The following is a 71,315-nucleotide window of genomic DNA, read 5'->3' on the forward strand; positions in this document are numbered from 1 at the left end:
TGAATAGGACATGACAATTATGAGAAAAATCCTCAGTTTCTTACAACCTTTGGATTTCTATTTTTTGGGGGCGTTTTGGGGGTAAGGGATTTTTTCCTGACAATTTTCATCATGTTTTTATATAGAAGGTGTTATGACAGTAACATTTCTTCTAATTTCAAATGTGTAGAAATAAACTTCTGTGAGGGCTGATGAGGTCCTACCTCCACAAGCCACTGCAAACACAGCATCCACCCTTTTGCACCTCCTCGTAGCAGTCAGGAGCTATAATGATTATGCTTTATTGTCCCTTTTGACCCTAATAGTGACCATCATTTCCAAAGTAAACCCCATGTTAGATTCAACAACACTACAAATTAGTGACTGAGACCGTAAACTCCCTAAGAAAGTGTTTACTGAGGCGCCAAAGCAAAGAAGCTGAAGGCCTGCTCCTCCACAGACTTCTGTACAATCACTTCTTTCTGCAACTGCCCCTAGTGGTCAGCAGAAAAAATACAGCTTTAAAGCTCTAATGTATTTAATGACAGATTGGGTCTCGATCAGTGGTATCCTGCACTGTCATTGGCCATCGCTTAAAACGCTCACCTTACTGTTGAGAAAAGTTTATCTCGGGTTCCACAGAGAGCATCGCCTGTGTTCAGTTAGCCCATCAACTACATACACTACTAGCTTTCCACTTCTCACTTGGTACATTGTCTCCTTACTTTCCAGACGCTTTCTTCTTTTTGTTTAATTTTTTCCTCATGTATGACCTTTCCCTGTTTTTGGATTTTTGCCCTTTGCCAGCCTCTTGTAGGAAGTGTTTCCTTGTGAGCGCTTTGGATTTAGGGGTTTACTGCATTTGTGTCTTCTGCTCCTCCTGTAAACACTTACAGTGATTTGTTAAGAGATTTCAGTGACCTACAGATGGACACCCTCCCTACAACAATGTGACAAATTCATCACTAAACGAATATTAAAGTAATACAAACGCACATCTATGTTAGAAAGACACACCTTCAAACAAATACGAGTAAAGCAAAGCTGAAGCTACTCAGTGCGTGCTTCAGTCTTGACAAGTTAATCATCGAGTTTGTGGACAAACCTCTTTTAAAAAAAAACAAAAAAACAAAACTGGAGCTGAGACAAGAGAGGTGGGAGTCTTTGTGAGAAACTCTATCCCGCTGGTGAAATGTTTGGGAAAATGAGCCTGGATGCAGGAACACACATTCACAGACTCGCTCTAAATAGTAGAATCAGTTTTGTGTGCTGGTGTTGCCAGGTGAGTAATTGCCTCTCTTTAAAGCAATCAGAGCAACAGAACCACAAACAGACCAGGGTCTTATTCTAAAATCGCTTCACTGATCCCCTCCATTTAAAGCAAGAATCACAACACTGCATACTAATACACCCTGCTTCAAGTCTAGTCCTTTTATTCTTGGAAAACAATTATAATGACACTGTGGACACGTAGATTTGATGTTTTAAGGTTTCTTGTTGCTGGTGTTAAGTTGAGCTTGAAGGAAAGTCAAGGTTAGGCCAGCATCTGTCATCATTAAAGAGTCTGCTGAGTGAAGGACATATTTTGCTTGCATAATATACACATTTTTTTCTGGAATTCAGTATATTAAATATTAAAATGATGGATGGTCAAAATTTTAATGGTCAAAATTTTAAATACTTTGATACAAATGCATAAATGTGAGTCTTTTTGAGTCTATAGCTGATGTTTTATCTGCACATCCAGAAAGTAGTTTAACAATTTACAAGTGCTGGATGCTGCCCCTCGGCAAGCTTCCAGATGCTGGTCAATGAGATGAAAGTGAGCTTTTAGTGCAGGGATTTAAAAAAAAAGGGAACTAAATTGGAGTGTTTCAGACAGCAGTTGTATGAAGAGCCAAACTAAATCATGTGAAGCTACTCAAGTAAAGCCACAGACTAAAAATGTAGCAGAGGATGAGCTGTTTGTATAGCTAAACATTTCTTAAACTCAAAGATTAGGAAAAAATCCATGTCTGTTTTTTATGCTTCAAATAATTATGTGAAGCATAAAAATCGGTAACTTTAAGTAAATATAAAAATACATAACCATAAATAAAGATAAAAATACATGACCTTATTTATGACTTTCTATCCACAAAGGAGGCAGGCTTAGTCTCGCTTCCACAACAGGTGCAGATTTTGGAAAGCATCTAAAAATCATTCAGTTAATTTAATAAACTGAATATTTTTATTGAGTCTCTCAGATATTAAACCTAAGTTCAATAACAATTTTCAATTTTAAGAGGTTTGCATACATAATTATACTTCGAGTTACAAGATACAAACACTTGCAAACTGCTTGCCAAAGCGTAGTAATGTTGAAGAGCATGATGTAAATTGTGCTACTTCAAAGTTAACTTTGAAACTTTTAATATGTGCTAGTCGTAGCAGTATTGTGTTGCACTTTTTCAAGTTTGACTACAGCTCAGAGAGTAAAGGGGCAGGGTTTGTACAGTGGTCAAGCTGGTATCTTCCATAAAACTACAGCTGGCTGCAGAAATTTACTAGAAATCAAGTCACTCTTTGTAACTGATTTCACCTGATGATAGCCAGCCACCGAAAATACTTTTCAGTCTGTGAGGATAAAAAAAAAAAACAACAACAAAAAAAAACAAAGACTTTGGCAAAGGAAAGAAAAACCAAAGCACCTGGCAAAATCGGACCGGGAATTTGTGAAACTAAAATGAAAAGATTTGATGAATCTGAGTAAAATCTGAAATGATTACAGAGTCAAACTGTCAAAATCAAGCCAGAAATTCATGAACAAAATCTTTTATATTTGTACACTCATCGATTTTATTTCATAGGTTTATTAACACATACAGAGTAAAATAATTTTGCCTTGTGTCTACATACATGTTGGTCCTTTTTCTTCACGTCTAATAAAAAGCAAAATTTATATTTTCACTTTCAGTTTTACTTTAGCCCTGTGGGTAAAATCCTGAGAAAAAGCTGACTGATAATCAAACTGCTGAAACAAAGCCAGTTGACAACAAACTGTGGTGGTGTTGGTGGAAAAATCCCCAAACTTTCATTTGCCTGGTGAAAACCCCAACCTCTTTCTGCTTCAATAAAAAACAAGCAGACAAAGTCAACTCAATTCAGTCAGTTCAAGGCAATTCAAAGACTGTGGCTTATCTTTTCTAGACATATTAGATTTGGCAAGTTGGGTGTAACCACCATCTGACTTAATGAAAGAAAAAAATATATATACACACATCAAATACAAACCCACAAAAACAAATTCAAGGTCATCTTATTAGATTTTCTCCTTAGCTTTCAACTTTGTCTTGCAGATTTCCTACAACTGATGACTGCACAATCCCAGAAACCTCTCTTTAAGCTAATATTAAGGTGTTCTACCAAATGCAACTGAAAGCTCAAGAAAAATAATCTAGTAAATGGACCTTGAGATAAGATTACTTTTCAAACTACTCTTTTTTTTTAATTGTCGAAAAATAAATTAGCAGTCAATCAATATATTCACCACACACAAACAAGAAGTAATGAGCTTGGATCAAAAGTGTGGATTCAAGCTCAAAATATAATTTAAAACAATCAGAATGTTGCACGGTTTCCTCTAACAATCTAAAGTCAAACCAAACCATTTCTTAAAGATGTCGAGCCTGAAAGTGATTTTGGTCACCAAACACATCACAGGAGTATCAGTTTACACCCAGTGGAAATTCCCTTTAAAGTCACAGATACATCAGGAAAGGGGAACTCAAGTCACTGGCAGTTTACACATTTACATGCAAGAAGGTCGTTGGGACATTATTGCACTGCATCTTACAGTCATTGCATATTTGGTCTTGTTGAGGTATACAGACACAAACATAAGAGTATTCATACATGCCAACATAACATAAGGGAGTCGTTCAATGAAGATTACTACAATCTTATGAGTAATGCATATGGCAGACTATGGTTTGGATAGAGTGCAAAGTGTGCAAGAAAATATGGTAGATGGACAAAATAACAGGAACAGGCACGAGCAAATCAAAGCCCCCAATATTATTTCAACACAATTTTACCATTTCATCTGCTTTTTTGTCCATCAATGGAAGAGTCCCCAAATTTTTGGTTTCATTTGGGAAAATACAAAAACAACAAGGTAGCAAATGTGTTCATCATCCTCAAATAATGCATATCTACGAATATAAAAGTAGTGCATTGGCTCCCGAGTTGCCCCCGAAAAGGCTAACTTCAGCTGACCTTTCCTCACCAAAAAAAATTTCTTGAGCTCAGAAAGTAAACAGCCTAAAACTGGAACTTAACTGGTTTCATTAGTCTTTATTTGGTTGTGTAGCTTACAGATGAAAATAATAAAACAGAAGTGTGCAGGAACCTGTACATTAATAGGAGTGTTAGTTCAACTCTAATATTTGGCTGATGGTTAAATATTGCTGGAAAGTTGTTTTTAGCCAACATTTCTATACTTATAAGGCACCATGGTTGACATATAGTAAAACTTTTTTTACAGCTTTACCCATTAAACACTTTGCTCAAATGTTCCCTAAAAGTCTGTCTTTCTCTAAAAAACAAACAATGTATTATGACCAACACGCAGCAAGATGAATCCTACTGGAAAAAAAAAAAAAAAACAGTGCCTGTGTGGTTATTTATTTAAAACTCTACAACTTTTATTAATGTGCAACTCTTAATGTGAACGTCCAAAATAAAAAGGAAAACCTTTTTACTGGTGAAGCCTGAAAGATTGGTATTAAACAACAAGCAGTGCTAACATACTAGATAAACGCCAACATTTTTGGCTATTAGCAAACCACTGGACCAACATGTTTTTGCACCGTGAACAAGCGAAGAACATGACCAACAGCCAATCAGACCAGGGGTTTAAACCAAAATCTCTGGCATACTGACAACCAACGCTCACTATCGACATCACGATCACTGTTTTGTTGTGACTGACCTTTAGAGGTGACAGAGTTGCTTGTGATGTAAACCAAGTGGCAACCAGCCAAGAACAGTGATACTGTGATAGCTACATTTGGAGGTGGCCATTCTTCAGCAGTCAAAATAAATAAAACACAAAATCTGAATCACACATAACCAGTTGCTGGATTTGAGTTTGGCATTTTGGTTTTTATCGATATACAAATACGCACATCAAATCCAAAGGTTACTGACTTGTTTTAGGTTTAGGTTTCAGCATCAACAGAAGTTGAAAATGACAAAAACCCCCAAAACAATTAGCTGATATTTTCACACCAGTTAGATTCTGCTGATATCTGCAGATATTTGACACTCAGATTTAATTTGCTTAATGTTGCTGGTAGAGACAAGAGAACTGTAGCAGCCTTTTTTGACTATGAAACTGTTTTCCAGCAGTGGTGTTGAGGCACTTTCGGGAGCTGTGAGCTTGTGACTGCAGTGGCTGAGGATTTTGGAAGTTCAAAGAAAGGCTTACTGACTCCTGGAGGATTAGATGGATTTACTCCCCAACACACTGAAACAGAGGTAAGAAACCCAGGAGAGTGCGAATGTTTGTATGTCTATGAATAAATGCATTTTACTGAATGAATGAGATGATATTTCTCTTAAATCAGAATTATTTTTAAGACTTATTACAGACTCACATTTTGAGACCTTTTCAAGGCCTTTCCAGACCTCCATGAGTTACACCAGAACCCATGAAACCCTTTCTACATCCCAAATAAATTATTTTTGCTAACTCCCAATTTTCTGTAGCGAACACTCAACTTTGTTTCCAGAGCTCTTTGTGAGGCTGGAAATTCATCCCAAATCTAACAAATTAAATTCCACTCTGGTATAAATGAATTAATCACATTAAACATTTCTAGCTGAGTACTCCCAAACTTTTCTCACAGAGAATCCATGAATGCCAAATGTTCCTCTGACTCCCTCCGATTCTGCCTTACAGCTCTATTGGTTGTTGCTTTGCTGTGTCAACTTTCTTCCAGGAAGGAGGGGACATCGGTGCTGACGTTGTTGAGATGTTCTCCGGCCTCTTGGATGTTTTTCTCCAGGAAATTCTGACAGGACAAGCTGTGAGCTGCAAAGGCGCCGTGGAGCATCCACAGCTGATTACGGAGGACTTTGACCTGCATAGGAAAGAAAAAATAACACTTTTTTATTAACTGTGTTAGATGACACTACAATAATTTTACTCAATTCACATGTGGTTATTTAAGTTATTGTTATTCCAACTTAGAAACACTGCAGATTAGAAAGTTAGCTAAAACCCTAAACTATAACAGTGACACTGGATTGGGAATTTGTTGTACCAGGTATAAAAACGGTGCACATCGCTTTGTTTTAGCATCGTATTGTCATTTAAATAAGAGTATTTTACTGGGGAAAAACTGATCAACTGTTTTTATTATATAAACATTATTATTATCGTCATCTCCTAATAAAAAGTAGTCATATCAACAAAATATGGCTTAATGTGACAGAATATTTTATAGTCGAATAATTTGGGGAAAAAATGCATGGAAACGATGAGAAACCTTAAAAGATGCTAAAAACTATTTCACTTGTCACATGGTTTCAGTCATACGTCGTCACCTCCATCTTTATTCCCTAACTTCAGATGCACAAGGTAAAGATCAATCCAATACTTGTCACCTTGTTCCCCTCCAGCAGCTTGACTTTGACTGACAGGTCGTCTCGGAGCTTCTCGTACTTCTCCCTCTGAGTCTGGAAGTCTTTCTGGGCCTGCTCCAGTTTGGGCACGGTGACAGCATCACGGGGGCCCATGTTCAGCTCCTCCAGATCGACTCGGAACGCATCATACTCGATCCTGGAAGACAGGAAATTGACACGGATGTGTGCACTGAAGCTCCCTGTTGTATTGTAGTGGTTAGGCATCTCTCATTTGATCTCAATTTCCTGCTGCGTGGGTGCAGAGACTAACCTCCCTGCTTCTTTCTGGTTGGATGTTAGTTTGATTGCAGAGTCACTGTCACAGCACATGAATTTATTGAGAAAGGGAAAAAGGAAGTGTGCTTTTTAACCCACCTGACAGTCTCATACTGCTTAGCATTGATCATTGTGTCTTCAATGGTTTTGTTGACCAGTGTGTTCATGTCAGATGTGAAGGCGTTGATGGCTTCCGTCAGCGTTTCGCCGCTCTTGGAGAGAAACCTCTGAGCGTCTGCATTTATGCCAAACTCCAGCTGGTATTTATATTACAAAGAAAATGTAAGGTAAGCATGACGCATAGAGACATAAAAGCCACATCAATGGGAACTATAGCTGGTTAAATGAACCTGAATCATCTGTTAGGTTAGTTTACAACCAGAAAAATGGCAAATCAGTTGAACCCGAGATCTTTAATGGCGATATCGTCCTCTGGATTCCAGTTTATGACTGGACAAGATATCAAAACATTTCTTAAAGATTTCTTAAGGTTTACATGGACTCTGTGTAGCTTTTTCCATATATTAAAGCCTTTTTATCACCAATTTCTTAAAATGCTGTAAGCTTGTCTGACTGTAACAGCTTGAGAGATTTCACTGTGAAGGACTCTGAAAATCTAATTTATGTGACGTTTGTGCTTCTTCCAAGTGCCCACAGTGAATAACGCTAGCTCACGCTAGTTATGTAGCCAGTGAATATTTGGAAGTCACAGCTCTCTCATTACATTTGGTTTCAAGATACCAAGATATTTAATGACGAAAGCTCTCCGATCTGGGCGTCACAGGATTTCACTATTTAATTATTATTATCATTAATATTATTTAATTAGTGAGGTCTTTCATACTGTCTGTGGTGGGGAACCAAACAATCTGTCTGCACTAGCAGGTAAACTCTGACGTCTTTACTTGTGAGTTCGACTTTTACTCCTTTATTGGCACTAATGTGGAAGTTATACCCGAGTGTTGACATCTATCATTCGGGAAAATATTTCAGCAAGTCACAATCAATATGACGACCAAAAACAGTAAACAATCAGGAGATTGTGTTTTTACAGCATAACTTGGGCATTTTTATATATAATCTTTGGACAAAGAAACTTAGAGTTCAGCATGTCACCAGCGCTGGATCTAGTAATTCTAAATACATCAAAGGTTACTGTATGTAATCCTGTTAGCATTAGCAGGTAGACTTAAAGTAGCAGCTTGTATCCCCAATACTTACGTGCAGAGTTGGGGTTTTGACGCTGAGTTCTGTGAAGGCATCCCCGAGGTTCTTCTGGGTAACTGTGAGCTGAGAGAGCTGACTGGCAAGCGTCTGAGCCAGACTGGTCATATTTTCATAGCGCTGTCGGTCGTCTTTGAGCAGCTCGAGGCGGGGCTCCAGGTCCAGATCCACGGTACGAGACCCACGGCCAAGCTTCTCCGAAAGAGCCTGCCTGGTATACTGTGGGGAGACCAGATCGATAGTAAATGATTATATCTGGCACCAAAGTACAGTAACAGGAAGTCTAGTCAAAATCCTCCAACCTTATATTTGGTGATGCTCCAGTTGCGAACTCTTCTGAACTTCTCGCTGGCAGGGTTGCTGTTGTTACCTTGAATCACCACACCTTGGGGTATCTCAGGTGTGAGTGAGAAACCTGGAGTTGGGGTCAAAAATTTATATAATCATCAAGTCATATTCACTTGCAATGAAAATACAATGGAGTTCATCTGATGTTTTTAATGTTAATTATATTTAATGAACCTACCATTTACACAACGCATGACAAAGAAAAAGAAGTAATCATAATATTTCAATAATCTCTTTCAACTATTAAAATGTATGGATCAGACTGGATCTACAAAAGCTGTTAAAGTTATTAAAATGTTAACTTTTTGGACAGACACATAAATAATATTGCACTTCTCTATGAAAACACTTCAAATGTGCGTACAGTTACACTTCAGTATAGTGATGCTTGTGTCAGCAGCAATAACAGTGCATTTGATTGGATGCAACAGGAGTCTAATGACTTTGCTGCAGTTTTCACACTCTGGAGCGCCCTCTAGTGGACAAAGCTGAGCATCAAAATATCCTTAAAATACCTCAAGTAAAAATATTCTGTACATGGAATCATATACATTACATTACTGGATGATTATTATTATTGACTAGGCAACATGTATATCACTTGAATATTGCAGCTAGAGAGGATGTGAATTACCTGCACTGTGCTGGGTACATTTATGTCTAATAATATTTCTTCCCAATTTATTGGGAGAGTTGTATTTAAAAAACGCTAAATAAGAGTAACTAAAGATTTAAAATACGTGAGATGAGGTACAAAGCACAATAAAAGTACATTAAAACTTTATGCAAGGTACTTGAATAAACGGGCCAAATTATAGTCTACCAATGGACTGGAATATCCTACACCACTGGCATTAGAGGTGGGTGGTGTTCAGCTGTAAGTCCTACACTTCTTTACCTTTGCTCTGCTTCTGTTCCTCTGGAACATCTGGAGTGGTCTCAGCTGTGGGGGCAGTAACATCGTTGCTGGCGTGGCTGCCATTACCGTTTGCTTCCTGTAAAAAACATCACTGTTTAATTAACGGCTTCTATCATTATACGGTCTACTGAGGACATGACGTGCCCAAGCAGCTTGTTGTATCTAAAAGTTACTTGCAGATCTCTTTGACCTTCTCAAAATTCAAATTTTGACTGGTCTGTGGGGTTAGACTGGTCTCAGTTATACTCGCAAATTAATGCAAATCAAGCAGTTTCAAACAATTGTTTTTGCTAGCAATCGATCACCTCCTTGATGCGAGGTTTTGGCATGTCTATGAATAACATGCACCTTACCCCATAGACTAGCTTAAGCCAAAGGCCCAGTGTTGTCACTTCTAACAATCTCCATTAACCAGTAGCACCCAACAGCAACGAAAGGAAATGACACGGCTCATAATTAGCTACCAAAAATCAATTAATTGAAACTTTTCAGTAGGTTTGCTATAAACTGCACGATTAAATAATTATCCAGTGAGCTACAGACATGCCACCCCTGGAAAGTAAAGCATTTCTTTTGACTAATTTCACACTGGTCACCCTTATCTGCCAAAACAGAGGCAACTGACTAACATACAAGGGGCAGTCGTTTAGTGTGGTCTCCTAACTTTGACAAAGTGCCAGGGTGTAGATTCTAAGTTACTGTACCAGTAAGCATATCTTACATATGTTTTCTAATGGAATAATGACTCACTTTCCCAAAACTAACTCACACGCACACACACACACACACACACACACCTGGAAGGCTCACCGTGCTGCAGGAAATTAGCTCAAAGGTTTCGTGCCACATTGAAGTGACAGCGAGGCACACAGTGACGCAAATCAAGCCTCTCAGTGCCCACCTTGGATTTTTCCAAAGGTTAGAGGAGCTTATATGTGACTGTAAGGGTCCGGATTTCTGTGGCAAGTTATTAAAGGTCCAATAACAGAGGTTTATCGAGAAATTGTTTCTCCACTTATCAGTCCTCTATAGATATCCTCTCTATCTATTAACTATAGGCCAGACATGCTGTTATTTTTTGTGATTTAAGCTGTGAAGAGATCTGGGTTCAGTGGTTCATACCTTTTCTGAAATACTTTCCTTCTTTTACTAATGGAGTCTGTAGTAGTTTCTACCAATGTTTGGTAAATAAAGTTAACACATGACATGACACTGAATTGGATAAGTGAAGATGGATGGATGGATGGATGGAGGCATTTCATTTATTCTTTTCACCATGTTTAATGTTTATTCCTGAAGAACTCTGGTGCTACCAATGGTCTCCATTTATGTGTATAACATTTGAATCGAACAGCAGATTTTCAAATCTGAGGTTTCACAGGTGGCTTGAGCCATCAAAGTTTCCATGACTGGTGACCCACCAGATTCTATGTTGTTTTTAGACAACAACTCAAACAATCAATCTAGTTAATATATTTTACAGTGTTGTTATCAAATTAATCGAACTAATTTATACATGGAAAGAAAAATGAGAGATTAAAGAGACAGTTTAATGTGGAATGAATATGATTAACCAGCACAACAACCACTGGGACTGAAGCACAAAATGTTCACTTGAGGTTGGCTCCAAAGTGCTCCCCAACTTTATATCCAAAATAAACATGTTTGCAAATAAAAAGCTGTTTTGGCCTCTATGGATGGTTCCCTCCATCATAACTGCACAAAGACTCATGTTTTTATAAGTCATCCATTTGGAAACCTCTAAGGCATAAAGTTAGGAGTGCAGTCAGATACAGAGCTGTGGTAATCCATCATCTCTTAGTCACTGAACTGGACCTCCTGACCATGTTAATGGTGGGTTTTTTGTGGAGAATGGATTTATGTGATGCATGGATTGTTGTATGGTACAGACCATCCAACAAGTTTGTATTCCAGGTTTGAGTGAAATGGAGGATCCACCATTTTTGGGACTTCTGTGTTCTTTTCATTTATTGAGCTGTGGCGGTGGCAATAGAAGAAACGTTTGTGTTTGGCCCTCATAACATCTCAAATGAGGTAACATCACATCAGCCCCCCTGAGAACAGAGTTTTATAGATGAACCTTTCTCCCATTATTCTTGTGTTTGTGTGTATGCAGGAGAGAATGTAAGACCGTATGTTTGAACACTTATGTGTAATGTAAGCTTTTATTCAGACGCTTTGCAAAATTGTATTTTTTAATTGTGCTCTACAGCCTACATTTTCTCCACACACGCATAAACCCTGAGGTCTGTCTAGCAAAGGTTCATTTTTAGTGGAATGTAAAGAGTATGAAAAGAAAAGGTTTCACAAGTTTACTCGTATTAAAGTGTAACGTGTGTGGCGTCAACCTTCTCATGTGACCACTGAAAGCATGAAAAAAAGGAACCATTGTTTTATTTCAGTCAGTCACCGGTCGTGAAAACAAAAAAGCAAAACAACAAGCTGCTGGATATTCACGAGCAGCAGCTGAAACGTTTCAGTTTACAAAAAGCAACTACATGTAGATGCAAGGAGCACCACTCCTGCCTCCCGCTGTCACACACTTAATATTAACCACAACAACGGTCTTCGAATCACTGATTCATCTGCTCACTGTGAATGTTCATCGCACCAGTTTGCCTTTGTTGTCATGGCAGCAGCTAATAAGATTACAGAATCTGCCCGCTTTTGTTTTTACCTGCCAGGTTGCACAGCCACATGCATTAGATGTAAAAACAAGTGCACTAACCACAGGTCTGTTTTAAATCTACACATCGCTCTGATGCTTTGCTGCTGAGCGGCGGCAGGAGCAACGGCATGTCGTTTGTTGTCCTTCACATGAAACTTTTACTGGTCGTTTAAGATTTTCCAGTATTTTAATTGAGGGCTTTAAAGTAGAACGTGCTAGTTTGTACACTGGACATTTTTAGTTCCAATGAAAAGCGTCCACAGTGCTGTTTGTGGATTATACAAATGAGCTGATGTTTACTCTACTGGAAACCAGCAGCATTGGGGTGTGGTCTTTCAACCACAGCCTGCCCTGTTAAAGACGAGTACAATCAGTTATTCAGGATGGCTACAGCTTACATGAGTTGATAAACTGAACACTTTTTTCCAATGATTATGAAACACTTATAATTTTCTACTTCTTTCCTTTCATTTTCAGCACAAAGCTCTTGTTTGTTATGGGTTTTAAATCAAGCACAGACCTTCTGTTAACAGCAGCGTATTTTCTGTACTTTCTAAAAGCCCTGACTCACTCGCTGTTTAGTTCAGCTCAATACAAAAAGGACAAATTGGTCAACAAGATCCAGCTAGTACAAGTACCAGTCTGAAAATGCCTCTTTGGGGGAACCTGAAGAAGGCTTGTTAACATCCATCTCCCTAACACTTTTTTTGATAGTGATGTGATATGTTAGTGCCACTTCAAATTGCCATCGCTCTCCCAACAAGACCTCACAATACAGCCTTTACACTCACTGTTTGTCCTCCATCATCTTAACCAATTTTGTCTCTAAACTTGTCTTTTTTTTCTATTTTAATTATATTTAAATTCAGTGAAATCCTCTGTTAAAAGGCATCTACTAAAATTTTCAGATCCAGCATTATGTGCCATTATCTGCATGTATATATACACGTCCATGTTTCTGCCTCCTACCACCATCTGCACAACAATATTTCCCCCCTTCTTCACAAAAAGCAGGTCCTACTAAACTCTTATTGCTCGTGCCATCGAACAGGCTCACCTTTGGAGGAATTTCTTCCTCTGTGACAGCGGACGCCACGGTGACACTTCCTCTCTGCTCCACCACGGCCATCCTCCTCTTCCTCCCTCGCTCCTCTTTTACTAGACAAACAGAAAACAATCATCTGTGCTGTTAAAAAACTTGTTCACGTGATTGTTATGAAAAGTTTTTCAGAGTGGTGTTTCTACCCAATCATTTCACCAGAATGAGCTCTTTAATAGAAGCTAAGCTACACCTGACTATTACTTGATTATTGATTAATTATTATTATCAGTAAAAATGCTGTTATTCATCGTGTTCCATAAAATAAACAAAAAAAAGTAAGTGAACTCGTTTAAAGTCAAACTATCTTTGGATGTTTAACCAGGACAACACTGACGTGATGCAACTGTACACCTTTTGTTTAAGCCAGTGTGAATATGACTGGTTTTTATGCCTGGGTGGCCTCTTAAACAAAATGTGTGTATGTATTGCTTATATATTCAATATTGCTTTAAAATAACGGTCAAAATAAATGCCATGCAGTGTGAGACTTGCTTCTAAGATTACTTTAGTTAAAGGAAAACATGGTAGAATAAAAGCACAAACAGGATCAGCATCTCTTTCAGTCTAGAATCTAACGCCACCTATTGGTCACAGAAGTGCACAGCTCTAAAAAAATGAAAGTCCGCAAATGAAGGCTTATCTGACTTCCAAATGCTTTAAACACACCCTGCATCCTGCAAAACAAACCTCGTGCCATCTTAAAACAGACTGACAACATTACAGAGGGAGTTTAAACACATGCTGACTGAACAACTTTATCCAAAAGCTGCATGAATCACTCACGAGCTGGGACGTGTTTGCCATTTACGGGGCCTGTGAGTCAGTCACTCTTATGACATGGACAAGTAATAGCCACTGTAACACAGTAATAAAGTTAAATCTTCTAAAACTTTACTTAACTTTACTTAAAGTACAAACCTCTCATTATAAGTGTGCGATAAGACAGATCAGCAGGTAAACGGTGACCTTTGACCTCACGTGTAATATCACAAAGCAGAAATGATCCAGACAAAGTTATTATGCAAACGTGATATAAAAGGCCGCATTTAAAAAATAAACAATGCAACAGGAAAAATTAAGCTAATCTAAACGTCTGCTTATTAAAAGGGAAATATGCTTTACTTCCACCAACAAGTCGGTGAACACAAAATTATCGTTTTTGTTGCTCAGAGTAGAGCCAAATAAAAGCCAGAAATGTAAAACCTTTTTGTTTAAACTACTGTTACGCATATACATTAATTTTAAATTCATTTTAAGTTTTACAAAACCTTGAAAAAGAAATTCATGAAACAATTAGAGTTAATTAAAAATTAGAATGAATAAAATGTAGTCAGATTTACCCATTTACCGCACAACTTCATATGCTTTATTTAAAAATGTTTACATTTTTAATAATGAAATCTTCAATAAAAAAAAATAACAATGACACTAATATAATAAAATAAAGAAATCAATTAAAACTGTATTAAAACACACACACACACACACACACACACACACACACACACACACACACACACACACACCAAATGCCTAGGTGCTTTGTTTACATCTTTTTTAGTTCTTCGTAATTTTTATTATTTAATTCTAAAGATTTTCTGCAGCTGGATTAGTGAGAAGTTTGCAGGTTAAAAATAGAGAGGAAACCTAAGCTAACAACGATTAGGTAAAAAGCAAACAAACAAAAAACAGAAAAAGAGAATGAATTTCTGCATCATTTTACGACATTAATCTTAGTAATAGCCTGTATGTGTAGTAATAGTTTCCTGCTGTATTCTTATTCACTCAGTTTCCAGTTTATTGCTACATCGAGCTGGAAGTTGAAAGCCTCATACAAGTAGAGTTTTTTAAAGGTTTTGCAAGAAACTTCTGAAGTATTTTCACACATGACAAAGTAACTAAATCCAGTTTTTACATCAGTTTATGCGCGTTAAAGGCGGATTAAAGAGTGTTTAAGTCGCTCTTGACATCAAATAAGTTAAACAGAAACAGACAGCGCCCATTCGAGACACTGCAGACAGTTTTTACCTTCACAGCTTTGAAAGAAACTCTGCTTTTTCTTCTTCCGGGCTTCTGCTTTTTTCCCTGCCGTCAGCTCCGCATATTTAAACGTTACAAGCTGAAAACTGGACTAATTAAAAAGTTGTGAAGCAAAATCAAGAACGAGGAAAAAAAGTCACACACACCCGGAAGTTTTTTCGTTTTTCTGTAGGGGATGCTTGCGTTAACCTCCTGTCCTCACCTGGAGGGGCGGTGATAGCAATATGAGGTATTAGAGAATTTCTAAATAGTCCTCAACATCCTAGAGCACATCGTCTACAGCCATATTAGCACAGCCAGTGTTAACGCTCTAACGTTCAGAAGCACAAGCTTTCACATTTTAACAGTAAATCGATGGGATATAATTCAACTGACTAATGATGTTTTTCTCGCGACATATTTCAGTTCCACGTTAGTAGCGCATCTGGGAAGACAGACAACTCTCGCGATACTTGATTCGATCAAACGTTATTTCGCTGTGGCGTTGGCTAAGTCTATCCAAACACACCGCGGCTGGTAAAGTTGGTCATTACCCCTCCAAAACCCACTTTCTGTGCCGGTAAGAGACACGGAAAAAGCGGAAAACACTTGTGAATCACTTTATCTCACGTGCGGATATTTAGTCGAGTTTTCGGTTGTTTTTATAAACATTTTCCCGTCATGTCAACAACTAATGTCAAGCATTAACTTGGTGTGGCACCGTGCAGGTGCACTTGTTCCGCTTTATGTTCATGTATTTGTTTTCACAAAGCCTTAGCTTAAGGATGTAAGTATGTAAACCGTGTGCGGTACTATTACTACGTAAATAATATAGCCACAGTACTCAGAATATTCCAGTTGTTTTTGTAGTGCAAACTTTAAACATGTTAATGAGAGTGTGGGGAGTGAGCTGGAGGGTGGGGTGGGCTGCTTTTAACCATGTAAAGCACTTTGTGCTACATTTTTTTGTATGAAAAGTGCTTTATAAATAAAGACTGATTGATTTGTTCTGTGTGTTTCTGTTTAGAAAGCAGTGACGCTCACGGAACCCTGATGATGCTGAGGATAGTGATGAAGAAGAAGATCATAATGGCGGGGTCAGCAGGCAGATGATGAGGAGGAGGAGGATGAAGCTGAGAGTGAACCGCAGCCAGCTGCTGTCTCTGTCCAAAGAAGAAACATCTGGGAGCTTCCAGAAAGAAGGGACGCTGCAGGTCGGACGGCAGGAGGCAGGTAAGAGATTCTGATCAGTTCTATTCTCCTTTATCATAACCTCTATTAGGCTGATGGAAATATCTTTATTTTTTTCATTTGTTCTCTTTTTTATTTATTTAACTTCACTTTCACTGCAGTGTTTTGCTCTCCTTTGTCGTTGTCTTCTTTGCTATTTTCTTCTCCCTTATTTGTCCTAATATTTATGCTTCTTGTTATCTTCTGTTCTATTTTGTTCTCTTTTATCTTTTGCCTCTCATCTTCATTTTCTTATTTTTTCTCTTTAATTATCGTCTTTATTTTTTTACTAGTTCTCTTTTTTGATCTTTAGTTCTGTTTTTTGTATCCTGATCTCTCATGTTTCTGTCGTTTTCTTCTCCTTTGTTTTGTATCTCTTTTCTCTTCTGCTCTGCAGTCATCTTCGTCTGTTTCCATCTCCTGCCTGAGTCACTCTAACTTTACTTCCTGGAACCTCTGAGTCTCCACCGGCAGAGCAGTTTCCTGACTCACAATCTAAAGGTCATGAAAGAAAACGCTGTTATTTAACACGCTCTGCAGAGCTCCCTTTAGACAGATTTTTCCATCTTAGTGTTCAGAAATCTGTGAGCCGTTCTGTGCTTTCACAGGTCTCACAGAGCGGTTCTGCCGTCTGAGAGGAAACCTGCTGTTCATCCTGAAGAAGCAGGTGAGAGTCAACATAGAGACACCAAGAAAACCAGGAAACGTGTCTTTTTGTTCTTTATTAAAGAGAAAACGTGAAACTTTAACACAGGCTGGTGAGCTGGAGGAGGTGTTGCTGCTGGAGAGATGTAACGTCATGAAGCTTCCACACAATAGCAGACGGCTGGCTGTCAGTACGTAACACGCACACAAACACGCATTAACGAACCTTTTCGTATACTATGTGAGCACAGTAAAATGCGTTAGTGTGTGTGTGTTGAGGCTTTGAGAGCGGCGACCCTCCCGTGTTCCTGCAGTCGAGCAGCTCTGCAGAGTGCACGTCATGGCTCATCAGCCTGAGAGACGCCAACATCGAGGAGCTGAGGAGACGCATCACACACCTGCGCACGCTCATTAACACACACACGCAGGAACACACACAAACCACCACGGATAGCCCTGACAATGATGGAGGTGCAGGTGAGCATGTCGGTCAAAGACGTTTTTGTTGTTTTAATTCAGTGTCAAAGAGACGTTATACTTTTTATTTTATTTATTTTATTTATTGCTGCCCACATGACCTGAACCCAAATAAGCAGTGGACAAATCCATCCATCCATTCTCGTCCACTAATCCTTATCAGGGTTGTGGTTGGGCTGGAGCCTATCCCAGCTGCCACAGGGTTTATAAAAATAGCACATGGATGTGTGTTAAACTAACAGGTTTGAATAGTTCACAGCTGATGTAATGCTGTTCTGTGGCCACCAGGTGGAGCAGAAACTGCTGCTACAGTATCTCCGCTGCACCTGACAGTGGGTATGTCCACACACACACACACACACACACTCACACACTCACACACACACACACACACACACACACTCACACACACACACACACACACACACACACACACCGTTAAAGCTTTCATTTATAACACTGCTGATTTTCTGTGTCATACCGTGTGTTTTTGTTCCTGACGTCTTTCCCACGGCCCTTCTTCTCTCAGAGTGTCACGGCTTGGATATCATCAGAGACAAAATCCAGATTCACATCTCTGTCATCGACACACACACTCACACAGTCAGGAAGCACTGCAGCGCAGAGATAGCAGAGGTACACACAGACACACACACAGACTGCCAAGTCCTGTTCTTCGCTTTTATTGCTATTTTTGTGAGAACCTCTTTCACACACCATTTATGGCACATGAGCTGCGTTATATTAAGGCTAAGCTCAAGTTAGGCTTATTATTTTCCTCTGAATTGATCAAACTGCATTTTGTGTGTGTGTGTGTGTGTGTGTGTGTGTGTGTGTGTGTGTGTGTGTTTGTTTCAGGGATCAGATGATGGTGTGTTTCTGACATCAGTGTGCTTTTGTGATGACTTCCCGCTATACCGACACTGCAGGATCAAAGTCACCATTTACCATGGCGACGACTCCACAACAGTGAGTGTGTGTATATATGTGAGTGTGTGTTTCCAGGTGTGTGTTTTTCCTGTGTGTCTGAAAAATTGTGTGTTTAAGAGGATTAGTGGTGCGGTTATGTGCATGTGTGATACCAGCAGTGGTAGCTTTTCAGCACACTCATTTTCTCTTTTGGGTCACTTAATCTGTCTCTCTCTCACTCACACACACACACACACACACACACACACACACACACACACACAGCTGGTTGAAAGAGTAACACGAGAGAGAAAGTGAGATTACAGAAAAGCAAATATTTCCGTTTTCAGCTCTTTTCCCTCCGTCCTCTTTGCCAAACTCCAAGCTGCCAGCCAGTTCAATTGTTTCCCATGATGCTCAGGGGCGTGTGTTTTTAATCCAGTCGGCCATGACGAAATAGGAGGCGGAGGGAGCGGGAGGATACTCGGCCGGTGTGTGTTGGTCTTTTCAGCTGGAGACGGATCAGAAGGGACAACCAAAGCCGACACTGAGTTTATTTTTTGTGTTCGATGTTTTCTGAGACGCTTAATTCCTGGACCAATGGATGAACCCGCTCTCCTTCTGCTTCACGTTTCTCTTGTTTTATCCACAGTTTTGTTGAACGCCTGCTTGGAAATGCATCACGAGCAGGAGAAATCTGCTCGTACAGCTGCTGCCAAAGTCAGCGTTAAAATATCAAATAGTCTTTAACATCGAGGATGCGTTCAGGTGTAGATGAGTGTTGCAGGTGCTGTAGCTGGGCTGTATTTCTGATTGTCCAGCAGTGTGTCTGTGCAGCAGCTTCAGTTTAGATTTGTAAAACTTTACCTGCTTTTGTTTTGGGTTCAAATTCATTTCAAATATATTTGTTAATAATGAGCGTACAGTTTTGAGATTGCAACCAAATCGCAGCATTGTACTGGCAGTAGGACCTGGGTATATCTAAATGCATGAAACTGCAGTAAAAGCTGCCTGCATGGAGTGAGCACCTGGCAATATGGAATCATTACATTAGAAAAGTGACATTAAACTATTAATAAATGTCCTTAAAGACTGATGAGCAGACACAGGTGAGGTGGCAGCAGCTGACAGAAGCTTATTTAAAAAGTCAGTTTGATATTAAGAATAAAGAAAAGTTTGATTGTTTTAAAAGTTCACATGCTTAATGTATTGGGATGTGTACCTGTGACTCACTTCCTTTGTGTGTCATTGTATAGATTCAGCTGGTTAATCAAATCTTCAGCTGATGTTAGAAAGCAGGAAATCCTAGAAAGAAATATAGACTGAAATAGTGAGAGTCAGAGCAGAAACAGGAAGTCACTTTTTAAAAAACCAACTTTCTGAGGATGCAGAGGGCCATGAAGGCATGCACCGACTGTCTCCGACCGCCAGGAGACGGCCACAGCATCTCTGCTGGACAGGTAGGGAAAGTCCACATGCATCAAACCCCGTAGATTCCCATGTTTAAAACTCCTTACTAGCAGCAGAAATAAGCCCGCTTACAGCCCTACAAAAATCTGCTTCAGTCTCTGTGGATAGTTTCAACTGTAAGGGATTAAATATAACTTTATTTATTTTGGTATTTGTTAAGGTTTAAGTTTAGAGATGTGTCTGCTTTGATAGCTAGCCGTCCATCCCTAAGCTACAGTCAGCTACTTTAGCCACAGACCTGACCGGCCAGGCATCAAATGCTGGACGATTACAAAATAGAAGCAAAAATTTATCGCAGGTTTCCGACGATGGTCTTTGAGGCAGAGATCAAAGCCTTCTACGAGCCTTCAGCTGAGTTTAGAGACCGGAAATTTTCAAAAGTAGCCCTCAGCACACTTACACAGCGACTAAGGCCACGCTAAGTGAATGGAAACATGCTCTGTATGTGTAGAGGAAGGTTGACAGTCTTGAGTGGCTTTTTAACTTTAAGGGATATTCCAGAGGAAATTGGTTTTAGACAGGGGACTTTTTTTGATAAAACACTGATACATGTTTGGTCTCGCAGCTGATGCTTATTCAGGTTTATATGTGAACCTTAACTTCCTCGTCTTTCACACTCTGCAATACAGGGTTTTGCTTCGGCCCTGTTTGTGATCGCTGCATAACCCTGATGCTGTTTCCTGATAAGCTGGTGGTGCAGATGATGCATCAGTTCAATGTCATTGTTGTGGAAATAACACAATAGAGATGTTTTATTGTCGTGTGTGTCAAGGTTTGATGGTGATTTGCATTTAATCTTAAAAGCCTCTTGCTTTTCCCAAGAACTGAGTGAGACAGATTAGCTCGGTGTGTGTTTGCATGTTTGCGTGTTGTAACCCTAACCTTGAGCTGCAAACGAGGAAATGAGGCAACTGTTTGCATGACTGAAGTTAACCCATCAATATCCGGTTTCCTTCTGTCTGTCTTCAAGTGGTTTTCTCTTTTCAGCGTCCTACAAGGGTCTCTGACAAAGATGAATTTCTACTTATGAAGAACGTTTTAAGGCTTTCGGAGAAGTTTGTTTGCAGGCTGGCTCTGCTCTTGGGAAGCAATGAGGACACGTCATAGCGTGTCTGCTGTAACATGTCCTGCATTGTGATAATTTAAATATAGTAATCACACAAATAAGTGTTGTTGTTTTTTCTAAACAATTAACATTCAGAACTTTTAAAAAATGACTGCCTTATTCTGACCGACCAGTTTTCACTGCACAAACTCACAGACGAATTCATTTGATCCAGAACTAACCAGCAAATAAAAGGAAGGTAAGAACTGAGTAAGAAACTTAAAAAGCAAATCAGCATGTTTAAAAAATGAAAAGGTTAAACCTCCTCCTATGTCTCTCGGCTAGGCGGCCAAAATTGATGCAAGTTGATGCATCAGTACGCCTGCACTGCTGCTCGCAGTGGACCAGATGCATCTGAAGCTATCGGCCTTACATTACACACAGAAATGAAAACCTGTCACAAAATGTTTGGCCAGATATCCAAATTCATTAGATGTTTGTACAAACATCACTCAGATGAATGAATCCTCACGTGGGAGCTACTTTCTGTGTGGGTTGGTGTCTTTTTATATCTGCTGTGTATTTTTAGTTTTTTGATGGTTGCCTCTGTTGAATATCAGCTTAAAGTCTCAGACTCAGTGAAATGAATGCATGTTTGATGTGATAAAAGATATCAGACAACTGAAGTAAATGCAGCTTCATTCACTTTGTCTTCACTGTGGTGTGTGTTTGTGTGTGTTTTGGGTGATTTGAGTGCTTTTCACTCGTCAAGGTAATCCTCTGAGTTTCCGATTATCGTCATGGCAGCCGAATGATTTCAGTGTCGTTGCCGTGGGGATTTTTGATAACAGGGCCGTGACCTTGTGGAGATGATGAGTTTGGATGTGTATTTGGTCCTTTATTAATTGGTGTGACAGCTCTGTACATACCTTGGAGTGGAATACGTCTTCCCTGTGAGGGCTGTTACGTCGGGTTCAGACTGCATGATATCAGCCTGATTATAGCCTGGCTCTGACATCGTAGGGCACGTGTTGTACAGCTTTAATCTGGCCTGAACATCGCTTTAAGTTCTTAATAAACTTTGGCATGTGCAGTTGCAGCTGTGGTTCGTGTAGTGACGGGCACAAGCTGCCTAACACAGAATTCAATTAAAAGGAAAGATGCTGTACGCACATAGTCTCAGCTGAGAAGACTGAGTACCTCACATCTTTATCGAGTGTAGAGTTTATCTTGATTTTGGTGTTTGAATCCACCCAGCAGTAAGAGTATGTAGTCACAGAGGAAAGAGAGGCTTTCAATAAGTAGCCTACTTTGGAAAGTTCAAGAGCTAAAATAGGCCAAACATGATGGTGCTGTACAGGTCTGTTTCATTTTTAGGTGCAGAAGAAATGCACAGTGAAACCATAGCACTGGTGCTACTCTCTGGCTCTGTCAGTGTCTGGCTCCATAGTGTAGTGGTTTACAATCCAGATCCCTTTGGGGCCATTCTGTGTAAAAATCTGCCCAGTCAAACACAAGGAGATGCATGCTGCAGTAGGTGACCCCTCGTGAAAGACGGGGCAGCTGGAAGAAGCTTTTAGTCAGTGACTATATTTTGCTCACAAAACCAGTTTGTGAAATTCCCCGTGTGCTCTGGCTTCTTCCCACGGTTACGTGCTGATTCCAAACTGACCTGTGAAAGCTTTCTAGGGTGTAAGAGTTCTGAAACTGAGATCGTGACCGCACTACAAAGGTCCTCTTTGTGGTATTACTGTAGCTTGTAATGCCTGGTAAAGGCCTGCTGGTCTGTTGGAAGCTGTGGAGTCAGCATGTCAAACCAAAACTGTGCCTAAAAGTCGAGTTTTGAACCAAACTGTGAGTATTTTTACTCTGGTTCACGCTGGCTCTCACCCAGTGTTTGCCACGATAAGCTTCAATCTCCAGTGACTTGAGATATACAAGTAGTGCTGCTTCTTATTTGTTATTAAGGAAAACCATCAGGCCTCTAAAAGAAGAAGGTTTTGTCCTTGAGTCTCTCAGACTGCAGCCACACTGTCAGATGAGGCTATTAGAGTTCACGTTATGGTTAAGTGTTGATGTTATACATGGTTTGAAATGTGAAACTGTGTAGTCGATGTTTTTGACCTGATTCTAAAAAACACAAGTTGAAACGCGTCTTATCATCATAATCTACTTTAAAGCTGATGTTTTCACATAGAGCTTGTTGTCAGTGGAAATTGGATATATTTATATGGCTATGATGTGAGCCACAAAGAAAATTTAAACAATGAAAAAGCAGTTTGATGTGAGATGAAACAACTGTCTTGCTCTGTTTCTGTCTCAGAGGAGCTTCCTGGGTTTTACCTCGTTCTCTATCAGAGATGTGCTCAGGGTCAAGGAGCCTCACGTCTCTCTTAGCCTCAGGTAAACACACTTAAATCTTCCCCTTTTAACCATATTCATCACATCTTCTCTTAAAATAAAGTTTATAATTACTCTGTGTCCCCCTTATCCAGTTTTACTAACCTTTCGTCACTATTCTGCATGGTTTAACTCATCAACAACTTTCCCCGCCCACCACCCTGCAGGCATCCGAAGTTCATTTTAAGTTTACCTGCTCTGCACACACTCTTTTCCTCACCATGCATGCTCTCTCCCAGCTTTACCCCATTTCCTATCATAGAAATGTTTTGAAGTCAACGAATTGCACGTCATAAAAAGCTTCCAGGATTGTCCGTTGCTTAGATACTGTAGACCACAAGAGGAAGTGAGGAGAGAGCGTGGGGCTCCACCTCTGTAGAAAGTAGAAAAAGGCAGCTCCTTCCTGTTTTGTCACCACAGCATCTTTAGAGAGACAGACGAGCAGCCGTAAAGACTAGATTAGATGAAAAAGCAAATTCCGAGAGATCGAAGGAGGACAGGAAGAATGAAGACGAGGAGAGAGAGGCATAGATCCAGAGCGCGGTCCAGGCATGAGCAGGCGGAGTGCAGTAGGTGTGTCTGTGCTGGCATGTTGTATCCAGGTGTGCCTCACTACTAACGCATACCTCATGCAGGCTGGCAGAACTGCAAATTTTTGTGACTTCATAAAGAAGCATTTCAAATAAACTTACAAAAGCAAGGCATCTTTATCCAGAAATATTTGTTACCACCTTAATGGAATTTCTTAGCTAGTCTTTCAGACGTGTGTTTGTTGGTTCTTCTATCATTTAGAGGTGCTATTTTGTCTTTAGTTAACTTTTCCTGGTGCTTATTGTGTAATTGGTAGCCATTACTTCATATTTATGTTGGTTCCTGATTACCTTAATGGTGATTTGTTTCTTAGTACCTTTTTTTTGTCTTTCTGTTGTTAATATTTAGCTTTATTTTTAGGGTTATCAGGGGGTCAGGAGGTCCCTGACTGGTCCCTAGTCCTGTGTAGTCCTGTGTAGCTGAAGCTTAAGGAAGGATGTATATTGGCAAGCGGTTGCTGGTGAATACGGCTTATCTAGAAAAGAATAGTCCGTTATTGTCTTTGCACATGTACCATGAAATTGTCTAATTGAAACTGGTCACAAAGAGCTTGCAATGACCTACTTGTCGTTGCTTTGGTTGTTCTAGTTTGCATTGAAGATGGCAACTTGTTTGCAAACACTCTCAAAAACTCAGCTTGAAAAACTGTGATGCAACCCTGCAAAAAGCTGATCCTGGTGCAGCACCGTGCGCCTTACTGCGACAAGTGTCATGTGAATGACCTCAACCAGTAAGGGAATACACATTTTCCCCCCTCATGTTGCTTGTTGCCAGATGTTATCCAGTCAGTCTCTGGGTTGATTCAATGTTTAAAACTCTTTAAATAAGAATTTTCTGAAGCATCAGTGGGGAAAAACAACAGGAAAATTAACGCCTGGAGGCCATAAAAGTGTGCAGCATCTATTTCTACTCCAGTTCTCTTGCTCTTTAGCATTGCCTCGTTGTTCTGTTTAGCCGTGTATTGCTTGTAATTGTTTCTAGTGAGCTTCAGTTCTCTAGTTAATAATTAGTCTTTACCTCCATCTGTATTTTCATTTATTGTTTCTGTTTTTACCATCTAGTCAGTTATTTTGTTTAACTAACTTTTCATTTCCAGCTAATTGTTACTATCGTCTTAAACATGTTCCCTCCTGAACTTTTCTTATGTTTCTAGTATGTTTGTTTTTTTCACTAGCTTCTTTTTGTTAGTTAGTTTGTTTATGGTTAGTGTTGGATTGTTGGTTCTCTGGTTTCTGACCACCTTAAGTTGTCTAGTAATCTTGTTTTGAGTAACTTTTGTCTTCTCTGTAGTTGCTTCGTCTTTCTCGTTAGCTGATTGTGGCTCAGGTTAGCCTTGTATACCTAACTTTCTATTTCTTTCTTCCCGTTTGTTTCGTTGGTGAATCAGGTAGCAGGTGATTGAAGCTTTGTCTTGCTAGTCGTTGTATTTTTAGTTAGCTTTTCATTCAGTCTCTCTAACTTTTCCCACTAGTCGCTCTGCTGTCTTGTTTCTCAGAAAGCTTGGTTTGAAATATTTTAATATGTCCCCCTGTGTTCACTGGTCCGTTCCAAATTATGAATTTAAACTATGAAGAGGAACTGAAAAGTGAATCAGGTTTTCTTGGCTCACAGTGGGCCTCTCAGGAGTGACTGTCCATGTGAGCAAATCCACATACGAGCAGAGTCTGTGTTCCCATATTTCTGATATGTTCATGAATTCTGTTGAATTAATTAGCATCAAATGCCCTACTCATGGTACCCTTACCGCTCAGTCTTTACATTTTTGTGATTTTTTTCTTTGAATATGAAGTGTCCACTCTTTCTTCATCAGGACGATGGATGGCGTGAACGAGGTGGGGGAGGTGCGGGTGTCCCGCGTGCAGATGGAGGGAGACGGCGAGAGTCAAACTCCTTCTGAACACAAGGTAGCACAAAGTTGTCTTTCTCTTTCAGTGGTGCTTGTTTGATGCACCGTGGACTCGTCTCAAGTCGACAATTGGCTCTGTGGTTTTCTTTCTGGCACATTTGAGGTCTAGGTTGGTAGATGAGTCACAGTGAAGCTGCTTTAGCACTGTCCAGTCTAGCTTTCATTTTAAAGTGCAAGAAAAGAGATAAATAATAACAAATTATGTTTGACCTACTTTCTCTCTTTCCGTTTTCCTGCCCCAGTGTTCCACGCTGTGCGACAGTATTCACGGCTCTGTCCACGACAAAGACAACAGTCCAATGATGAGAGCATGTGAGGCACACAGTTTACAGGATATGGTTTTCTGCTTTTATATCAGTTTTCCTTCCTTAACCTGTGTGTGTGTGTGTGTGTGTGTGTGTGTGTGTGTGTGTGTGTGTGTGTGTGTGCGCGTGCGTGCGTGCAGTGCTGTGTGCTCAGGTCTCTAAGGTGAACAGGTTTAAGACAGAAGATCAGAGGTGGCTGCTGGTCAGGGAACAGATGTCAGAGACGCCGCTTTCTTTCTCTTTACCCAAACAGTTGCTGAGCTTGCTCACACAGGAACATACAAACAGGTATGCAGGGCTTGTTCTTTGCTCAGACTGGGCCTTCAGGGGGTGATTACTAACATTTGAGTCTTGTTTTATTTGACAGTATATGCATTTCTGATGATTACATAAGCAGACATGTTTACTATACTTGTGTAAATAAAATGTACATTTAAACAACTTGAAAAAGTTTTTAGTTCAGGATCACCTAAACGATGTTGTTAACTTCCTCCAAGCTATGTTAGCTCTCTGCTAGCTACATGCTGAAGTAAACACAAGACAACAGAACTGAAACAGACGTGTCCATAAGTCGGCATGCTGACACAGATCCAGCACGTTGAGTCAGGACTGGATGGATATGCGATTCTAACGTTAGATTAGTGCATCCCTGCAGAGATGAGATAATGTGGTCGTGCATGTTTTCACACTGTGCTTCCTGGAAGTTGTTCATGATGTTATTTTTGGCTGGGTTTACATATATATGTAAATAGAAATAAAAAAAAAACACAACCTATGCAAAAATAAAAGTCTGTAAGAAAACGACCCTTCAGAACTAATCTATTATCTCAATAACCTGAACTCAGGTACCAGATCAAAATCACCTTGAAACTGCAGTTTATTCTTTAGTAGTTCAAACTCTTCCTTGTTTATCTTATTCTGGGCGTTGGTGCAGCACCCCAGGTCATCCTCTGTAAGGAACAAGATGTTTTAGCTCCTCCCTTTGTGGACCTCCCTCATTTTATCCAGAGGGCGCAGAGCAACTGCACATACGAGATGAACAAGCAGGGAAAACGTGTGGAGGGACATACGTGTGGGTGTAATGTTATTACACGCAACAAAAGTTAGACAACCACTGTTTTCAGCTGCCCCTGACAACAGCAGCTGGGCGGGGCTTCTGTGAGATCGTCAAGGATATCACCTGCCTATGACATCATAAAGATCCAAGAGTAGAAAAAACAGACTGAAAGTTTTTTTTCTTTCAGCCTGAAGTTTTTTTTTTCCTGTTAGAATTCAGGAAGTGAAGGAACTCGGTGACCTTTCACCCCACTGGGATGGCCTTCGCCATGATGTCGTCAGCCACTGTAACCACGTGACCGGCTGCTATCAGGAACTGCTCGCTGAGCTCGAAAAAGTCTCAGGTGAGGTCACGTGATCTTCACGCGGATTTTAGCTTTTTCCACAGATACTATCTGGAAGTACACAGAACTGATATATCCTGATATATCCGCAGCTTCATCCTGTTTTAAGTCGAGCACCAGTAAGTCAGACAGACACCTTCAGTTTGTTCCGACCAACCTACACACGCAGAGGATGGAGGTCACCAGTCCCGACAGCACAGGTACACCCGGGAGCCTCCTGCTTCTTAGAGATGAGCATTTCAAAGCTAACGTGTGATTTGGTGTCTGAAACCACCGCTGGCCTCACAGAGCCTGTTTAATGCAGGGAAGTCGAACTCATTTTAAATCATGGGCTCATACAGCTCGCTGAAACTACATGAGAAATATTTAAAGTTACAGAAAATGTTCTGATAGCGGCTCATCCAGATTGTCCTTTAATTAAAGAATTTAAATTAATTCACAGAAAAGGTTGTTTTCCCCCTGTTGACTCAATATTAAGAATAAAAAAAGACATTTCTGTGGTAAATAATAAAAAAACAGGAACTTTACTGTCATTTCCTTGTTTATCGATTACTTAATTACTCTGCTGTAGTGTGTGGTATGAATTCATACTACCCCAGGGGTGCGGTCCCTTATCAATAGAAAAAGCTGTAAAACCAATGAAAATGCAGTTAAAAGTAAAAAAGCTAGCTTATTTTCAAAGTCATCCAGTGGGCCAGCTTTAAGTCTTTTCAAGGCCTATTCTGGCTCCCGGGCCTCGTGTTTGACACCCCTGGTGTAAAGGTTGGAGCTACATATTTGGATTGTGATTTAAATTCTCTGCAGATGAGGTCACAGGTTACAAAAACATGTGGACATCTGCACAGACTCGGACCAAAGTGCACCCCATGAATGTATCTAATCATAGCTTAAGCTATACACGTTACCTGTAAAACTGAACATCTAGAGGTTTCAATAAGGTTTAAAAGCTGTAGCATCAGTCTCTAATTGTAGTTGTGGCTTACGAGTCAAGTCGTAACAGTATTCGGTGGTAACCGCTCCACACTGACTGTGGTTAACTGTGGCAGAACTGTATCATTCTAGCGTTACGTAGCAGATTTGCCCTGCAGAGTACCGTACAGGACTTTCTGACAGCGGTAGCCATCTTTGATGCTGTGTCCTGTTTGCACGGTATGAAGCGTCTCACAGCGCAGCACGCTTTCCTGCTCCCGTTTGCAGCAGTTACAAGTGTCTCCCTCTAATTTCAATGTGTTTTGTGAACAGCTTGCAGGTAAATTACTGCAGGTTTTAGTTGCATCCCAGTCGATGCTGATAAATAAGAATAAAAAGATGTATTTGCTATGTTGACATAAATTAAAAATGCTCAAATATTTAAATATTATTTAAGTGTTTCTAAATCATAACCGAACTTTCTTTAACTGCTTCTTATTTCTGTTGTGTATTTTTTATCGACTTTTGACGACACTTTACAATAACCATCAGACATACATGTAAGCAAACAATTGTGATTTAAACTTTATCAAGTAGTTATTTTACTGTTAATAATAAATGATGTTTGCCATCATTAGTAGTGGTGTAATTCCCCTTTATGTTGGTTGTGTGAATAAAAGCAGAAAATAACATTTTATGTCGACGCGGCTGTTGTCTCAGTCTGCGGCTTCCTTCTTCTTCAGGCCTGTGGTGCGTGTGTGGTATGAACAGCGAGACAGCGCTCAGTCGAGGCTGTTTTATAGTAACTCACACCACAGGTTTTCCTAAAGTAAAGGTGAAAGCAAAAGTAAAAATGAAACGGGGTACAAAGGTTCACAGACTGGTACTTCTGCCACTCCACCGGCTTACTTAAACATTCCTAAACATCATCTATTAACCTTATGTGGCTGGTTAAACTGGTTTAATTGGAATTGTTTACCAGTTTGTAGGCATTATCATGTAGCAGCTGTAAACACCACATTATGATTCACTGATGATGTTATTATAAAGTGTTTTGTTTCCCATCTTCACCTTTCTCTCTCTCTCTCTGTGCTTTAGACGCTACAAAGCTCTCTCACTCACTCATCTCTGTCCTCAGGTGTTTGGTATGACGTTATAACCTTTGGTGCTCCGGCCGATCATCACCAGGCCTTTAAACACGGAGGGCTGAAGAAACTCCTCAGGAAACATACAAACCTCAGGGAAAGGTAACGTCTCCACCCTTTATTTTCTCTTTCTCCTCCTTCCTCCAACAGCGTCACACTCAAACATAATATTGTTGGCTGCTGTCGGTTAATCTCTATAATCTCGACTCTGTCAGGATTAGCGTTGCTGCATTGTGGAGTCGGCGCACTGATGCTTTAATTTTTATGGAATTATCTCAGTCTGCACACAGCAGAGGGATGAAGAGTTAAAGAGATTGTAAGCGCTCGCTGTAAATTAAATTGAGCTGAACACAAGTTAATATCTATAAACATGAACTCATGAATAAAAAGTTTTCTCATTGCCACAAATTGGTGACAATTTATCGCAAATAATTGGTGACGATCGTTCCTGCATTAAGTAAATCACACTGTGTGACACTAAAAACTTCTACGAGTGATTTTCCAGCACAATGTAAGATTGTAACGAGGCAGAAGGTCCAACCAAGGGACACACAGATCATCGGATTAACATTTTGGATTCATCCCCAGATCTTAATGTGATTTAGTGTGTCAAACACCAAATTCGTGCCACTAACAAAACTTTTGTCCATTGCTGTAGAGAGATCAAATATAAGAACGTGTTAGTCAGTGTTATTCAGCGGCCCCTCGTTTATCACGAGTTGCGTTCCAAAAATAACCAGCGGTAGGTGAAATCTGCGAAGTAGCTGTAAAACCCCTCACTACACCCGTTATACACTTTTCTCAGACAGGCTCGAACATTTTCACACTCTTCTCTCTTGTTTAAACACCCTCAAAGTTCAAACCTTTGTAGAAAAATACGTCCAGTATTATGAACTTAAGGAACCTGCAGGTGTCTTTGACGCTGCAAAATGTTTTGTGGACATTGTTGTGTTTGTTGGGGAGAAAACTTACAAACATACAGTACAGCACTTCAGAGTCACACTGCTAGCGATCAAAGATTTCGATAAATTTGACAAAGTGAACACATTCACACTCTGTACTGTGCAGGAGACACGACATGAGATTGATTGACAGTGGTCTAGAGCCAATCAGGACGCAGAACATAATGTGCTAACAAAAAACCCCCAAAAAAAGCAAAATTGCACACAAACACAAAAAAATCACCGAAAGGTGATCTGCGTTACTGTGAGGCATCACTGTATTGCATAAAGAGGCATCTCAGAGATAAAAACAGATTTGTGTGTCCACATGTGAAAACTGGAGACTGTGCAAACCAATCAAATCAAATTTGCTGTTTTTTCTGCATTGAGGTTTAATATCAGTCACTGTTGTGTCCAACAAGCTTGTCATGAAGGATAAATACTTAAAGGTGAACTTTAACTCTAAATGCTCAGCTTGAGGTTTAAGGACAGAAATGTCCTGACCGTAGGGGGACATCACGGTGCTCGTCGGCTGAGCACGTTTTCAGGCAGAAATAATCCTACTTCTCACTTTGACCCCAGTAAACTCTGTGATGAGTTTATAGCATCAATCATCTTTCTGATTACAACATGTTTCGTTTGGAAATAATGGCCCCACCTAGAGTTAAATCGACCGCCCAGGCTAAAGCTGCTAGATTACGAGCGCGCAGTAGTCTTGGATGTAACCCATGTCCTTCACATCTGGTTTTAAAAAGCCAAAATGTTGCAGTCAAGGATTCAATACAAATTCATGTTGTTATCTGTTGTATAACAGATACAACAGTGTGTAATCTACACAGGTGGACTTGTTGGACTCTTCAGTCTCTTTCAGTTTAGCTTGTTGGTAAAGTTTTCCTCGTCCTCCTTTCTTTCCTCTCCAGATGTGTCTCTTACTCCCAGGAGGAGAGCTCTAGAGCCAAGGAGCTGCTGACAAGGATGGCCCAGCTGCAGCCGTTGGTCTTCGGGCTCGCAGAGGAGCTGCTCTCCGTCGCGCAGGAGCTGAACGCCGCCCGGCTGCGGCAGGTCCTGGGCAGCCTGACGGAACAGGTGAGGAAGGAATAAGAAGAATACAGCTAACCGGCAGTCGTTTGGACACCAAGAAATCTGACGTTTCCTCATACTTTGTCGTCCACCAGACCGAGCAGTTTGTGCACGCGCTCAAAGAGGAGTTGGTAAAATGCGCCCTGCTGGAGATCCATAACCAGTGCATCGCAAACGCCAACAGCAGCCACGTGCACAGCAACGGGCTGCTGTGTGAGAACTGTCCCGCCGATCAGGAGCAGGATGGTGGCCGACACGACACGGAGTACGACGACGAGGAGTGGGCAAGTTGGAGTGTGTGTGATGTCTGCGTGTTTCCGACAGCGTTGTATGATTCCAGTTTTTATATGTGCTTGTTTTTGTGTAGGACAGGGTGTGGGTGAATGTCGGAAAGAGCATCAACTGCATTGTTGCCATGGTCGACCGACTGCAGCAGCAAGAGGAGCAGACGGTGATGTCACCAGAGCCGCAGGAAGGGGACACAAACTCTCAGAACACAGGTGACGGTAAATCACGTCTCAGAGTTCTTATTCAGACAAGTGCATGTTTCTGCTCCTGTTTGTGTATAAAATCATTTTTATATGTTTTAATATATTTAGCATTAAATTAGCGATAAAAAAACAAATTTGTCAATTGATTATTTTGCAAAAGGTTTTAGTAGATTCAGCTGTTCAGTCCATAGTTACCTTGGCTGTCAGTATGCTGTGTGTCCATGTGTATTTACTCTGGAGGAGGAAGTCTTGAAGTATTACCTGACATTGTGCACGTGTTAATATCATGGATTATGCTAGCTGATAATCTGGCAGGCAGCGTTCTCACTGAGATTATGCTTGCAATAACGTTAATAAGCTCGATACAGTTTTTCAGCGATGTGCATCTTGGCTGTGCATGAATCTTGTGATGGTTAATTTAACCTCGGGATTATTTCATCTCGAGTCCTTTAAATCAAAATCAGTCCATGTGCTGAGACAGTCGGAGAATACCTCCGTTTTTAAATTCCGATCAGACTTTGACAGTGAACAGGGTTTAATACATGCACAGAGCACGTTTGAATAACAATTTTTAATGCTTCACTGTTTTCTTTCTGTTTGAAAGATCACTTCATCTCACTCATCAGTGCTGCATTTCCTGTTAACTTAGATTTGCTAGTTCTTCTTCTTCTTAGATATCTCATTTTCAGATATCTGTTTTTTGTTTTCTTAAAGTAAATTTCTGATTAAAACACCAAACTTTCTCACGCTCTCCCTCCAGCCTCTCGTTCCTCCTGCTCCTCCTTCTCTGGGTGCACCTGGCAAGAGCACCTTCTCCCTCTGGTGGTCACTCTTAGGGACTGCGTGCGTGAGGCAGTGGGGAAGGCCCAGGTAGCAATGACCTTTGTGGTCCTGCAGGAGGCAGTGGATGTGACGGTCGCTCAGGGCCCCGCACACATAGCCCAGAGACGTCACGCCGTCTTCAGCCAGGCGGTGAGGATGACAGAGATTTAAAAGGGAACATGTTCTGTTTTTTTTTTTATTGGGGGGGGAATTTTAGTGGGAGTTTGTAGTTTTCTGTATTAAAGAAACTGTGTTTGTCTTCCAGCTCTCAGCAGTAGTTTGTGGTGTCATGCTGAAGCTTTACAGAGGCCTGGAGGATCCTGACTTTCTACGGCAACTTCACACTGTAGGAGTATTGGCTCAATTTGAAAGCCTGTTGAGCACCCACGGTAAATACACACTAGTCACACAGAGTCACACTATGGAAAACAGTCATTGGTGAGACCAAATTGTTGTTACCATGTTTGAAGAACCTGTGATCTTATTGCCTTTGACATGGTTGCCTTAAAGACGGGGACCAGGTCTCATGATTGAGTGATTGATGTGTTAAAATGGCAATTGTGGAGTTATTCGGCTATCAGTCTGCAATTAATGTATTTTTCGGTCCATAAGGTGAATTAAGCAAAACAAAACAGTCAGATGAGTCAAACTTTATTCAACTCATTCTTCTTGCTTCCTCCACTTCTGTACCATTGATTCATTAATGTTGAATTCTCTGGCAGCTGCTCTATTCCCGTGTTGTTGCAGTATATTAATGACTAACCTTGTATTGTGGATGGATTATCTCAGTTGTTCTCCTGACTGAAGTTTGATCCATTTACAGCATCCTGCCATGCAATTGCATTTGTCCCTGACCATCAGGAACCCTCGCGTTAAGGGTTAAGGGGAAAAAGTTGGCGTTCATCCTCCAGCTTCACTGTGCTAATGTTATGCTAACATAGCTGTGTCGCTAGCGATCATGTAGCACATCATTATATTCCAGCTAGCCAAACTTCAGTAACCCGACAAACCTCACTGCTGTTTAGTTTTCTGTCTTCATGTCTTCTGAATGTTAAACTTAATTGTTACACCTGTTAAAGCAGCAACGCTGATCATTTTATTAAAGATGAAAGAATTTAGATAATTTTTAACTCTCAGTGATGCTGCAGTGTTCGTTTGACTTTGGGACCTGAAGCAGACGGAGTTTTGGACCCAGATTTCTCCGCGAGGCTCCTGACTATGGTAGCCATAATGCTCCGATAAAGCCACGTACCACATAAAATCGGTTCGAGCTCAGTAAGCACAACCAAAATTCATACATAAGGCGCACTGTCGATCTTTGAGAAAATTAAAGGATTTTAAGTGTGCCTTATAGTCTGAAAAATATGGTACGTACAATCTGTTTGTGATGATACAGTGATTAACTGTGATTAATCTGGGAAAATTCCACAGATTTATTTGGGAAAGTACCCAAAAAACAAAGAGTTGTCAACCAGTTCATTCGAGTTTCTTGTTGCAAAATGTGTTGCAAATAAGTTATTGGTGCAGACTGACTGAGACTGATGGCAGTGTGTTGGCCGTCTGTCTGTGATTTGGAAATCTTCGCCGCTCTGTCTGAGAGTGATTGCAGTAAGGTGTGTGTCAGGCCTTCACTGAAAGTGAAAGTTTTAGTGCAATCACGGGGCAGCCACTCTCAAGGAAGCTGCTGTCCTTTATTTTAGTGTGACACATGCAGTGCTTACACATTTAAGGTGTGTTTGTGTGTCAGGTGATGAGATTGGGATGCTGGAAGACATGGAAGTGGGCGTGGCTGACCTAAAGAGAGTAGCGTTCACCATCACCGAGGCCAAAACGGAACAACCAGACGACCTGCTGCCGACACTCAGTGGAACATGGTGGGAATACACACACACACACATCTATACACGCAGTGAGTGTGCAGCTTCCTCACTTTGTGCGTTCATCTCCAACTAGGGGCAGTTTTATTGTTGAAGTGCCGTTGCCCCCGGAGACCTTCAGCTCACTTCCACAGGAACTGAAAGATGGACTGTTGATTCGAGTCGATCCTGTTCTGTTTAACATTGGAATCAACCAGCATCAGAGTTACGCTGAGAGGTAAACAAACTGCTTTTCACTCTTTAATGAGCAAAATTCAAACTCTTGTGAACATCAATATATTTTTCTACCTCTGAATAAAATTGCTGGAAGTAGAGGTCTTATAGGAAAAAAATATTAATGTGTCTGCTGTTGGTGCACATCTTCATCGACAGCTTAATCTTCATTAGAGATTATTAATCAGATGACTTTAAGCTGCATCTCAAGCTGCACATTCGTCTTTTAGGATTCGACTAGCTTTAGTTACTTTGTCCTTCTCTGTAGGCGCTTAGCTCATCCTCCATTTGAAACAAGCAGCCCTTTTAAGGCACACCTTTTTAAAAGTCCACTCTTTTCTGATTGGCCGGCGTCTGGAATGCTTCAAATTAAAAGCCCAAATAAGAACCCAGAGGAGTTTCAAGATGTAGTGGTTGAATTTTGTGAGAAAATCTGCAAGTAGAGATCAGGTTTAGGTAGAGAAAAGGCTTTGAAAACAACATTTACTGTTCATACCTGGCTTTTGACATTTCCCTCATTATTTGAAACTTTAGCCAACTATTATTATGAACATTAAACATTATAATATCACAACAACAAAAAATAGAAGGTTGCTTCCTGTAAGCTGCGAAATTTCTCTCCATTTTTGGTAAAAATACTCAGAAGCTGATGTTTGTTTTCAGGTTTGGTGACTGTTCGTTGCAGGAGAGAATAAACCAGCAGAGCTGTGAGCGTCTCAAAGCTTATTGTAACACACTGAGGGACAGACTGCCGGACATAGGTAAGGCTTTTTTATCACTACTGCGGTTTCTTCCTGTTAAAGGGTGCTTTCCTTCCCACTCTTGCTAATTGCTTGCTCACAGAGGGTTGTCTGATCGCTAACAGTGAAACAATGACTGAACTGAACTTCCTTCTTCTTCTGTCAGCTGGTATCCAGTCGCTGGCAGACTTGTTGTCTTCTCTGGAACGCAGCATTGAGGCCAAGAAGAGGAAGAACGTGGAGGTTCTGTGGATCGCTGCTAAGGTAAGCACCTGAAACAGACTTACTGATGTAAGATTTTTAAGACCTGACTCTGTGGGGATCACCTGGTGGGAACCACCGGGAAATATCCCAGTGCTCCCGATGGGGACTCCTTTACTCCATGTAACCAGTTTTCTCTGCTTTGGGCCTTTGAACAAAGTGTTTTTGTCACGTGCAGGTGTGTCGTAAGGTGAACGGTGTGCGGCTGACGAGCTGTAAGAGTGCGAAGGACCGCACTGCGATGTCGGTGACGCTGGAGCAGTGCGCCTTACTGCGGGAGCGACACACACTCAGCCAGCAGCACTTCAGCATCGCACTGGACTGGATGAGAAGGTGTGTTTTTGTTTCTCCTGAAAAACACAACAATCCTCTTCCTCTTGCCTTCCTTTATTTCTGTTTGTTCGCCTCGTTTGTTTTTCCTGTTTCCCCGTTTTGTTCTCCACTTATTGTAAATGTTGCAAAACTTTTTCAGTTTAATCTTTTTCTCTCTTTGTTCTTTTACTTCATGCCATCAATTCCCTCTCTTTCTCTTCACATCTCTTCCTTCTCTGCCCCCCCTGGCTTTCATTCACACTTGCACACAAACACCCCTGCTCATCCTCCAGATCTCGTCTGTCCTGGGGGCAGATGCTTGGCTGTTACACCCAGTCAGGGTTCCCTGTCTCTGGGTTAGATCCAGGGGAGACTCCCTCAGAACTCCCACAGTGTTTGGCCCCCAAAGCCCCCAGACGGCACCTTTACCCAGTGGCCTTTCTCCTGGTGACCTCTCACCTCCTGGTTCTTTGGCTCATCCTCAGCCTCGTTATACTGCTGGCAAAATACCAGTAGAGCAGCACAGACTGGGAACACTGGGAAGTGGACTGCATCACTATCACTCTTACTATTTTCTGTCAGGTTTGTTCAGACGAAGCGTGTTCATGAGATTTAATTCAGCTTAAGGAGACGAGAGGCGGCTTTCTTTATTTTTCTCTTTCATTTGTTGGAAAGTTTTATTCACAAGAATGATACCAAAGACTAAAACAATATGTCAGTCAGTAAGTATCCTCTAATGTAAATCTGGACGTGTTTTAGAGTTTGGGGGGGTATTTACATTTTTAGGGAAATGTTCTTGCTTATTTATAGCTGTATATGTGTATATATACAGTCATAGGAACCATATGTCTACAAAAAAAAGAGTAAATTAGATTCACTTTAATAAAATATAAAGTTACAAATCTTGATAAAGTAAAATTTTTAGATGGTGCTCCAGTGTTCACTCAATAATGTGCACCCCTCCTCAAAGTCCACCCCACTCTTCTTCCCTGTCGCACATCATTTCTCTGCTATGCTGCTCATTCTGTTTAGAGACCAACAGAGGAACAAGTTTGAATGAAAAGCAGACGCTTATTTGTTATGGCTTTGAAATCTGAAATTTGATTTTATTATTACCAGACCACAGTTTGTGACTGACACAAGGTTGATAATGCTTTTTTTTTTAACCCTTCAATTTATAGCGAGGATTAGGATACAATTAATTTGTAGCACAAACGTTTACTCTAGTACTTTACTGAAGTGCAAAGACATGAACAGTCTGTAATTTTAATGGAGAGAGGCAGCATAACAACCACAACATAAAAGTTATAAATTAATTTTCATGTCACTGAGTGAAACAAGTGTTTGAGAACATGCAAAACAGGACTTCCTACTTGGTGGCGAAACCCTTGTTGGCAAGTTCAGCAGTAAGATGTTTGTACTCCTCTTTACAGAAATGCTCTAAATACTTCAGGTTTCTTGGCTGCCACTTGGCAACTCAGAGATTTAACATGCTAACTGAGGCCTGTAGAGTCAGAGATGTAGCTCTCTGTTTTTTGGATGGTCTGACATTGCTGTGAATTTACTGAAACATTCACTGCTGGGAAGATTGTGGCATTGTGCTTTCATTCAGCACAAACACGAATGTTTGTGAGCAGCACACTGCCGAAGCTTCTGCTTTTATAGAGGTGATCATACTTGCTGATGATCAGTTACTGTAATCTAATGAGTACTTTATATTTTGATCCTAAAACCTTAGTATACATACTTGAGTAAGATTTATTCAGCACAACTAATCATAGTTAAGATCTATGTGTGAACTTATTTTGCAAAACAATAATTTAATAGAAATTTCTGTTGTGCAACAATGTAACACATTGTAATACGTCTGTCTTTACTAATCAAATATTGTGATGCCCTGCGGGTCCTCCTCACTCTATTTAAAAAGTCCTGTAAACCCCCTGCGGGTGGTAAGTGTTAGTAAAAAACGAATGCATAAAAATACACAGAATGCAATGAATAAAGTGCCTGACACATATCATCTCCATATTTTAGGCTCATACACCTCATTTTAAACCCTTTTATTTGTGTGTGTTTTCAGTCATAATAAATTCATTAAAATTATTCATATTAAAAATGATTATTATTTCTTGGCCTTTCATTGTTTTATGTAACTGCACAGCACAGGTGGAGGATGAAGTTCATGACTCATTAAATCACAACAGACACATGATGGGAAATACAGCAGGCTAAAATAAAGCAGAATCATCCTTTAACATGAAGTCGTCTGTATCCTATAGTTCACTCTGACATCATGTGATGTTTACATGGAATAAACTTTTAGATTCACGTCATTCAATTTGGTTTAAAGTCAAAACAGTTTTTATTTATATAACACCAAATCAGAACAGTCACTTCAAGACTTCAACATTCACACAATCAGTGTGTATGACTCAGGATATGAGCTGTGAATAATCAAGTAATGACGAGAGACGATCACAGTGAACAACAAAATCTAAAAATAAATGTGAATGTAATTCTAAATGTTTTTTTTGTTTGTTTTACAAAATGAGAACAAATTCTGTGCAATGAATTAATGAATCTGCTGGTTTTTCTATTACGGTCCATGAATAAATTGAATTGAATTTAAAAAATATACATTAGCCAAAATATTCCTGAAACATTTCGAGAAGAGAGAAGTTCACATATGTATGTGGTTTCATTCAGTGTAGCTGAAAAAAACTCACCATGAGCTTGGGGAGTCTTAATGGTTAGAGACACCGGAAGTAGAGCCATCCAGACAAAGTCAATCATTATCTAAATGAAACATGATAAGACATCAAAGTAGCGCACATGAAGTGTGACTGACAGATGATCTCTGTGCAGAGAAGTAGCACGACACAGTTCACAGCAACAACAATGGAGACCGAAGAAACTGGAAACTAAATCACACATTTTAACCAATTGTCCCTCAATGACTTTTGTTTATTGCAGTTTAATAAAGTCTGCAGTGACTTTGTAGTCTAAAAGGCAAAGTCCAGCATAGAGCGGCTGAGTGAATGTGGTCTGGACTCTGTGGAGGAGAGTCATGGTTTCAGAGACGCTGTAGAAAGACAGAATACCTGCTCTGTGATCCAGGTACACTCCTACTCTGGAGGACCGAGGACCTGAGACAGGAGTTGAGAGATTCTTGAAGTGAAAATCATAGCTATGTGTGTCACAACGTAATGCCCAAGATTTGTCATTTCCTCCATAAACACATTCATCTGAGTACCATGCTCTCCCGATATCCTTGTATGCCACTGCTACACAAACTCCTCTCCCTGTCCACTCCACCTCCCAGTAACAACGCCCAGTCAAACTCTCTTTACTCATTACCTGATAATAGAAAGTGAATCTGTCTGGGTGATTAGAATAGGACTGCTTTTGTCTTTTTACTGTTGCTTTTCTGTTCCCCTCAGATAATAACAGACGTCTGTGAGTTGTGTTTGGATCCAGTGTGATTTCACGTGAATATTTTAAGAATCCAGCTCTGGTCTTTGGCTCTGCTGGTGACAGTAAAACATCCTCTTCAGTGACTGTCAGTGAGATGTTTGTCCATTCCTCTCTCAGGATGTCCTGTAGTTTATCTCTGGTCTCTGACACAGCTGCTGTCACATCCTCAAAGTAGCTCAGAGGACGAATATTGATGCTGGATGAGTGTGTAGACTCACTGAGTGCTGACAGTGAGGGGTAGTTGTGTAGAAACTGGTTGTGATCCTCTGTGTGTGAGAGCTGCTCCAGCTCGCCGTCTTTCCTCTTCAGCTCAGCGATCTCCTGCTCCAGCTTCTCCTGAAGCTCTTTGACTCGACTCACTTCAGTTTCCTGCTGGGATCTGACCTGCTGCTTCACATCAGAGCTTCTTTTCTGGAGGAGACGGATCAGCTCAGTGAACATCTTCTCACTGTCCTCCACTGCTTTATCAGCAGAGCCATTGATGGCCTCCACCTCCTGTTGAAGCAGGTTCACATCTTTCTCTCGCTCCTGGATTCTCTGCTGGATGTTTAGTCGTCTCACCTCGAGCTCCTTCTGCTTCTCAGTCCTTTCTGCTGCAGCTGGGACTGTTTCATGGCCTTTATGTTCATCCATCAAGCAGAGATAACAGATACTCTGCTGATCAGTACGACAGAAAATCTTCATCACCTCATCATGACGAGAGCAGATGTTCTCCTGGGTCTTTCTGTAAGGGTCAACAAGTTTGTGTTTCTTTAACGGAGCTGCATCATAGTGAGGTTGGAGGTGTTTCTCACAGTAGGAGATCAGACAGACTAAACAGGACTTGATGGCTTTCAGCTTCCTCCCAGTGCAGACATCACAGGCCACATCTTCAGGTCCAGCATAGCAGTGATCAGCTGGAGCGGCTGGAGCAGCTTGGAGTCCACTCTTCTTCAGCTGCTCCACTAAAGCTGCTAACATGGTACTCTTGACCAGTACAGGCCTCGTTGTGAATTGCCCCATGCACTGAGGGCAGCTGTGGATTCCCTTCCTGTCCTGTTCATCAAAGTGTGTTTTAATACAGTTCCTGCAGTAGCTGTGTCCACAGGGAATAGTCACTGGATCCTTCAGTAGATCCAAACAGATGGAACAAGAGAATTTCTCTGAATCCAGCTCAACTCCTTTCTGCTCCATTTCTCCTCTCAGCAACACTCGATATTTTAATAAGAAAGAAGCTGTCAGACAGGTTGTTTCATTTAGACTACAGAACAGGGTGCAGTTTGAACTTTAGCAGCATTTATGACTTTACATTTTTATTATCATCAGTTTGAACTTTGCTGGAATGTTTTACCACTCCTTCAAATTGTAAAAGACTGATGCTTGGTCATATGATCTGCTCCTATGGACCTATTTGTGATTGCCAACCAGTCAAATTGCAGTTCATAGCCCTGACTATTATAAGATATTCTGTATTGCTAAAAGTATTCTTTTCATCCTTCCAAATCAATGAATTTGGGTGTTCCAATCACTTCCAGGCGTTTAAAATTGAGCACTTAGCCAGGCAAACTGCTTCTGGAAACATTCATGAGAAATGAGTGCCCCTCTGGAGCTCAGTTAATTCCAGCTGAGTACATGTGTTTGGCCAGCTCATCCCATGCTGTCACATATCCTGTACTACTGAAAAATTCTTGAACTATACATTTTTTTTTCCTTTTTTTTTTTTTTTTTTTGGATTGGTGTGAACACCACGGACCCACAGCATTCAGTCACTGTTCAGTCATTTATTCACAGCCCTACACCACACACACCCACTGCCAGACTGAGGTCAGGGCCATATCCGGTTGCACCTACGGCAGTCACACATGCTCCACCCAGGTGTTACTGTGAATGATAACATCATCCAGGAAGGTGGCAGCCTGTGCACTGTGTGCCCCCCTACCTGGTCCATGTGACGCTGACGAAAGTGTCAGGGGCTCCAAACAAGCTGAAAGGAGGGCCATCTTTTCCCTGGACTGATGACTGGGAATGGTAGGCATCAAACCGTGACACTTTGTTCACCTTGCGGTAGTCGACACAGAACCGTATATACCCATCCTTTTCACTACCAGAACTATGGGGCTACACCAGGGGTAGGCAACCTTTCTGATGATGGGTGCCATCTAAAATTTCCTCAGCAGTCAATGTGCCATATGATTGCATTAGCAATACATTTAATAACGCTCTATATTAACAGTTACACACTACATAGAACCACTTTATAGAATTATATTTGTTCACAGATGTTGGCAGCTATCAGCAAATAGTTATCAGCTATTTTGAAACAAAAAATACACTTTTTATCCATAACAAGAACAGCAAATGAACTGTGCAACAGAAAATGCAAATGCTAGTTATGGTCTCCTCACAACAATTATAAGAAAAATAAACTGGGCCAATATGGCATGTTTGTTAATACAGAGACACACATGTTAATGTGATCTCTGGTCTTCCACTCAGAGACACAGGTCTCCGAGTGTCCAGCATTCAGGCGGCTACCTGAGGACACTCTTCATGTCAGAGAAAATCTGCTCACACATAGGGATGGGTATCATTTAGCTTTTATCAGATACCAGTACCAAACCAGTACGTTTGAAATGGTGCCGGTGCTTAAAGAATGGAGAACACACACTTTGTCCAAAAACCTCTCATGTTTAGCTGTTTTTTTGTAAAAAGATAACAATGTTAGCCTTTTCTGCAGCTATAGGGCATATATGGTATCACTTTTGGCTGGAAGCAGTGCTTAAACAATGGAAAAAACACAAACTTTGTCCAAAAACCTCTCATGTTTAGCCTTTTCCCACTTTTTCTTTGGTCATTTTAGCTTTTTTGGCCAGGGTGAAGGGAGTATCTGCCATCAAACAAGAAGACCGCTGCATGTAACTACGACGGTGTTTGCTAGTTCACCTTACATGCGTTAATTTAATAACGTGGTTAGCCTACTCAACGTAAATGACACACGAACAACATTAAGCTACTCACGCAGAGAAGAACGGCTGCACTGGCAGGGCTAGGGGCCAGGACTCTCCTCTTCGGGGAAGTTGCTAACTCCGGGTCCGGTAACAGGCACCACACCCGCAGTAGATGTGCTCGATGTGAGGTCTCGCAGCAAGCTATCAAATACGGTGCATTTCTCGGCTTTTAACAAAACGCTATGCGTCACCAGGTGTTTCATCAGATTCGAGGTGTTACCTCCTTTGCACAGTATTACAGTATCAGCTTGAATCACTTGTTGCAGGCAGCTGAGTTTGCATCTTTTGAAGTACAGCCAGACTTTTGACCGCTTCACCTTGGGAATTTTTAATCTGTAGCTCTGCTCTAAAAGAACGTACGTACCTGGACCTGCCTACTACGCTTGCAAAGGTAAAACGATTGGCTAGAATTCAAAGTGTAGGACATCTTAGGGAATAAAAGCACAGAAATAAAGCACCGAAATGTGCGCTGCTTTTTGGTCTGGTTACTACCGTTTATGTCATACCATAATACCGGTACCCATCCCTACTCACACAGATATGTAGAGCCAAATACTGTCAATAAGGCCTCTGCAATGTTCTGAAGACAGTTAAACTTGTCAGGTAGTGATGTCCAGCAGGTGAAAATGCAGCTCCATGAACACACACAGCTATAGATTCCAGCTGTGTTCATAGTTCTGCAAATTTTGACCCCCACAGCGTTGAGGTTTTCACTTCAATCAGCTGCATTTCGATTTCGCATTAACTGGCATTAACTCAGCCAGTTAATGTGAGACAAATCCAGCTGCTCATTAAAGCTTTCTGGTTTGATCAGAAAAGAAAACATTGGTCCATACGCCTGAAAGTCCTGAAAACGCATTGTGAATTCTGTAAGTTATTTTTAGCCAATTACAAGTTGAATCTGCTAGTTGGGGTTGTTAGCTAAGATACCGTCATTAAGAAGCAGCACAACTAATGTGTGTACGCGAGCTAATTTGCGATGTGCACCGCTGGCCCGGCCATTTATTTTTTTAATACACCTTCTCAGATTAATTCACTGCGTGCCCAGGGCTGGACTAGGACAAAAAACATTGGCTAGAGACCGGCCCACCAGGTATTATAGGGAAAGCCATAAAGCCTTTGAATGAAAACAAACGCTGTTGTGACAGTGATGTGCACTGTCTTGTTGGTATATGTAGGATTTCTTTGCATTTTACATCAGATAAAAACGTTCATTATAAGATTCAGATAATTATTTATTAAAAGCGAGACATCTTAAATGAGAATAAAAAAGACAAGCATTTCTTTGTGCCCCCCTCTCCCTGTTAATGACCTACCTGGCCCCCTGGCAACACTTTGCTAGACCCGCCCTTACACAGTTACCAGCTGTCAGCCACATAGAAAAGGATCCTGGTGTTATTTGTCTCTCAGAAACAGTTCATAACTTCCCTTCAACTCATTCATGTCACCTAAAAGGTAAACCTGTTTCTCCATCACCTGTTCAGCTCTGATGATTCAGTAAGGACATCTCCTGGTTTCATCTTCATGTTTCCATCTCACCACATATCCAAACTGACATCATGACCAGCAGCTTTACAGCTGTGGCTCCAGTAAACATCAGCTGATACTAGAAATTAATATTAAATAAATTCTAACAACAGCTGATCAAGCTTAAACGTGCTGCTGTTGTTTAGCACGACCTCCGCTGGTTTCCTCTTTCTGGCGCAAAGTGGACGATAAACAAACAAGAGAGACAGGACTTGCGTCAGAAAACCCGATCAGCTGATCATTGATCAGTTTCATGATTGAAGTAGCAACAGGAGAGGGAGGGGGGGAGAATGAGAGAAGAAGAAACAGCTGCAGCTCAAAGACAGAATAACTCCAGCTTTGTCTTTTTCCATTCTAGCTGAAGTCCGGGACAAACTGTTCCTTTTCAGCTCAATACCAAACGCGTAATCTTTTCTCTTAATACAGGACGATTTCTTTTTTTACGGGATGGTTGGCAACTCTACTAACTAACCTTATGAATAAAATAAAGTTCACTATCAGTAACATCAAAGCACCCACCCAGCTGTAGAAACTCCGTCATGCTAGCTAGCACGCAGTACGAGTTATTGTAACTGACTGTAAAAAGTCAACACAACAAAAATAAACTCCACCTAAACTTGGTTCATATCTGACCCAGATAGACTGCAGGTCATAACTTCTTACCTGAAGTTCAGTTCACCTGACACTCTCGGACCAGCGGCCGCCTCGGGTCTCTCCTCCTCCTGCCTCCCTCATCCACCTGCTAGCCTTTGTGGAAGCTCTGCCATAGCCACCACCAAACAACTGACTTAATTTTACACATCGGCCATCATCTGGCCAATCCACCACCTTTCATTGTTTATACCGTTAAGGGAAGAAAAAAAAATCATCGTCCCATAAAAACCAAAAATCACCACCAGCACCACCTATGGTGGTGCTATCAGTTAACCCTTTGCGTGCCACAGCTGGCACGCGTGCCCAGGGTTGCTGACCCCTGGGCTGCACCAATCACTGTGCAACTCTTCTATTACCCCCATTTTCAGCATCTTGGCCAATTCCTTCTGAAAAATTTAACGTTTATACTCAGGTAATCTGTAGGGCGATGAACGCACCATCATGCCAGGCTGCATCTTAAAATGAGTGACGAATGGTCGGGTGGGGAGAACCTATCTGCAAAACGCTGTTTCAATGCAACAACACCCTCTGGGCCTGTGTGAAATGGTTATCACACTGAAGGGTGGAATTTGGCACCTCCAGCCTCAACTCATCTCTCTCCTTCACCAGGCTCATTGGAGAATGGGTTTTTAGCCTCTCTCCGTGCATTATGGAGGTTGAGGTCATATACCTGTGTGGCTCCTCCCCTATCCGACCATACAACCTCATAGTTGCCAAAACCCCCCCCCCCCAAAAAAAACCTCATAGTCGGCATCGCCCATCTGTCATGTGACCACGGAAGGCCAGCTAACAGCTAATGGCGGCCCAGCTAATGAGCTGCCGGGAAATCATTTTCCAAGCGGCTCTTAGGCACCAAAAACTGGGTGTTCGTCCTCTGTGTCACAACTCACGAGCCCCAGCAATGCGGAACACCTGTGCCACCTTAGTCAGCGGACACTCCTGCCTCAGGTGTCCTGGCAGTCCACACTTCAGGCAATTCTGCTCCAGTGTCTGTGCTGCTGTCCATGGCTCAGGAAAGGTTCGGGTTGCTTCTGGGTCCTTGGCAGGCAGAGTGGAGACAAACGGGTTAGTTGGCCACCAGGTTGGCGTCCGCTTGACCAGAGTGGGCCCAGGAAGCTTCTTTCTTGACACAGGTACAGCTGACAAACCCAGAACCGCTGGCAGTGATCCTCCAGGGAGAGGCCCAAGTAATTGAGCTCCACATGGCTGATGTCCTCAAAACTGCCCCGTAACAGGTGACAGGCTCAAAGCCGCCATCTGAGCCTCTCCTGACAGCAGTAGCAGCAACCATGGTGCCCATTCCGTGGCAGGCCACTGGCATGCCTCTGCTGTGGCCCAGAAGGTTTCCAGAAATGACTGCGGGACCAGCACAATCTGAACTCATTTAGGCAGCTTTCTTGTAATTTCTGTAAAGTCTTCAGGAATAGTTCTCCAGGCTACTTGAAGGACATTCAAAGCTCTTCTTTGGATGTTGGCTTTTGTTCTATTCTCTGTCTGGGTTATTCCAAATTGGATTTGAGGTCCATGACTGATAAGTGTGTTGATTTATCCAGATTTGGTTTTACTGCACTGGTAGTGTGTTTGGGATCAATGTCATTCTGAAAAATGAAGGAGTTGCCAATCAGATGCTTTGCTGATGGTATCGCAGGGTGCAGTGAATCGAAATCTGATGGTACTTTTCGTATTTCCAGCAATTTTGCTGTGGAAACTCGTTGTTGTACTTACACACTCTCACAAGATCAGTAGGTCTGCCAAGAAAAGTTTTTTAACAATTTTATTTTTAAGCTATTTTATTATTTTATGTATTTATTTTTCTTAACTCAGACATGATCAGTATTAGGGCTGGGCCATATCATACCGTTCATGGTAATACCGGTATAATGTTGGGCAACGGTAAGAAAATCAAATATCGCAATAGAATATGGGTAAAACATGCTTGCGCAGTGCCTTTGTTTTCATACGCACATGGCGGAAAAAGCATGGCGGAGACAGAGAATGAGAAGGGTGAAAGCAGATCGTTGAATGAAACAGATGAACCAGAATTGGTTTGTAAAAATGGTGCAACTTCAGTGGTGTGGAACTGGTTTAGCTTTCATCCATCGGATAAACAAACCACTATTTTTGGTAGAGCATGCTAGCGGGCCGTCGTTATTACCATGTTGTTTGGAAAATACGGCACACTTAAAATCAATCCTTTGATTTTTCTGAAAATCAACAGTGCCCCTTATAATCCTGTGTGCCTTATGTATGAATTCTGGTTGTGTTTACTGACCTCGAAACGATGTTATGTTGTACACGGGGCTCAACTTTGCTAAGCTACAAACCCGCACCGCTTGATGGATTGTCGGAGCATTACGGCTATCGTAGGCAGGAGCCTCGCGGAGTGATACGTACTGTGTTTCAACATACTATTACCGTATTGTGTGTGTATAACCTCTGTTTAAGTTTTGTGGATATTATACATGGTTATGCTGAGGATATGTCGGACAATTTCCACTGGAAATGCCTTTTGGTTAAACTGTCAGATAGGATTTGCATTTGCACTGTTAAAGTTTTATATAACTTTAATGCACATAAAAAAACAGCTGCTTGTTCAAGTGAAAATACATTGATGGGTTGTTTTGTTTTGTTTTTTGCACTAATAAAGTTGTGGGGTTGTAAAGTATTTTGTCTAGTGTCAATTATATCGTCAGTTATATCATTATCACAAATTTTCAAATGTATATCGTGATAAATATTTTTGGTCATATCGCCCTGCTCTAATCAGTATATACCCTTCACACTCCCTCTTCAGCCTTCAGAGAGGATGTACCGGAGCGTTCAGGCTCGCTCCACTACACTGTTGCACAGCTTCATTCAACAGGTTGTCAGAAGGCTGAACTCTGTTTATGACCATTCCCCATCAGCCCCCTACCCCCGATTGTCTCTCACACAAGTTGGATTCAAATCTTTAATGCTGCCGACTGTCTTTGGCACAGTTATTTCCACCTCTCTCATACCTGCTGCTCTTGGCCGCTTACACTTCTATCCTTGTACATTTTACACAAAAAACCAAGAATGTCTTTGAGTACAAGGTGTGAACCTCGTTATGAATCAGAATCAGAATAGTTTAATAATCCCTGAGTAAATAATGAGGTTACAGTTGTTTCAAGATCGATGAGGAAAGTGGTGAAAGTCTCCTAAATCTCTTTTATGTCTAACATCACATGAATAGAAGTGGTTCTTCATGTGGTCCAGTGTCTTTGTTTCTATTCTCTCCTGAAAATGTATTCATGGTTGAGTGATTATTTACTTTTCTAATTTGTATTGTATTTGTATTCTTCTTATCTGTCAGCGATTTACATTTTATTTTATTTTTCCTCTTGATTTTGAATATTTTAAATAAGCGGCACTAAACAAAACTGCCACTGGTTTTAGATATTTATGAAAAATGCTAATCTTAAACCATTGTATGTCCATGCCTCAATGTTAATTTGTGTATTTGTGTCTATTTCTGCCCTGCTCTGTATGCTGCAAAATGCTGCAGCAAGAGTACTGACAGGAACTAGAAAGAGAGAGCATATTTCTCCTGTTTTGGCTTCCCTTCATTGGCTTCCTGTTAAATCCAGAATTGAATTCAAAATCCTGCTCCTCATATACAAGGTCTTAAATAATCAGGCCCCATCTTATCTTAATGACCTTGTAGTACCATATCACCCTATTAGAGCACTTCGTTCTCGCACTGCAGGCCTACTTGTTGTTCCTAGAGTATTTAAAAGTAGAATGGGAGGGAGAGCCTTCAGTTTTCAGGCCCCTCTTCTGTGGAACCAGCTCCCAGTTTGGATTCGGGAGACAGACACTATCTCTACTTTTAAGATTAGGCTTAAAACTTTCCGCTTTGGTGAAGCATATAGTTAGGGCTGGACCAGGTGACCCTGAATCTTCTCTTAGTTATGCTGCAATAGGCATAGGCTGCCAAGGGATTCCCATGATGCATTGAGTTTTTCCTTTCCAATCACCTTTCTCACTCACGTGAGAACTAATAAACCTCTCTTCACTGAATTATACCTGCTATTAACCTCTGTCTCTCTTCCACTGCATGTCTTTATCCTGTTTTCTTTCTCTCAACCCAACCGGTCGCAGCAGATGGCTCTGCCCCTCCCTGAGCCTGGTTCTGACGGAGGTTTCTTCCTGTTAAAAGGGAGTTTTTCCTTCCCACTGTCGCCAAAGTGCTTGCTCATAGGGGGTCATATGATTGTTGGGTTTTGCTCTGTATCTATTATTATAGGATATACTGTACAATATAGAGCGCCTTGAGGCGACTGTTGTTGTGATTTGGCGCTATATAAATAAAATTGAATTGAATTGAATGTATGCAGGGATGGCTGCAGGATGGAGAACGTGGAGAAAAACATTGGCAGCAGGAAGTTCGCCTTCAGCAGCGTCCAGCTTCTCACCTTCCCCAAACTCTACAGACCTCCAGATGGCAGCTATGGATAAGAATGCATAAAATGTATCTATGTACATATGTGTGTATAATTTCTTTTATCATTAATTTGTTTTATAATGTGATGACAGTGTTATTTTTATTTCTGTGTTCATAAAAATGTTGATTGTGGCTGTAGAAATTTGAATGACAAACATTTTCCTACAATAAACACTTACACACTCGACTTATTTCTGTCTAATATTAAATTAAACCAAATGGGTAATGATTTATGCAGCAGCACAAGTCATCGTAGTCTGGCGCTACAAAAACACATGAATCTGCTAAATTGTCCCTACTTTTTCATTTACCCCGATACAATCCTGTAAACTGAAAACATTTAATATTGATTAGTGCCAAAGTTTAGTATCTGATCAAATGTGAAAAAAAAAATTACTAAAATCATCCCTGCTTTTGATAACTTATATCATTGATCAGAATACAACACTGGTGTTAAAGTAAATCATCTTGTATACTCCAATTTGGACATTTAAGTCAGGAGAGTTTGTTGTACACAAAGTTTAGCCATGGAAACATGCTGGGACCAATATTTTTGTAGCTTTATATCTTTGTACACGCACATCCATGTAATCACTGCTTTCACTTCCACTAGTATGCAGTTAATTCTCTATCATAATGTTGAATCCATCCAGTTAAATTGCTTATCCATTTCAGTGTTGTGTGGAAAATGGAGTCTATCCTGGCTGTCATAGGGCCAACAATGGGCTGTTTCAGTGGTTACTGTCTTGAGTTTCAGAATGGCATGCAAAGCACAAGTAGTCATCTTCAGTTTTGAAAAGAGGGGAAGTGAAATGCTGCCTGGCAGGTTTGGTTGGTGTAAAGTGATCATATATTTTGTTGTTTTATGAATTTAAAGTTGCCTTAAGTATTCCCACGCACTTTTTAAGGCTTGGTTAAGCTTTTGTTGTGAGGAAGAAACATTTTTTTCTCCAGTAAACAAAAAGGGGTAAAACATTTTGGAAATGGGAAGTAAGTCACACATGCTGTTTTGGTTTTCCCACATTAGTTTAACCTCTTGGGACCTAGTGTCCACATATTGTCTCGCCTCTGTCAGTGCGCCCCAGGGTGGCTGTGGCTACAATGTAGCTTGCCATCACCAGTGTGTGAATGGGTGGATGACTGGATATGTAAAGCGCTTTGGGGTCCTTAGGGACTAGTAAAGCGCTATATAAATACAGGCCATTTACCATATGTAGACATTGTGGAGGTATGTAATAACGACAGGAGGGGTCTCAGTGTCTCACTCCAACTTTATTAACTGACTCTCAGAACTTCACATGTAGTAAGCGCCAAAATCTCCACCCCAGCACTTCCGTTCAACTTGGGTGTGAGTGGACTATTCAGTCCAGGATCCTGGGCCTAAGCAAACGACCCGAACGACTGAACCTGGGAGGGAGAGAACAGGAAGAGGAAGGTCCATTCTGTGAACGAGGCTGGTGAAGGCGAGCAGGAAAGGCAGGAGGAGGCTCAAACGCCGGTGGTCTGGGGGTAGTCCTGGGGGGAAAACCAGAGTCTGTCAACCCCATCAAAGGAGGGCGGCCACGGCGAGGGGCCTGGGCCGGCAGGACATTACTGTCCGGAAGAACATGTGCAGGTTTAAGTCTATCAACACACACAGTCTCCCTTCGACCCCCAAAATCCAAAACAAAATGTTTCTGGCCCGGTTCAATAACCCTGAATGGGCCGTCATACAGCGGCCGCAGCGGTGTCCTGTGGGCATCATGCCTGACAAAAACAAACTTAGCAGTCTCTAAAGTCTTTGGAACAAAAGTGTCAGGCACGCAGTGGTGCACCAGACCAGGAACCCGAAGCGAGTGCAAAAGCGGGTTGAGAGATAGCACCGATGGATCGAAGCAGGGAGGAGGATTTTCGGGCAAGAATTCTCCAAGCACGCGGAGGGGCTAGCCAAACACTAGCTCAGCTGGGGAAGCGCCGAGATCCTCCTTAACCGCAGAGCGCAGCCCAAGCAAAACCCACGGGAGGCAGTCAACCCAATTGCCATCCTTTAAGGAGGCGCGAAAAGCAGCCTTAAGCGACCGGTGGAACCGTTCACACATCCCATTAGCTTGCGGGTTGTATGCGGTCGTGCGGTGGACTTTAGCCCCTAGTCCATCGGCCATGGCCGACCAAAGCTCTGAAATGAACTGGGGGCCTCTGTCTGACGTAATTTCCGCGGATGGGCCGAAACACGAGACCCAGGTTGACAAAAACGCCTTGGCCACCACTGCTGCAGTAGTGGACGCCAGGGGGACCACCTCCGGCCACCTGCACTTTCTTTTTGCCTTATAGTCTGATTTGTCATAACTTCTCCGTTTTGTGGTAAGCTTTTCTTTGGCTGTCACTTCTTCACCCTGACCTGTCTTATTTGGCTCAGCAGAACTAAAATATATATCCTGCTGCTTTTACACACGCACTCTCATAACGCTCAGCGATTCTCTGCGCGATCAACCTCTCACATGTTTAAGCTGTGGGAGATTTCACTTGTCATGTTTGCGTAGTAAGCTAACAATTGATAAAACGATGTCAGAGGAATTGGTGCGCAAATGATCGTCACTCACCAATCAACTCACCAACCAAATTATCATCACTCACAGATCAGTGCTGTCGCTCTCTATACACAGTTCGCGCGATTGCAAAGTGAAAGCAAAAAACAAGCGCAAATTCAAATGCGATTTCAATATGTCACATATTGACAGTGGCTCACCGATGCCAATGACATAATTACCCAGCTACATTTCCGAAAGAATGCAAAAGCATTGACATATATTTTTCCTTCCTACAATAGCCCGATGGGCAGGGCAGAGAGAGATTTTGGTAGCCCGACTGGAAAAATTTTGCGAGCCCTGTATCTGATTGAGGAATCACTCATCTTTGGAAAAGAGAGTTTATTACAGAGAAATGTCTCTTTCCAAAATAAAAGCTACACTATACGCTTCGTCTGAGCTATATTCTCAGCAGCATATTAAACATATCAGGTCCCCATAAGGAGAATCATGTGCTAACGGCTGTCTAAATGACTCGGGTAAAGTTTGTAGCATGCCTGCTTGTTGTTTTTGTCGGCTTGCACTTGTCTTTGCACTAGGATGATGTCAGCGTAAATGTGCAGTCATATTCGTTATGTTCCCACTAGTGCTGTCAGCGTAAATCTCGTTGAAATGACGTTAACGCCACAACACGGCAAATCTCCGTTAACGAGCTACCGCGGATCACCCCGTGCATGGGGCTGGACGGCCAACACGTTAACAAGCTAACTGCGCTAACACACTAGCTCCCACCCATGTAATTGAGCATTGCGTGGCACATCCAACATACTGTTTTACTTTAGCCCATGACGCGCTTACCTTCAGGGTCATACGTCACATGAAAACCAAAATAGTTCCAAACGCCAGATCTGAATGAGGGTGGGGGAGGTTCAATTTGCCATGTTGCAAGGAGAGCTTGACTTCTGTCTCGCTAGCTTGCCCTGCGCTCAGTGAATCTGCACTCGACTGCTCCGCCTAGGCTGCACTGTCGAGTGCAGATCCACTGAGCGCTCAACACAGACAGCATCGTCAGAAGGAAAGTTGATAAAATAAATTAAAAATTTTGTATTGTTCGATACATATGCGTACCAAACCGAAAGCACTGTATCGAACGGTTCAATATCGATACGAATATCGTTGCATCCCTAATATATATATTAGGGTTGCCTAGGCCGGGGTGTAACAATATATATATATATATATATATATATATATATAAAACCATATGGAAAAGATATATATAAATCTTATAAAGCTTTTATCTGTCTTGCATGAAACTTGTATGAAAAGCATACAAGAGTGAAAACACATATAATGAAAGTGGCCACTTTCATGAGTAAATCATATATGTTTTTACTATTTCTTTTCCATATGGGTACACACACACATACATACATATACATATCTGCCTGTGAGTATATTTGTCTGAATCTGACTTTGAATCTTCCCTTTTTTCTTATGTCCTCTTCCCTGTCTCTAAAACAGTAGTCGTCTCTCAAAAAACAAATACCGTTATAACTTTAAATGTACCTGAGAATCGAGGCTGTTAGACTCACAGCTTGGAGACTTGAAGTAACTTTTCAACACTGATGTATCACCAGTTTTTGTTCTGTTAGCTACGGGAAGAAACTTTGTTTTTGTGCATTTTGGGCATATCAAAGATAAAAATGATGTTCAAGAATATTTGGTCAACTGTATTTTATATTACAGGTGATCATTTTCAAAACTGGCGTCAATTAATATTTTTACCATCTTCAAACTGAGCTGTCATTTGTTTTTCAGGTTAAACTCACGGTCCACTTCCAATCATTCTTATTCCTGGAATAAGTGAAAGGCTGATAACTCCTCCCCTCTTCTTCCTAAAACACAGCAGCTCCACACTAAATGTATTTCCTTGTTCCCTCCCCTTTAGATCTACAGTTTGAAGATGGGTTTAACCAACATGTGGTGACGTGTAAGAGCTGACAGGCTCCATTCACTTGTTGTTGAGATCAGTGCTCAGACTAGTTTCAGTTATACGGAAGAGAAACTCACACAGTCACTGACACTGAGAGGAGAAATGGCACAGAAAGGAGTTCAGCTGGACCGAGAAACAATTTCTTGTTCGATCTGTTTGGATCTACTGAAGGATCCGGTGACTACAGCCTGTGGACACAGCTACTGCATGAACTGTATTAAACATTTCTGGGATGAAGAGGACAGGAAGGGAATCCACAGCTGCCCTCAGTGCAGGAAAACTTTCACACCGAGGCCTGTCCTAGAGAAAAACATCGTGTTAGCAGCTTTAGTGGAGCAGCTGAAGAAGAGTGGACTCCAAGCTGCTCCAGCTGATCACTGCTATGCTGGACCTGAAGATGTGGCCTGTGATGTCTGCACTGGGAGGAAGCTGAAAGCCATCAAGTCCTGTTTAGTCTGTCTGGTCTCTTACTGTGAGAAACACCTCCAACCTCACTATGATGTAGCTCCATTGACGAAACACAAGCTGGTGGCCCCCTCCAAGAAGCTCCAGGACAACATCTGCTCTCGTCATGATGAGGTGATGAAGATTTTCTGTCGTACTGATCAGCAGAGTATCTGTTATCTCTGCACAATGGATGAACATAAAGGCCATGAAACAGTCCCAGCTGCAGCAGAAAGGACTGAGAAGCAGAAGGAGCTCGAGGTGAGACGACTAAACATCCAGCAGAGAATCCAGGAGCGAGAGAAAGATGTGAAGCTGCTTCAACAGGAGGTGGAGGCCATCAATGGCTCTGCTGATAAAGCAGTGGAGGACAGTGAGAAGATGTTCACTGAGCTGATCCGTCTCCTCCAGAAAAGAAGCTCTGATGTGAAGCAGCAGGTCAGATCCCAGCAGGAAACTGAAGTGAGTCGAGTCAAAGAGCTTCAGGAGAAGCTGGAGCAGGAGATCGCTGAGCTGAAGAGGAAAGACGGCGAGCTGGAGCAGCTCTCACACACAGAGGATCACAACCAGTTTCTACACAACTACCCCTCACTGTCAGCACTCAGTGAGTCTACACACTCATCCAGCATCAATATTCGTCCTCTGAGCTACTTTGAGGATGTGACAGCAACTGTGTCAGAGACCAGAGACCGAGTACAGGACATTATGAGAGACAAATGGGCAAGCATATCACTAAGAGTCACTGAAGCGGATGTTTTACTGTCATCAACACAACCAGAGCCAACAAACAGAGCTGGATTCTTAAGATATTCACGTGACATCACACTGGATCCAAACACAGCACAGAGAAATGTGGTATTATGGGATGGTAATAGAAAAGCAAAAGCAATTGAAGAAAATCAGTCTTATTCTGATCATCCAGACAGATTCATTAAATGGTTTCAGGTTCTGAGCAGAGAGAGTCTGACTGGACGTTGTTACTGGGAGGTAGATTGGAGAGGGGGAAACATTGATATAGCAGTCTCATACAAGGATGTCAACAGATCAAGGACATCATTTGGATATAATGGTAGATCTTGGGCAGTACGCTATGAAACAGATGATGGTTATGAATTTTGGCACAATAAAGTTCAAACTCTTCTTTATGGTCCTGAATCCTCCAGAGTAGGAGTGTACCTGGATCACAGGGCAGGTATTTTGTCTTTCTATGATGTCTCTGAAACCATGACTCTCCTCCTGAGAGTACAGGCCACATTCACTCAGCCGCTCTATGCTGGACTTTTATTATCTAAAGGAACCACTGCAGAATTCATTAAACTGTAAAAGACAGAAGAGGCAATTAGTATAAATATGTCTTTCACTTCCTGTTTCATTTTTATGGTTTCATCTTCACATAGATCATCTGCCAGTCACACTTTATGACTCTATTTTTACATCTTATTAATTGTTTTCTAGTTAATGCTTGACTGTTTGATTTGACGCTACTCACTGTGTCTGTCTAGCTAAAGAATCTCTCACTGCTCATGATTTTTAGTCATTTCAAGAATATTTTCCTATCTTTACTGATTTTGTGTTTGAACAAACTGAAGGTCTAAATCAAAGATGAAGGTCTAAATCAAAGATTTGATTTAGATTTCAAAGATGTTCAGGAAACAGCTTGTTGGAAATTTTACCTTTAATAAAACTTCATAAATGTAGCTTATTCTTGTTCATGGACATAGTTTTATACAATTGGAAACAATTGGAATTATAATTTTTTTCCTCTAATCATGCCTATTCATGATATAGAAGTCAACAGTAACACAACAGGACTACTGTGTCATTAAACTTCATGTTACTCTTGTAATTGGGAAATCTGTAAAACTGTATGTAATATTCCTGTGTTATTTTCTCTTGGCTCATTACTGTTGTTTGTATTGTTAATTTTGTTCTGTCAAGTTAACGTATACTAACAAAATAAAATGAATATTGATGGAGTCATGTTCTTTGAACAGAGACACAAATTTAATGCAAATGAAACACTAGTTTTAAAATAAGCTGAAAATATATATATCTACTAACTAACCAAAATTCTCAGACAAATGTTAGCTGGATCATAAAATTGATATCAGAGGTTCCACAAGAAAAAAGAAACATAAACAAATTTTATGAATTAGCTTGCATAAATAAGAAAAGTGGTTTGTTTTATTTTTAATGTTTTTAAAAATTAAATATCTAAAAATCTTGTTTGAAAAAAGTGAAAACAATAACAAAGGTCTTTAAATATTACAAATTTAACTTGATCTACTCTTGATCAATTAAAACTTGTAGAACACTTAGACAAATACAAATAGGTCATTGCTGTGTAAATTAATATGTAAAATTAGCACTTAAAAACATGTATTTAAAGTGCCCACGTAAGATGAGAAATATAAAAGTAACTAGAAAAATTTGCATTTCCTGCGAAAATGCTGTGTGGATGCCTTAATGCTAAAGATGTCTGCTGAAAAAAGCTGAAAAAGTTGAAAAAAAAAAAATGTTGCCCTGAGCAGGATTCGAACCTGCCCCTTCTGATCTATGGGCAGGTATTTAGCTCACTGAGCCAAACTCATTCTCACAAAGAGGAGGTTTAGAGATTGACAATTGTGCTGAAATGAGCAGAAGAGGCTGAGAATTGTGCTGATAAGAGGTGAAAAGGCCAAACACTTGGCAGAAAAGAGGTGAATCAGAAGAATTTCTGCTGAAAAGAGGTAAAGAAGCAAAAAGATGTGCTGAAAAGAGGTGTAGAAGCAGAGGTGCTTGCTGAAGATGGCTGTATGTGTAATGACACACTGGAGAGTGTCAAGAAAGCAGAGCGCATGCAAGCAGGGAACATGTCACAGGTAGGATTTGAATCTCTGCCACCGGGTCTAACGGCAGCTTCCCTACCCTCTGAGCCAAATGAGTTCTGGTCACAAGCAAAGATATGATGAGAGGGAAAATGTGCACTGTGGAGCAGAAGCTCAAATTAGCAGAAAAGAGGTGAAGAGGAAGAACTTTGTTGTGAAATGAGGTAAAGAAACTGAAATTTGTGCTTAAAACAAGTGAAAAAGCTGAACTCTGAAATCCTGCTAAAACAGCAGAAGAGGCTGATATTTTTCAGCTACTCATTGAGCCAAACTGGTTCTCACGTAACTGAAAAAAGGTGGAAAAGCTTAAAATTCTAATGAAAACAGCCGAAGAGGCTGAGATTTGTGCTGATAAGAGGTGAAAATGCTGAACCAATCAGAGGTACTGCTTCTGTCTGCTTCATCAGGCTGTGTACTTGTATGTATTTCTGCCATGGACTGTTAACAAGAATCTAAGGTCCACATCAGAAAAGCTGCTAAAATCATAAAACTTTGCAGAATTGTAGTAAATTAGCAATATAAATTACAGTTCTGTGATAGTGTATAAATTTGTAGTGAAAAAAAAATGTTGAACAAGGTGGGATTGAACCCACGACCTTTGGTCTGAAGATCCGTTTCATTACCAATCACGCCACCTGGAAAGGGGGCTGGCGCTTTGAAAAAAAGGGTGATCAGCAGTCAGAATTAGATCGCGGTGAGAGGCGAAAAACGCCGTTTTTTGGAGTTACAAAACGTCGTGTAACTCAAAAATTAGGTGGGATAGAAGCATAATTCTTGCACTGGGTGAATCAGCGGACTTTGGTGTACTTTGACTGCGATTTACATAGCTCTTTGTATCTCCGTCGCGGAGATATGACGAGAGAAGAAACGGCTTCATTTTCGGAGTTTGAAAAATGAGAGGACAGATTTCCACCCCTCAAACAAGTCTAACTCATCTCAGAACGGTAATAGGTGAGAAGATAATTCTTGAATTGTGAGCGTCAGGAGTGTCTGAAGATATACGGGGACAAGCCTCATGTCTTAACTTTGCTTCGTTAAGGAGATATGACAATTTGAAAATGCCTTCAGTTTCAGTATTTCAGCTCTGAGTTTCACAACCTCCCCATAGACTTTGAATGGGGAGTTTTTAGACCTTGTGTCACTTCGAGGCAAATTGTGAAAAAACCGTAACTCTCACAATAATTATAGTGACACTGTCTTAAAGCCAGCAAAAATACCTACGTTTTGATGTATAATTTGTGGAAGTTGAGTGGAAATTGAGCGAGTAGCAAGAAGTTGTTCAGACATGAAGAGAAAATTCAGAACGGACGAGTGTGCACTGTGAGTTAATTGCATAGCAACCATAGCAACGCATGTATTTTCTGAAAAATCACAATTTTGCAACTGAAAACTCAAAGAGGGATAAGATTAAAACGGTAGAAGATCTGAAAAAGCTGAATCACACAGGAATAGCCCAATCATCAGTGTTTCATCTTGTTCTCTCTATAAACTTCACAAGATGCTCGGTTGAACTTTCCCTCCTCCAAGGTAAACTTTTATTAAACTCTTAATAAACAGTCATGAGTCTCCGGTTCTCACCTTCCGGTGTTACACTCTCAAGACCCCGGGTGGAACAAACAGGTAAATGCAATTCCCATTGCTACATCCCTTTTCTTTTACAAAGACAATGAACTATTCATAAGTTGAGAACTCAATTTGCAACTGGAACAAAACTTAGACATGACATTTCTTTGTTAGACACAATTTTCTTCAAAAATAAAAATTCTTTCTTCCACTTACTTTTTTAGCTTTCTTTCTATTTTCCTTTAGTATTACTTTTATTCATTTTTCCCGTTTTGTTTCTCATTTCCTTATTTTTATTTTTTTTTCTTCCAAACAAGTAAACAGATCACAAAGCCATAACTCAAAATATTATCACAGATGTTCTGCTCTGTTCTCTAACCAGTAAACAAATCACAACATATAACTCAAATGTCGTCACAGATTTTTTTTTTCTTTTGTCTTTCCTCTGACAAGTAAACAAATTACAGCGTATAACTCACAGATTACCCCTTAATTGCATACATAGTCCTTCAAATATCCAGGTTGTTGTACTACCCGTCCTGACCTGGTAGTGCTGTTTTGTGTGTTCTCTTTGCTCTTTGTCGGCACAGTAATGTTCTGCCCCTCAGGCTGGAGATGTGCTGACATGTCTTTTTTGACCTCCGTAGCTCGCCTCAGATGGCGACGATTCCTTCTGAGGACTCTGCCGTTGTCCAACTCCACATCATAGGATCTGTTTCCCAGAGTGTTACACACTCTAGCCTTGGTCCATAAGTTGTGTGGTTCAAAAGGTTGGACTCGCACCAAGTCCCCTGGGTTTAATGTGTCCATGTCCTTCGCTGTCTTGTTGTAGTACTTTGTTTGTCTCTCTCTGTTTTTCATCAGTGCTAACTTGTTGTCAGTCACTGTGGGTTGCAACAATCTGTCTCCTATTGGGAGAAGTGTCCTCGTCCTCCTGCTTAACAGTCTCTGTGCAGGGCTGGTAGTTAAACCTTGTGTTGGGGTGTTTCTGTGGTCCAATAAGGCCAAATATGGATCCTGTCCAGCCAATTTCGCCTTTTTCATGAGTCGTTTGGCAGTTTTAACGGCAGACTCAGCTTTGCCGTTGCTCTGCGGATAGCCAGGTGATGAGGTATGGTGTCGAAATTCCCATTTCCGGCTGAAGTTGGCAAACTCTGTTGAGCTGTACTGGGGCCCGTTGTCAGAAAAAACAATATTTCAGTACTCGACTTGGTATCAGGTAGATAATCTATCTCCCAAAAGTTGGAGTAATAATCAACAGTTATTAGGTAGTCCCTACCCTCAAAGTTGAATAAATCTGTCCCCACTTTGGTCCATGGTCTAGTGGTCGGCTCGTGTGGTTTTAGTGTCTCTTTCTGTTGTTTTGCATCCACAGACCGACATATGTCACATGTAGCGATGTACTTTTTGATGTGGTCGTTCATACCGTGCCAGTAGACGCAGTCTCTAGCTCTCCTGAGGCACCCTTCTGTGCCGATGTGTGTTGAGTGAATTCGCTGGGTTATATCTGCCTGTAGTGCTTCTGGAATCACCACTCTCTCTCCCTTGAAGACCAATCCATCCCGTGTGCTCAGTTCATCCTGCAAAGATTGGAACTGGGTTATTTCAACAGGTACATCTTTCTTACAGGCCGGCCACCCCTTTTGTATTGCTTTTATCAGCGTTTGTAGTGTGTGGTCGGTTCTCGTCCCTGCCCGTATTCTGTCCATGCTTTCTGTTGAAACAGGTACATAGTCCACCATGTTGACACATTCTGTCTCCAACTCTGTCTGGCTTTTGATGCTATCCTGCAGGTAGGCCCTACTCAGCGTATCAGCAAGTAGCATGTCACGGCCTGGAACATATGTTATGGTTATATCATATTTTTGCAGCCTTAATAGCATCCTTTGCAGTCTCTTAGGTGCATGTAACAGTGGCTTTTTAATAATGTTCTCGAGTGGCTTGTGGTCTGATTGCACTCTCACAAGACGACCATATGTATATTGGTGGAATTTCTCCATCCCAAACACAATAGCTAAGCATTCCTTTTCAATTTGTGCATAACAAGATGGCGCCAGTGTTCACGGCAAGCCGTCTCCTCCATTTTTGTTTGTTGTTTATTGTCCTTCTCTCTATGTGCTGCCCTGATGTCTCCACGTTACTTGTCTATGATCGCCAAACTCTTTTGAATCTCCGGCCTTTGGACTACCAGACACAAGATTTTAAATGGAGATCTGACGATCCTCCTCCGCTTTCGAAGGACTTTCCTGATTACCTCCGCCACTTACCATCTACCTTCTCTCAAAGGAAATGTTCACGGAGAAGGGGTAAACGTGGCGGCATCCGTGTTCGTATCAAGGCCCTTTTAAAGTCCTATGTTGCAATAAATGATCGCTATTCTACAAACATTTTGTCATGTATTTCTGCCCTCCGAGACCATGCTAACTTCAGACTGTTCTGTCATCGCTGGATTCGCCCTGTCGGACCTTATGGTTACCTGGACCTCCCAGCTGATCTTCCACCCGGTCGGTGCTGGGTGCGGTCCTCCAGAGGAGACGCGAATCTCGGCAACCTTCGCCTGCTGCGGCGTTCTCCTACCAGTAACAGTGTGACCACTCTCCGTATGGCCTTATTAAATACAAGGTCACTGACGAATAAGACTTTTATTTTAAATGACCTTATTCTATCGTCGGGACTGGATTTCTTATTCCTGACGGAAACTTGGCTTCGCCCCGGCGAACTTTTTCCCTTCTCGGAGCTGCTCCCACCTGACTATGCTTTTATTAGCTCACCCCGGACCACTGGAAGAGGTGGAGGGCTAGCTTCAGTTTTTAAAAACAAACTTCGATGTCGGCAGCTGCCACCTGTTCTGTACCACAGTTTCGAGGTGCAGTTATTGGAAGTGAACTGCGTCCCCTCCATCCTCTGCGCTGTGGTGTATCGTCCCCCGAAACTTATTAAGGATTTTCTTCCAGAATTTGCTGATCTACTGGGGAGCCTAGTGCCACGTTATGACCGTATATTAATTGTTGGTGACTTCAACATTCATGTTTGCTGTGAGGACAGTTCGCTAGCTAAGGATTTCCTCGCTCTTATTAGCACCCTCAATTTCACCCAGTGGGTAAGTGAACCAACTCACACTAAAGGTCATATACTTGATTTGGTACTATCTTATGGTCTGGATATTTGCATCACGGACATAGAGGACTTTGGGATTTCAGATCACTTTCCGGTTTTGTTTAATACTGTAGCGAGCGATGTGGATTTGAACAGTGATGGCCCTGTGCGGCAATCGCGCACGATTAACTCCCAGTCAATCGCCCACTTCATTGATGCTTTCCTTGACTCTCCCCTCTCTTATGCTAACTGTAATGGGGTTTTATCAGCGGATGAGCTTGCTAACCTCTTTTATACTACATGCGCTGACATCCTTAATTCTGTGGCACCTCTGAGAATTAAACATGCCAAATCCTCACAACCCTGGCTAAATGATACTACTCGCGCCCTTAGGCGTGAATGTCGTCGTGCTGAAAGAAAATGGAGGAAAGACAAACTCCACGTCTCTCTGGACATCCTCCAAAATTGTCTATCTAAGTATCAAAAGTCTGTTAAAGCTGCCAAATCTGCCTTTTTGTCTAGCATTATTATGACTAATAGCCACAACCCCCGAGCACTTTTTAATACTTTTAATTCTGTGATAAACCCTTGCACTACCACTTATAGGGATGCCTCCCCTGCTCTTTGTGATAAATTCTTAAAGTATTTCTCTGATAAAATCTCAGCTCTAAGGGCTTCTCATCCATCTCACCCATCATCAGTTTTAGACCCAGTTCCAGCTTCTGAATGCTTGACTGTCTTTCAACAGTTTGAGCCAGTGTCTTATTCTGCTTTAAAAGATATAATTGATCATCTCAAAATCTCTGGTTCCCCGCATGATATTCTTCCTTCTCGTTTCTTTAAGGAAGCTTTACATGTTATTTGTCCTTGTATCTTATCTCTGCTGAATGCATCATTGTCATCAGGTTGTGTACCGTCTGTCTTTAAGCATGCTGTTGTGCAACCTATTATGAAAAAGAAAAATCTTGACCCTAATGCTCTCACTAACTACAGGCCGATCTCTAAACTCCCTTTTATTTCCAAAATATTGGAAAAGGTAGTTCTAAAACAACTTCAGGCCTTTTTAGATGCAAATGGTATTAATGAAAAGTTTCAGTCTGGTTTTAAACCTCGCCACAGCACAGAGACAGCCTTACTTAGAGTTTTTAATGATCTTCTTTTAACTGTAGATTCTGGATATTCTGTGGTCTTAGTTTTACTTGACTTGTCTGCTGCTTTTGACACGGTTAATCACAACATTCTTCTATCAAGATTGGAACATGTTGTTGGTCTCAAAGGTACGGTTTTATCTTGGTTTAAATCCTATCTCTCAGAGAGGTCGTTCTCTGTTGCTATGGGGCAACACTCCTCGGCTTCTGCCCCTATTTATTGTGGTGTGCCTCAAGGGTCCGTGCTCGGTCCTGCTCTTTTCTCTTTGTACATGTTGCCGTTGGGATTAATTTTTAGAAAACATAACATCTCCTTTCACTGTTATGCCGATGATATCCAGATTTATTTACCTTTGAAATCCGATGTGACTGCTTCTTTGCAACCTCTGTTCAACTGTTTGCATGAAGTAAAAATTTGGTTATCACATAATTTTCTTACATTGAACGAGAATAAGACCGAAATCATAGTCTTTGGTAGTCACACTCCGCTAGACCAGTTAGCTGACGCCCTAGGCCCTCTCGCTAGCCATCTTTCGTCCACTGTAAGAAACCTCGGAGTGTTCCTGGATGGCTCTTTTAAACTCGAGAAACAGGTGTCCACTGTGGTAAAAAACAGCTTTTACCAGTTGCGTCAGATTTCCAAAGCAAAGCCGTTCCTTCCTTTAAAAGATCTTGAAAAGCTTATCCACGCATTTATTACATCCAGATTGGACTACTGTAACTCCCTCTACTCGGGCCTCCAACACTCCTCTCTTTGCCGGCTCCAGTTAATTCAAAATGCAGCTGCGCGTCTTTTAACAGGTACGAGAATTCATGAACACATAACTCCAATTTTAGCCAAATTACATTGGCTCCCTGTTAAATATCGTATAGATTTTAAAATTCTTTTGTTCACTTTTAATATTTTGAATAATTTAGCGCCCAGTTATCTTTCTGATTTACTCCATTCATACAATCCCAACAGGGCACTTAGATCATCCAACCATAGGCTCCTAGCACAACCTAGGACTCGAATGAAGTCGAGAGGCGACCGGGCCTTTGCATCCGTGGCACCCAGACTCTGGAATAACCTCCCCGTTCATATTCGCACTGCCGAGTCTATCCAGTCTTTTAAATTACGTCTTAAAACTTATTTTTTTACTTTGGCTTTTGATTCTGTCTAGTTGGCTGTTTTAGCTTGTTGCGTTGTTACCTATTGTTTGTTGTCCTCTTCTATTGTTTGTTTTAACTGTCTCATGTTTTTATTGACTGTGAAGCACTATGGTCAACACTGTTGTTTTTAATATGTGCTATATAAATAAATTTTGATTTGATTTGATTTGATTTGATAACCTCGTTCAGTGAGCGTCAATGCACGACTTGCAAATGCCACTGGTTTTCCATGTTGAGTCAGAGCTGCTCCCAGTCCTGTCTCGCTGGCATCACACTGCAGCGTCAGCTCTTCTTCAGGGTTGTAATATTTCAAAACTGGGACTTGTGTTAGTTTTTCTTTCAGTCTTTTAAATGCATCTTCCTGCACGTCTGTCCACTCCCATAGGCTATCTCTGTGCGTCAGTTGTCTGAGAGGCTCACAGTCATCTGACAGATGCTTGTAAAACTTTGATAAATAGTTGACCATTCCAACTAGTCTCTGCACCCCTTTTATGTCAGTTGGTGCTGGCATTTCTGTGATGGCCCGTACCTTCTCTGGGTCAGCGCTCAGCCCCTCTGCTGTGAGTAGATGTCCGATGTATGGTACTTCCTGTCTTCCACATTTAATTTGATGTTTCTCTCTCTGCAGCGTTCCAGGAAAAGTCTCAGGTTTCTGTCATGATCCATTTCTGCCAACTCAGTCGTCTCTCCTTTTCCAGTGATCAGGATGTCATCAGCAATGATGTATGTGCCTGGCAGGTTCTCTAATGCTTGCATCAGTTTGCGCTGAAAGACCTCTGGCGCTGGGCTGATCCCCATCGGCATTCTCAGCCAACGAAAGCGACCAAATGGTGTTGCGAATGTCGTGAGATGGCTTGACTCTTCTGTAAGCTTCACATGCCAAAAGCCATGTTTCACATCACAAACTGTGAAAACTTTCGCTTTTGACACATCTGGCAATATGTCATCTATTGTCGGTAACGGGAAGTGACTACGCTTCAAAGCTTTGTTAAGCGGTCTTGGGTCAATACATATCCTGGGTTTGCCATTTGGCTTCTGCACTGTCACCATCCCACTGATCCAATCAGTACTACCTTCCACTGGTGCTATTATTTGTCTGTCTGCAAGGCTCATCAGTTCCTCTTTCAGTGGTTTCATCATCGACACTGGGACTCTGCGTTTTGGCAGTTTGACGGGCTGCACTGTTGTGTCGATTTCCAGCTCATATTCACCTTGCAAACATCCATCTCCTGTAAACACATCCTGAAACTCAGTCTTTATCTCTTCCAACAACCATGCGTTTTTCTCTGATGGAGCTGTTGTCACTGAGCTGTTCAAAGCACAGATGTTATCATAATTAACTTGTATTAGCTTCATCGCTTCACTAGCTATTCTCCCAAGTAGAGGTGTTTTACAATCCTCCTCTACCACTTGGAACTCGACTCTGTACTTTTTGTTGTTTCTTGGGTTTGTCAGCTTGACCTTACACTTTCCTAATGGACACAGCCTTGACTTATTGTACATCACAAGAACCTTGTCTGTGTGCTCCATTTTGATGTTCGGGTTCAACAAGTTGATGGGAATAACGTTGCAGGTTGCACCACAGTCAACTTGAAACTTGACCAGGCTGTTGCCAATCATCATGCCTGCAAACAGCTGTTCTCGTTTTTTCATGTCTGATTCTTTGATCTGGTTCACTTCTACTGCAGTCTGTGTCATAGCTGTGACAGTCATTATGTCCTCACAGGAATCCGAGTCCTGCTCCGTCACTGTGTGGATCTTTTTTCCATTTTCACTCTGTCTGCTTTTACTCCTGCATGCTATAGCAAAATGATTTTCTTTGCCACATTTTTTGCATTTTTTTCCATATGCTGGGCATTTTGATTTGAGTCTTTCATGTGCTCTTCCACAAAATCTGCATGGTATCTCTTTATCCAGTCTTTTTCTCTCTTTTTGTTTTACTGCATGCAGTTCCTCTATAGCCTGTCCCGCTATTGTTTTGTTGTATTCTCTTGAAATCTCCATTGCTCTACAAATATCTAGACATCTGTCTAATGTGAGGTTCTCTTCTCTGAGCAACCTTTCCCTCCAACCGGAGCTGTTCGTGCCACAGACGATCCTGTCTCTGATCAGTGAGTCTTTTAATTGTCCAAAGTTGCAGGTGCTCGCCAGCATTCTCATATCAATATTTTCTCCAGGAGCCTGATTGCGTGCAAAAAATCTGTATCTCTCGACAGTCTCATTAACTTTGGGATTACAGTGTTCATCGATTTTTCTCATCAGCTCACTTACTGTTACTCTTGCCTCAGCTCCGATCAGCGTTCCACAGAGCTCCCTGCCCCGTTCCCCGATCAGATAGTAAAACAGCTTCACTCTCGCCTTTTCCTCAGCATCCGGCAGAGCTAGTTCCGTGTAGAGTGTAAACTCTTCTTTCCATGTTTTCCACGCTTTAGACAGGTTCACTGAATCCATACTCCACTGTGCGGGTGGCTTCAATCCATCCATCGTAGACGCCGCTGCGCTCTTCTCGTCAGCGTCTCACTTGCTGTCCTGAGCCGTTAGCACCTCCGAGGCTAACTAGCCTAGCTGGACGCGTCGATACCGTCCGCTCAATCTGTTGTCTTCAAAGCGCGGTGTGGATCACTCTAGACCCCGCTGCCACCATGTTTCATCTTGTTCTCTCTATAAACTTCACAAGATGCTCGGTTGAACTTTCCCTCCTCCGAGGTAAACTTTTATTAAACTCTTAATAAACAGTCATGAGTCTCCGGTTTTCACCTTCCGGTGTTACACTCTCAAGACCCCGGGTGGAACACACAGGTAAATGCAGTTCCCATTGCTACAATCAGGAGTAGCGGTCCAAAAAACGTACGTGTCATGGAACGGACATATTATAGTTGTTTAAGAAGTGTTACTACCACCTAGTGGTAACTAAGCAGAATGTCTTTTTTGTAGAGGAAGTGATATACAGGAAGTTGTGTGCTCTTTAGCTGCTGCAGTGACAGCATTTGTAATCTGATGGCAATCTCTGCAATCCTGGTGTTAAAGTCCACAATATCGGCTTCATCCGTAAGTTCCTATACATTTAATGTGTATTAGTAAGTTTTGACGCTGTTTTGAGTTAAATCATATGGAGGCAGGTAGATGCTTGTATTTTGTCAGCAGATGCTTTATCTGTGGTCGTGTGTTTTTCGCTAGAACAATGTTATTCTCCCAGTGTAATGGAACATGTCTTCATTGTGTATTTTGTATTCCTTTTCTTTGTACAGTTTTACAAAAAAGAGAGAGAGAGAATTTATTTTCATCATTAAATCCTGCCAAACACAACAAGCGGCCTGTTTCTTGGAGGATGAAGTGCTGGGAATAAAGATTGTTAAGCTAGCTGTATAGCTGAAATTACGTTGCCTGCAACAAACTTTAGTGAGGACAGCATAGTACGGAAGCAACTAGAATAATAAAGAATAAAGAGAAACAGGAACTCAATAGTGTGGATGCCCTTTGAGGCATCCACACAATGAGAAGAGCACAGTGTGAGGTGACTGAGCTGTCCTCTGAGGTGTGGTTAAGTTTATCATACAGTTTTGTGTTAGGTTTTGTATTGTTGATTGTCATTTATGCTTAGAAATATTTAACCATATATGCTTAGAGGTGCATAATCGATTGTGTAGTGATAGGATGTGTGATCTTTATCAGGCTACAAAGGCTTGGTGTGCATTCCAGAGTGGAATGCACACCCACATCCTAGGAGCATAAGAGAGGTCCTATCTTCTCTTTGTTGATATATGGTATAGCAAACACACGTATATCTCTTTAAGTATAAGAGCCTTTTGTTCAGATGGACCCGCTAGACTCCTGGCACCAGCTTTGGGAAGTCTTCACAGGGTCACATCTTGACCTCACACAAACACACACAGTATTCTTTGTTCACATGTATACCTATGTAAGATGTTATATGTTAATGACCCTATGCATATTCATGTAACCACAATAAAAGGAGTGCTATGGGGAACCTGGCTGAGAGTCTGACGGGGGTCAAGTGGTGGAACGACACTTGGCTTCAGGCAGGTCTCCCTCAAATCAAATCAAATCAAATCAAATCAAATCAAATCACTTTTATTGTCACATCACATGTGCTGTACCAATGTACCTGCACATGTGAGTGAAATTCTTGTGTGCGAGCTTCACAAGCAACAGAGTTGTGCAAAATACAATAATGTAAACAAGCAAAATACAAGAATGGCTACATCTGAAACTAATAAATATATGTACAATATATAATAGGATATGCATTTCTGGATGTGTATACTAAATATTTTTCTACGTGTGTGTGTGTGTGTGTGTGTGTGTGTATACACATATTTTAGAAATTGAATAGAGTAAACTATAAATAAAAAAATATATAAAATAAAATATACAGAGTGAGACATGTGCAAAACAGTGGCATTACTGTACAGTGTGGAGTACATAATGTTAAAGTTCCAGTAGTGAAGCTGAGGTGTCTATGAAGTGTTCAGCAGTCTGATGGCCTGATGGAAAAAGCTGTCTCTCAGTCTGCTGGTTCGGGACCGGATGCTGCAGAACCTCCTTCCTGATGGAAGCAGTCTGAACAGTTTATGGCTGGGGTGACTGGAGTCCTTGATGATCCTCCCCGCTTTCCTCAGGCACCGCTTCCTGTAGATGTCTTGGAGGGAGGGAAGCTCACCTCCAATTATCCGTTCAGAGCACCGCACTACTCGCTGGAGAGCTTTGCGGTTGTAGGCGGTGCTGTTGCCATACCAGGTGATGATGCAGTGAGGATGCTCTCAATGGCACAGTGATAGAAGGTCCTGAGGATGCGGGGGCTCATGCCGAATCTTTTCAGTCTCCTGAGAAAGAAGAGGCGCTGCTGCGCCTTCTTCACTGTTTTGTTTGTGTGTACTGACCACGTAAGATCCTCAGCCAGGTGTACACCAAGGAACCGGAAGCTGCTCACTCTCTCCACAGCAGCGCCGCTGATGGTGATGGGGGTGTGTACTTCTCTGCACCTCCGGAAGTCCACTATCAACTCCTTTGTCTTTGCGACGTTGAGGGTGAGATGGTTGTCTTGACACCAGTGGGTCAGGGCGCTGACCTCCTCCCTGTAAGCCGTCTCATCACCATTGGTGATAAGACCCACCACTGTAGTGTCGTCCGCAAACTTCACAATGATGTTGGAGCTGTTAGTGGCCGTGCAGTCGTAGGTGTAGAGTGAGTACAGGAGAGGGCTCAGTACACACCCCTGTGGAGCACCAGTGTTCAGTGTGACGGGGGATGAGGTGATGCTGCCCAGTCTGACCACTTGGCGTCTGTCAGACAGGAAGCTAAGGATCCAGCTGCAGAGGGAGCTGCTCAGTCCTAGATCCTGCAGTTTCCTGTCCAGCTTCGAGGGAACGATGGTATTGAATGCTGAGCTGTAATCTACAAACAGCATCCTCACATACGTGTCTCTCTTCTCCAGGTGTGACAGGGCAGTAGTGTCAGGGCTATGGCATCATCAGTGGACCTGTTGTGGCGGTATGCGAACTGTAGAGGGTCCAGTGAGTCGGGTAGTGCAGAGCAGATGAAGTCCCTGACCAGCTTCTCGAAGCATTTGCTTACGATGGGGGTCAGGGCTACAGGTCGCCAGTCGTTCAATGAGGAGATGGTGGAGGATTTGGGTACAGGGACGATGGTGGCCATTTTGAAGCAGGCTGGGACTACAGACAGAGAGAGGGAAAGGTTGAAGATGTGCGTGAACACTCCAGCCAGCTGAGCCGCGCATGACTTGAGGACGCGGCCGGGAGTCCCGTCCGGACCAGTAGCTTTGCGTGCGTTCACCTTCCTGAAGCACCTCCACACATCCTCCTCAGACACAGTGTGCGCACTGACGTCATCCGCGGTGCGCACACTGTCCGGTCTCATGGTGTTCGCTGTGTCGAATCTAGCGTAGAATACGTTTAGATCCTCACACAGAGAAGCCGTGGTCTGCGGTGTGCTGGTTTTCCCTCTAAAGTCTGTGATCGTGTTTAGTCCCTGCCACATCCTCCGAGGGTTGTCAAACTGTTGCTCCACCCTGTCCCTGTACTCACGTTTGGCTGCTTTGATCGTCTTCCGGAGTTGGTAATGTGCGTGTTTGTAGTCCGATGTGTTCGCGGAGGCAAAGGCGGTGCTCCGTGCCGCGCGAACATCTCCGTTAATCCAGGGTTTTTGATTTGGGAAGGATTTAACTGTTCTGGATGGGACGACATCTTCCACGCATTTCCTGATAAATCCGCAGACTGAGTCTGTGTACTCGTCAATGTCCCTAGCAGCCACGTGAAACATTTCCCAGTCCGCGTGATCAAAACAGTCCCGCAGCGCAGACTCCGATTGGTCCGTCCAACAGTGCACCGCCCTCCGGGTTGGAGCTTCCTGTTTCAGCTTCTGCCTGTAGGCGGGCAGGAGCAGGATGGAGCGGTGATCTGATTGGCTGAATGGGGCGCGGGGGAGGGCTTTGTACGCATCCCGGAAAGAGGTGTAGCAGTGGTCGAGTAGCCGATCTCCACGAGTGTTAAAATGGATGTGTTGGTGGAGTTTGGGTGAGACTTTCTTCAGGTTTCCCTTATTAAAGTCTCCGGCTGTGATAAACGCTGCCTCTGGGTGTGCGGTTTCCTCGCTGCTGATCGCGCTGTACAGTTCCCTGAGTGCTCGGTCAGTGTCGGCTTGTGGGGGAATGTAAACAGCCGTAATAATCACTGCTGTAAATTCCCTCGGTAGCCAGAATGGCCGGCACTTAATCATCAGGTACTCCAGGTCCGGTGAGTAACACGCATGCATGAGTAACACGAAGAACTTTGCCTACTTGGTGTTCAATGCTTTTGCTGTGTAATTATATTGTCTTCAACGTTCCAGCGAATAGGTTCAAGCTACAAACCTATCATTTTGGTCTCCACACCTAAATCCTTTGTTTAAAAACCTCTCACAAACAGACTTCACATTGTTAAGCATGAACCACAATCTTTCTTTCAGCAAAGAATAGAATGTTAAATAAAGTTTGACATATATGTTTTAATGTCTCAATATGAGAGT

General features: G+C 41.6%; 4 protein-coding genes across 11 annotated transcripts; 2 read left to right on the forward strand and 2 right to left on the reverse strand.

The window, feature by feature from the left end:
* Window positions 1-2,815: 2,815 nt before the first annotated feature.
* On the reverse strand, window positions 2,816-15,629 carry LOC309699667 (arfaptin-1-like). The gene is made up of 8 exons (XM_082522785.1): window positions 15,235-15,629; window positions 13,162-13,262; window positions 9,395-9,491; window positions 8,451-8,563; window positions 8,146-8,367; window positions 7,024-7,181; window positions 6,631-6,805; window positions 2,816-6,104 (listed from the first exon to the last, which is right to left on the reverse strand). Exons 2-8 carry the CDS (start codon window positions 13,231-13,233, stop codon window positions 5,949-5,951), a joined length of 993 nt encoding a protein of 330 aa, XP_082378911.1. The 5' UTR covers window positions 13,234-13,262; window positions 15,235-15,629; the 3' UTR covers window positions 2,816-5,948.
* Window positions 15,630-15,701: 72 nt separating this feature from the next.
* LOC309699081 (type II inositol 3,4-bisphosphate 4-phosphatase-like) lies at window positions 15,702-49,765 on the forward strand. Of its 8 annotated transcripts, none has more exons than XM_082521937.1 (26): window positions 15,702-15,805; window positions 16,253-16,458; window positions 17,064-17,122; window positions 17,210-17,291; window positions 17,380-17,577; window positions 17,866-17,913; window positions 18,107-18,213; window positions 18,436-18,546; window positions 23,325-23,404; window positions 25,803-25,896; window positions 26,141-26,210; window positions 26,344-26,491; window positions 27,473-27,603; window positions 27,696-27,803; window positions 29,651-29,759; window positions 31,519-31,684; window positions 31,774-31,962; window positions 32,046-32,184; window positions 32,930-33,141; window positions 33,257-33,380; window positions 34,739-34,865; window positions 34,945-35,085; window positions 35,745-35,842; window positions 35,988-36,085; window positions 36,261-36,415; window positions 49,395-49,765. In XM_082521937.1, exons 2-26 carry the CDS (start codon window positions 16,335-16,337, stop codon window positions 49,513-49,515), a joined length of 3,039 nt encoding a protein of 1,012 aa, XP_082378063.1. In that variant the 5' UTR covers window positions 15,702-15,805; window positions 16,253-16,334; the 3' UTR covers window positions 49,516-49,765. The 8 variants fall into 8 exon arrangements, with proteins under 8 accessions (XP_082378063.1, XP_082378061.1, XP_082378062.1 ...); XM_082521935.1 differs by lacking the exon at window positions 49,395-49,765 and adding an exon at window positions 36,688-38,474; XM_082521936.1 differs by lacking the exon at window positions 49,395-49,765 and adding an exon at window positions 36,688-38,472 and having other exon boundaries at window positions 32,046-32,178.
* On the reverse strand, window positions 39,124-41,047 carry LOC309699621 (tripartite motif-containing protein 16-like). The gene has a single exon (XM_082522728.1). It carries the CDS (start codon window positions 41,039-41,041, stop codon window positions 39,359-39,361), a length of 1,683 nt encoding a protein of 560 aa, XP_082378854.1. The 5' UTR covers window positions 41,042-41,047; the 3' UTR covers window positions 39,124-39,358.
* Window positions 49,766-54,079: 4,314 nt separating the features above from the next.
* LOC309698540 (tripartite motif-containing protein 29-like) lies at window positions 54,080-61,466 on the forward strand (the record flags this gene model as incomplete). The annotated part of the gene is made up of 2 exons (XM_082521060.1): window positions 54,080-55,138; window positions 61,290-61,466. The coding sequence occupies exons 1-2, from the start codon at window positions 54,104-54,106 to the stop codon at window positions 61,464-61,466; spliced, it is 1,212 nt and encodes a 403-aa protein (XP_082377186.1). The 5' UTR covers window positions 54,080-54,103.
* Window positions 61,467-71,315: the final 9,849 nt, after the last annotated feature.

Source organism: Aulonocara stuartgranti (genome assembly GCF_965226115.1).
Source record: "Aulonocara stuartgranti genome assembly, chromosome: 3".
Lineage (NCBI taxonomy): Eukaryota > Metazoa > Chordata > Actinopteri > Cichliformes > Cichlidae > Aulonocara > Aulonocara stuartgranti.

Bases quoted from the DNA above. Each gene is read 5' to 3' on its own strand.
- LOC309699667 (XM_082522785.1), bottom strand. From the start codon at position 13,233: ATGGCCGTGGTGGAGCAGAGAGGAAGTGTCACCGTGGCGTCCGCTGTC. The intron at 6,806-7,023 runs GTGGGTTAAAAA...CCTGTCTTCCAG, and splicing joins AAGCAGTATGAGACTGTCAG to GATCGAGTATGATGCGTTCC. The intron at 6,105-6,630 runs GTGACAAGTATT...TTTCCTATGCAG, and splicing joins AGCTGCTGGAGGGGAACAAG to GTCAAAGTCCTCCGTAATCA.
- LOC309699081 (XM_082521935.1), top strand. From the start codon at position 16,335: ATGATGAGGAGGAGGAGGATGAAGCTGAGAGTGAACCGCAGCCAGCTG. The intron at 31,963-32,045 runs GCAAGTTGGAGT...GTTTTTGTGTAG, and splicing joins AGTACGACGACGAGGAGTGG to GACAGGGTGTGGGTGAATGT. The intron at 36,416-36,687 runs GTGTGTTTTTGT...CTCATCCTCCAG, and splicing joins GCACTGGACTGGATGAGAAG to ATCTCGTCTGTCCTGGGGGC.
- LOC309699621 (XM_082522728.1), bottom strand. From the start codon at position 41,041: ATGGAGCAGAAAGGAGTTGAGCTGGATTCAGAGAAATTCTCTTGTTCC.